Source organism: Eucalyptus grandis, chromosome 8 (assembly GCF_016545825.1).
Source record: "Eucalyptus grandis isolate ANBG69807.140 chromosome 8, ASM1654582v1, whole genome shotgun sequence".
NCBI classification, from domain to species: Eukaryota; Viridiplantae; Streptophyta; class Magnoliopsida; order Myrtales; family Myrtaceae; genus Eucalyptus; species Eucalyptus grandis.
The window spans coordinates 46083403-46155491 of NC_052619.1; the positions used below are offsets into that span (position 1 = coordinate 46083403).

The following is a 72089-nucleotide window of genomic DNA, read 5'->3' on the forward strand; positions in this document are numbered from 1 at the left end:
TAAACGTCAATCGGTACCAAAAATACACGGCTCGCCCCTCGTTTGAGGAGGAGGATTCATCCTGTGTCGGCTGAAAACCACCAAGGATGTGAAATCGAATGAAAGGACGGCTCCGCGAAAAGCAACCCCCACTAAAAAATAAAGACCAAAATGACAACGCCATTAGACACAAAAACCAAACACAGGAGAAGCGCGACAATTCAAGACTATGACGCCAAAGATAAAGTAGCGTCGAGTGGGAAATAAACAATGATATCCCGAGCTCTCTTAGTGGAGCAAGCAAATCACATGCGAGGAAGCAAAGATATTATTGCATTCGCGACTTTTTTTCTCTAAATTTAACTGAGGGAAGCAACTTGTCCAATGGACAGTACCAAAAACATCACCTCAGCCATTAATTGGACACAGCTAATGAACAGTTACCTCATTTATCTCTAGAATATTTTAAGTTACCCACTTTTGCGATCATATCACTTATAAGTCTGTCTTATCATGACGTTTGCGATAATTTTGAAACTCGTTGAATGCGTACAGTTACAAGCAATTCCCACATTTTCTTTCTTTATTTGGCACGTATCTAAATTCTACAAAAGGTAGATGATGAACTCAAACGTGTTGGACTAAAATTGATATGGCAAGGATTTGATTTGCCCAAACTCTATTTTGTCAATGAGATATTCCTTATCACCTTACCTTTGTTTTTGCTTTATTGTTTTGCATGTGAAAGATGGGTCTATCCTGGCTTTGCACGACCTTCATCGGGTCATCTTGAACTTACATAGATGTGCTCTGTATCCGGTTCCTATCCCACGCTAATCACTTTACACTAAATTAAGGTTCTTTAGCTAGGTGCCGTGTGAGGGCTAGTTGCAATGTTGATTTCCATACGCATAACACATCATCGTTATCAGCTCGAGTTACCACAAAGTAGCTCGAGTCCACATATCATATCATCCATCACCTTTTTGCAAAGTGTATAAGAGTCCATCGATTTTTTGCCTTTGTCGTTGCCGCCGCCGCCGCCATCACCACCGTATCTATGGCCGTAAGTGCCCATGGCCATTGGCAACGGACTGCCTGTCCACTTTCGATTAGTCATATATGCTATCAAGGATGCAGCCAAACCAATATGCGTCGAGTTTGGTCGGACCTCTACTCAACTTGTCTCTCTCTGTTGCTTTTCTTTGGTTATAGTATTATTGCTATTAATATCATTAATTTTCTCATAATTATTAAGGCAAATACCACATAAAACCTCAAATTATGCTTATTGTGACACAAATACCTTAATTTTTTTGTGTCACCAAAAACCTTGAACTTACCCACTATGATACAAATACCATTAATTTTTGTTGTCACAAAGAAACCCAAACATATGCTCGTGTGACATATATAATTTCTATTTCAGTAAATTTTAGAATTATAATATTTACATTACAATGGGCATTTTAGGGTTTTTAATGACACAAAGAAAAAATAGAGTATTTGTGTCACAATGAGCATAACTTGGAGTTTTTGTGGTATACCCTAATTATTAATTGCAAACATTACCATCTTAATTAATTTCAATCGGAATACAGACATTGGGAGGTTGCAGCGCAGCAATCGCGGGGGGATTCAGACCCACCGTCCCTCTCGCGACACGTGTGCGAAGGTATGGGGCCCACACTATAATGTTCAGCGCCAATGGGGATGCGTGGAAATGATCGCGCATGACGCTTTATTATTATTATTATTATTATTATTATTATTATTATTATTATTATTATTATTATAAAAAAATCAGGAGGTTAGGAGGGAATATAGTTGGAGGATCCACGATTATTTTATTACCAAGAGTGTCTTTTAATAGAATACCAATAATGCACAATGATAATCTCTAGAACAACCAGCCGCTAAATCCAAGGCTCGTTTGTGATTATATATAGACACTCATTATTAGTTGTAAATTAGTAAAGTGAGACTCAATTTCAAATTGATAAAATATATAAATATTAAACTGTGCTATCATATGATAGATTAATTTTTTAAAACAGCCAACCATGGTTTAACGAAATCTCATGGGATATCCGAAAAAGACATCATTTTGAATCTTTTTAGGTCCCTTATTTATCTCCTCGAAGAAATATTACCAAAGAATCTTATACAAATCTCTTAAAAAAAATGATGATTCACAATCCGCTCTTCTAAGGAAGTCGAGAAATTTACATAAAAAAATGGCTTGTAACTTTGAATGTTTTCTTTTCTTAGAGACATCACCATTGAAAATACTTATCAGTCAATAGGAGAAATCGATTAAAGAAATTAAAAGAAGAATTATAAAGTGAACTGGCTCCATGTGTAATCAATGCATTTCATAATTTTAGCGAGTCTCAAATCAGCTCACATATGATTTAACAGTTGTGATGTGTCGAATTCTTATTAACCTAGACAACTCTTAAATAAATCAAACGATATTTTTTTTCTTAAAGCCACAAGACTTCTAGAAAAGTGGGGCATCTTTTTCTTTTGGGTCCTTTGCACCCCATGCATGCCCCATGTGTTCTTGCTATGTTTTTCCGTTTGCGCTCTCTTCTCCACTTCTTTTCATAAATATTTGCTAAGATTTTGGATCTTTAAAGCATATGCTTTGATGAACCAAATATTAAGTAAAAAAGGGTTCGGCTGTCTCTTTATAAATAAAATATGGTGCCATAAGTAGAGCGTGGAGGAAGAATCGTCCTTTGGTATCATATTATATAAATTATTAAATTATTTCCTTTGTGTTTGCTATGCATATTTTGGTACACCTTAGCATGGGCGCGGGAATGTAATTCCATTATTTTGTCACGTCCGGACTCATGAAATGACCTGCTAATCTCATGGCATGCAAACATCTTTAGTGACTTCCGCTGTAGACAGAATTCTAGTTTAGTTGATGTAAGTTTGTGTTGAACGGACAACATGCGTGCATTTCAATTGGAAATAAACGATTTCTACTTATGAAAACCATCTTATAGGAAAGCAGACAATAGGATTCATGGATATTAGACTATGGGCATGAAATAAAATCTGCAGTAAATATTTAGGTACATTATAACTTCTTTTTATCTTTTTGGCAATAGATGGTATGAATTATTTAATGACGAGGAAGATCGCCAACGCATATAATTCTAGAACCATGACTCGGCCCCGCTAATCTCATAGTCTGACTCATGCATTTCAATTGAAAAGTGAAGATTCTACTACACAAAGCATATAATTGTATTCATAAACGTTAGCTTATTCAAAGGGTACATAGGGTCGTGCACATTAAATATGTAATGTTCGGCTCGTCTAACGTCAAACACTAGTTTCGAGAAATAATAAAATATCGATCACTATGCCCCACGGTGCTAATGACGTGACTCATGTAATAATTAGCCATAATTTGCTTTTAGCATCTTCCTGAAGAAGAGTACGCACTAGGCTGAGAATAAACAAATTAAAAAGAAAAAACTAACGAGGCTCCAAATCCCATGATTGCTACCTGGTTGATTACAGCTTGTGGCTCACTTCCAATCGCTAATTAAAATCATTCTTTATAGAATATTCTTTTTGGCAATTTGTGGAGGAGGATGGGGGCAGGGGGGACCGCGTCCTCCGCCTCTCGTCTAAGGCTCCTTTCCTATTGATCTAGAGAAAAAAGTCAATGGAAATAAAGGTTAGATCAGGTGCATTATTAATCTGTGTGGCCCTGGTGGAGATTATATGTCATACAAACAATAAGATAAAGAGTACCAATCTTTTCTCTTTAGGAATATGCTGGAAGACAATAGAGAATTTTAAAGTTGGCCAATTGGGCTCAGTAGGAAAAGCTATCGAAATCTCGCTGGGCCCTTCCGCAGTCACGCGGTCTTGCTGTAAGGCAGGATCGCTTAGTTCGAGCAGCAGGTCGAATGTTCGTGTGTAGTTCATGTAAATCATCAAAAGTAAGTTAGATCACATTTTTTGTAAATTTTATTTTTTAAAAGGAACGTAAGACTTCTCCTATAACAAAGAAAATCTAGGTGAAGGAGATATTTTTCCTTCGAAATTGTTTGGAACAGAGAATGAGACAGAAAAAGATAAGGTGTAGGAATTGAAGTTTGATTTGCTTGGAAAGAGAAAGGAATTGAAAGGAAAAATGTGTTTGCATAAGATGACTATTTGCACTTGAGTAAAGAGGAGATATAATATGTACATAATTTTTATAAAAAATAAATTAGTCCACTGTCAAGTTAAATAATTATCTAATTCATTTGATGAGTTTAATTAACTTGTCATGTATCCTCTTTTAAAAGTAAATATCCTTATTTAGTGCAATATTACTTGAGTGAATGAAGCTAGCTTAAGATAATTTTAAAAAAAGAAGAAGAGTTTCTCTTGTATGTATTTTTCAATCTAAAAATTCTAATCTTTGTGAATCTATAAATTAATTCATTTTACTTTTTTGTAGGAAATAGATTCTCCGGAGACAAATGGTGCATTTGGTTTAGCTTTCTCAAAAGAGTTTTAGCCCCTAAAGCCCATTAGGAAAAAAATGAGGCATTTGGTTCAAGTTTTGGTTTAGTATTTGGCCAAATGCTGAAAGTCTAAGGTAGATAGGGATTTACTTTGGACTTTTAGCATTTTCAAAATGAAATTTGATCCATTTCCTTTTCGCCCTCAAAATCTTTTTAAAAGTCCAATTTTACTCATCTGTAAAATAAAAACCTAACCCCGCGGGACGACCGCCTCTCATTACCTCAATCGACGCTCAACTAATGGGCCCATCAATTCTCCACGAGTATTTGTTTCCACCTTCCAATCTTCACCTAATTTTCTCCGGCACTACCAAACAAAAGGATGAAGGATAGGCTCAGATGCAAAATTTAGGCTATTTCAATAATTCTAGTAAATGGAGAAGAGTTGCCCAATTCCCTAAAAAATTCACAAACTTCAAGTCCAACTCTAATTTTGCTACGAATTTTTTTATCTAATAAAAATATCTCAATATTCACTCAGCCCTAAATCTATCGATGTTTCCAAAAAATTGCTACTTGTTTTCCATATTTATCAATATTAATGCTAATTAGCTATTCATTATCGAACCCACGTTTTCATCGAGATCCTTGCTTTTGTATGGAGTAACAATATTTTCAAGTTGAAAATCTTGAAAAATCTATGGTAATTTTGAATGCATGGATAGATTTAAGATTAAAGTGAATGTTAACAAATTTTTAGACAAAAAATTTTGGGGCAGCTTTGAAATTGGATCTAAATTTGGGATTTTTTTTTTTTTTTTAGGAATAAGCTTTGGGAGTATTATTCTTTACAACCATGAAATGCAACTCGAATTAATTTAGTCGATCTAGAGAGGGATAATTATCAAATCATTTTTTAATACCGATTCAATTCTAAACTTCTCAATTTTAATAATATAATCCTAAATTTTACGTGAAGGTTCAATATAATTTCTTTAGCCAATTGTTGATGTAAAATCTATTCATCACCATCATCCTATATGGCCTATGATATGAATCTAGAAAACCAAAAATAGAATTTGTGGCAAGTATGCTATCCCACACGCACGACCCTTCCTCGGCCTTAGAATAGGGATTGCTTATTAGCCACCAAATTCCTTTTTTTTTTGGTTCATATCATAGAAAATTTTAGGGTATGAAAATTCTAATGCATAGATTCCATATTGTAGCAAGTGACGAGCATAGTACTAGGATTGATCAGAACAATTCTAGTTTTTAAGGGATCATACCAGGTAGAAATGAAGAGGAGAGAGAAGTTTTAGAAATTTATAACAAACCACATAATATTATTTCTAAAGAGACTGCGTTCTATCCCTTAACAGTTACATATACTGCCTTATATAGGCATGAAACAACATGCTAGAACTTTACAAACTCCGTATGGCCGACAAAAAGGCAATTATTTGTGCATACTACTAGGCTATTCTACTGAGAGATTGACTTCTGTATTCATTATCCTGCTTTTTTCGGTTCCACTATAATGCTACAGTATTATGAACAGTATGCTATTGTTCCAAAATAGTGCTAAATAGAATGTGAATAGTATTTTGGGTCAATTTTTTCGTCTCCTTCACTTCATTCCTCCGTCTTCTTTGTTTTGTCTTGAATAAGTATTTAACAAAGTCTTCTTTCCCTTCACTTATTATGCCTATGGATAGACTCTTCAATACGGTCGTTTGAGTCATTCAAGTCTTCTCAATACTTTTATCTTCGATATTCTTTGAGTATTGTTTCGATTTCCAGAGCTTCAAGATGTTCGATACCTATATCATATAAAGATTGGTATGAGTTGGATGGAATGTAAGGAGGATTGGAAGTGTTTTTTTCTGGATACTGTTGCCTGAGCATTTTGAGAAGCTTTTCTACTTCTTCAATTACTTCAATCGATCATGGTCTTTTGGATGACTGGTGAGAACTTGTAGGAGCATCATTGGAACTTGCTGGAATACCAGGTTGGGGTAAATATTCAAGTTGGAGTAATGAACTTTCTTTGTCAAGGCCTAGGTTGGGTGCAAGTTGTAATTTAATATGATCAAAAGAATCTTATGACAGTGGTCCTCCCTATGGATCTTGTGAATTTGCTGGTGACTTTGAAGTGTTCGGTACATCCATTCCGTAGTATATTTCTTAAGCAAGCATTGATCGTTGGCCAAGTCATGCGATAGTCATCACTATGATACTAAGAAACATGATTATCTTTTGTTGGAGAAGCTTATAACAGAATAAGTAAATTGTGCTAGCACAATATCCTCTATAATTCCCGATACAATCGAGGATAAGTTGGGATTCTACAAGAGAGTGTTATAAATTTGTTTTTTGAATAGGTTGGGGCTTATATATGGATACTTCAACATCTATATAAGTTTTACACATCTCCATTGGATCGAACAAATACTCATGGTTTGAAAAGTAAGACGATTGTATAAAGTTTTGAGTCAAGCATTCATGCTTTGACTTAGGCTTGAAAAATATTTTTTTCATGCACCTAATGGTTTAAACCAACTAAGTATGTCCCCAAGATATTTATGCTTGGTTTCTCCTTGAATAATTCTACTAATAATAAGAGATATTTTGGCTATTGGAAACTCGATGGTATTGATATAAAGATTAAACAAATACCAATTAAACCATTGAGTTTTCCTGGAAATTCTTCATTCGGAAAGAAAGTGAGAGGATGAATAAATAGATATTTTGGATACAATCTATCTGGTCTAAGGAGAAGACCATTATATTCACTAAAAATATGAAAATGATATTGCCACATATGTCTTCAAAGATTTTTAACAAGAACATTATCTTGGATAAGTACAGAGATTTCCGGTGGGTATGAATATGAAGGGATTTGGGTTTGATTTCTCAGGCCTTGAAACTACCCCTTGATTTATTATCACATACATATTTATGGATGTGATAGCTGCAAATTCTTTTGGCTTGGACAGAAAATCAGCAAGTACATTTTATTTTTTCCCACTATATGTTTGGTGAAAATCATTATGCCCACCTAAGTTGTGGATGCGGAACTTGCTTATGTTTGAGCTTCAGCATTTGAGAGAATAAAAACATGTCCATCTCCACCAGGAAAATATGTCCTATAAGACCGAATTCAAATTTTTTAATGCCTTATTTTACTGTCAAAATTTCTTTGAATGTAGAGTAGAAATGCATTTCTGCTTGTGTAAATTTTCCACCCTCATGTCTACAAACTCATCACTTTCCATCAATTTCTTCAAAAAGAATAGCAACTCAATATTCATCACTGATGTCTATTTCAAGTATTTCCTGTGGATGAGATTTGCAAAGGAGGAAGATGTTGCAAAATTTCCTTAAGTCTATGTACAAACTTAGTTTGTTGTGTTCCTTACGAAGGAGCATCTTTCTTGAACATTTGTTGTAGTGGATTTACAAACTCTGTGATTTTTGGAACGAAATCTCGGAGATAATTTACAATCCCAAGGAATTGCTGAACTTACCCGTGGGAGAGATTTTCATCAGGAAACTTTTGTAGTTCCTTAGCAATATAAGGACCGAGATAATAAGTTCCATTTATTAGATAACTTTTGAAAGCCTTTCTACAAACGTAAAGATGATCAAGAGCAAGATGTATCTCTTGCTAGAGTTCTCTAAGGGGAGCATTGGCAACAATTTGCTATTTATTTTTAATGGATTTTTCCACCATTTGGCTAATCTCCCTTGGAATAGAGGCTAAAAATACCTAAGGTTAGGACAAACTCCAAGAGCATGTAATGATTTAAGCATTTCTTGGAAATGCATATTGAGATGCTTTCTTCGTAGAGAACATCATTTCATTTAAAAAAAAATTATAATCTTCTAAGCTTAATGAGATCTTTTGGTTCGCCAATAAAGAATTGGTGGATAACTCGAATCACATGATGAAAATCTATCTAAAGCAAAAATGTCATTTGATCCTGGTCAAAAATAGATCTCCACCAATCTTTTAGACTTCTAGTGAATGCTCACGAACTTAGTCAACATATCATAACGATGTTCAATAAAAAGTGCTTTGGTGTTGAGCCAAGTATGGAATTCTTGCAATCTAACTTGCCATTTGGAATATGGAATGTCATTGGGTGTGAAGTAGTATTTTGAAGTCGAAGGGTGAGATAACTGGCTTTTGGGGAACATGAGGACCAAGGCATTTTGGGTACTTTAAGAGGAAATGAATTCTTCTTAACCATTTGTGGACAGGTTTATAGAAGGGTGAGATAACTGGCTTTTGGGACTAGGGTTTCTTTCTAGGTGGCGACTGAGGAGATAGAGGAGGTTCGGGTTCATATGGTTTAAGGAATTTTGGAGGTGGGTGTGGTCGAGGTGGTCCATACGAGACCATAAATTGATATTTTCCTTCATCTTCATCTAGAAATTCGACACTAGGGTCTCCGTCAAGGTACCTCTGGTAAAGTTTATCTTTTGACCTTTTTTTTCTTTTGGATGGTCTATCATCTTCTTTGTCATTTGGAGGATTTGTGCAAAGAGGGCACTGACAATCTAGATCCCTGAAATAATGTCTCGTATGGGGATCTTTATAATAATGAGTTGGACACCCCTCCCGCTTAGAAGACTCAATCATAGATTTTGGATATGGATGGCCTTCATCGGCTGGAACATGAGTTGCATAAGGTTGCATCATAAAAATAATAAGAAAAATAGAAGATGTGGTCTCTTCATTTTCCTTACTAAATTTGATGACAATTGTGCCATCTTTCTTCTTAGTGAATTGGGACTTTGTGGATTGGATCGATTTGGAATTTTGGTGGATTTTTTCATAGTTAATTACCCACGTATCTGGGAGTAATTTAACTAATTGATCTCGATGGATCTATTTAGGAACATGAACATAGGAAATTTGGTTATTATCCACCAAGATGAACAAGGCATCTTCTAAACAAGGGAAATTGAGGTCAATGGCATGATTCTAGACCGAATAAATTATTTGGTGATATAAGGTAGCAACAATAGAGTTCGAAGTTTGACGTGCTTCAGTAATCTATAGCTAGATCTTAGGGGCTGAGAGAAGGGGTGAATCCGAGAGAGCCGTATTGAAGTTTGGAAACAACATAACAAACACTATTCCTATGTTAAGGGTGGTTTGGATGGTATCGATGCAAGCATGCTAATAGTTCAAGAAAAGGGTATCTAAAAGAGCCATTTAAGCAACTATAGTTAATCCATTCCTTTCATGAAATGATAAAGCAAGCCCAATGGCACTAAATTAAAGGTGTGTATAACCTTGCTGTATCGACCTTCGTTGAAAGTTAGAAGGACTTTGAAAGGTGACAAAGCATTCCTATTGAGTGACTAAAATAGGATGGTGATCAAATTTCAAAAACTGGGTATACTCTTTAACTTCTTAATTTAGCCCAAAAAGTTATGACACTTATTTCATATCATAAGTTTAAGATCGATTTGGTAATATTTCCATTTGGAGACAACGTACATTTTACATGGTAACTGTTGTCAAGTCATTTCGCTTGTGATTTGGGAGAAATTTGCATGCGCAATCTGCAACTAATGACCTTAAATTATCCGCTGATCACCTCACCAGACACAAGAGAGTGAAGGACTTTGACATGACAGACGAGCTCCATCACATCCGTCAACAATCCATTGCTGTCAAAAGGGTCAGTCTAGAGGAGTCACACGTGTTCGAACCAACGAGTACGTCACAGGATCTTCTCATATCTTCAAATTCTACTCCTAATTCAACAATTCTCAAGTAAATTGAAGGAAGAGAAGTCGCATGAGAAGTTGGCAGAATCTCCTTAGTGTTTATTATTTACCAAGTCCACCTTCCAACAGTCATAAAAAGTTGAGGTAGAAGCAGTAAATACATCATACAGGGACTAGGAGACTCCCTGAAGAGAGTTTCAAGTTCATCACACGCATTCTGACAGGAGTAGAAGTCGAACCTAGCATTCCATGGTTCTTCAATCCTGTTCTCTGGCAAAGGTTTCTCGAAATTGAGATGGTATACACGAGGAAACAATGGGTAAATCCATCACAACAGCAAGCATACATCGCATACATCCACGAACCTTTCCTTTAATTGCTTCTATTTACTTGATGGGATGGGAAGGAGAATGAGGGTGACTTCACTAAGAAATTATAACACGTACAAGCTTATTGTTTCTCGCATAATACAAACAAGTATGCGGAGAAACTCCGACCCGCATCAGAGAGAAGCTGTTTATTGATTGTTTCTCTTGCGAGCAATCTCTCTTGCCATTTCCCTCAGCTCTTCTGGCGAAGGCGGCCTCGGTCCCTCAGGTGGGTATACCACGTAAGATTTCTTGACAGACAGAAAAGGAACTTCAGAGTCATAATCATAACCACAAAGGAGTACCAACAAAATTTGGAGATAAGATGGATTATGGATGATCTTAACAAGCACTAACGGGCACATAAACAACAAAGGTACTTTTATCTCAGTCAATGATTCAGTATTCACACTCAGAAGATAATAAACCACAGCTTCAACCTTGCAGTATTTCATCACCAGATGAGGAGCGACTAACGAGAAAGTCCTCATGCTCATCGTAATCTTCCAAAAAAAGTGGGCTAAGATGTCACCTCTGCCATTAGTTCCCTTTAAACTACTAAAGAACCACACCACATCCTTGGCCCACAAAATTCATTTAATGCGAGCAATAGAAGCTTGTAATTTATCCAAGATGACTCATTACTGCTCTTGTCATGGTATGAAGTAGCAGCAAGAAGTGTGAATTCTAGCTCTTCATTTAGTTTGTAATTCCATTTAAAAAAGCAGCAGTCTTCTGTAAAACTGGTAAAAAGGAATCCATTAAGGGATGAAAAGGCTAAATTAATCTGAAGAATCAAATAAAAAGCAGTCTGCCCATGTCGAAAAGTTCCTTGGACAGTCATTACTGGGGAAGAACTTGGTAGGAAAAAATCATTAGGCTTCACCAAAATGTTGAAAAATCAAGAAACAAGTACAGCAATATACGTTTACAAAACTGAAAGTCCATCCTGAAGAACCCAGCCAATATCGAAGTTCATGGAAGAGGCAAGATGTGGCAATATAATTGGGGTCAATTTTTGAGACAACCAAATTGATCCTATACACTACGTAATAAGGGCACAGATGACTAAGGGGCAAACGCAACCTTACTAGTTAGTACAGCGAGCAAAGCAATGTCCATGGATCAACCCATCTGCCAAACAAGCATTAGATGGTCTTTGTTATCATCATCCTGAACTACTTATTGATGTGTCAAAGATGTGTGCGGTACAGTAGATCCTCCTAAATTTAACTTGGAACTCATAAATCCTGGAAGGAAACACAAATAGCTGGGAGCAATTGAGAAATTTTATCACAAGATATTGGATTTAGTCTAGGTTTAACATGGTCATCACAATCTGCCAGATTCTCAAAGACGGTCCTCAGGGAACCATCAAACATGATCTAAGTGAAGAGCTGTTATCAGAAAAACTGTATGGGGAACAGCTCGAAATGCATCGTTGTTTTTTCGCAAATTCGATACTGAAGACACACAAGCTCGGCGACCAAACAACAAGATAAAACCAAAATCGCTCTTCGAAATTCGTATGACAGATCATCAAGAAGACTGAAATTCAAAAGTTCACAGGGACCCAACTCCCGCATCGAAAACGGTTATATTCATCTGGGTTCCACTCCCTCGCCCAAGATCCCAAGAACATACAAGACAAGCAATTCGAGGCAATTTGCACAAACAACATTTTTCAATCGTTGCAACCTATAGGACACAAACAAATTAAGCATATTCACGACGCAACCAAACCGCGTCCGACACGAAAAAACACTCGGGCGCTTCTCATCCAGACGAGCTCAAACTCCAAAAGAATCCCCATCACAAACAGCTAACGGCACGCCGACAATTCCAGCCGCCTAAAACCCTAGGCCGGACTAGCGAATCAAGCCAACTCCCCAAAAAACGCAACACCCATCAGTCGAAATCTTGACATTCGCTCGCATTGACAAGGGGCATTAACTTGATAGGACGCCCATATGGATCGCGACAGGGAGAGAGGGAGAGGAACTCACAGTGCCCATGAATTTCTGGAGATTCTTGGAGTTGTTGGCGAAGGCGTACATGAGAACGATGGGGACCGTCACGTAGACGCCGAACTTGGCGATCTCCAGGATGCCCTTCGACGTTCCGATGGACGACATTTTCTCGCCGGGAAGACCGTGAACTGCAGAATTCTCGGCAAACGAAGACCCCTGCAATTGCAATACCCACAGAGAGAAAAAGAGAGAGAGAGAGAGAGAGAGAGAGAGAGAAGGGAGAGGAGAGCAAAATGGGCCGCGCCGGGCCTGGTAAGAAATGAATTGGGCTATAGAGGGACTTCAACAGGAATATCCAACCACTATTTTGTGAAATGTTTAATACCATGAAAAATCTCTGATACATTTATAATAAATTTATATTAAATTAATTTTTCAACTACCAAAAACTCAAAATTGGTATGTTTGTGGCAAATTTACTTTTCGTTAGTTTGGTTAATTTTTATCATTAAATTATATAGTAAGATAACATGCGATAATTAACGAATATATCAATTTGTGGGTAACAATATTAATCTCATTTAGTGGAAACTAATGGAAATAAATTTATTACAAATGTATAGGTATAGAGATTTCGATGGTCAAAAATTAGTTTTGGATAAATTTATTATAAATGTGCTAATTTTGAGTTTTTCGTAATTAAAAAATTAATTTTAGGCATATTTTTACGAATGTATTAATTTTGAGTTTTTCATGGTATTAAAACCTGTGAAATGGCCACATCTCTTTTTTATGAGTAATGAACGAGCAATGATACCCATTGACCCTTAACATTATCCCTTGACTTAGACCTCAACACAATCTCCCATTATGCTCAAATAGCAAACTGGCCCTAGCTAGTCATGCCTAAAAGAACAGACCAAGATAGTGTTCCAAGACCCTCTAGGACTTGTGAAGAAATATTCTCCTCAATCGGTCTAAACATGTGGAATGTCCTGACATCACAAAGAGAATTCACTCATAACACCAATAGTCCTCCTGTTGACTTTTGACTTGAACAATGCTACGGGGAAGAATAGCTTGCACGACATAGCTCTGATGATTTAGATTATGATTACAACTCCTAAGATGAATCGCCATAGCACAAGTCACTGTAGCAAAGTTACTATAACAATAGATTAGGGAAATCACTATCCATAGGCACTGTTCATACCACCTAAAATAATTCTTGATTGGGATTCCTGGAGCCTACACGTGCATTTGAGACCATTGAGTATGGTCTTTGTTTTTTGTGACCTCTTAGTGCCTATAAAAGGCAAATGGGATGTGATGTTTGGGGCAGAGTCCCTTGAATTAAAATGTAAGCTTGTGAAAATTCTCCTTATATCTCTCTAAACACTTCATGTTCTCTAACTTGATATGATCCTCTAAGAAATGTAGCTCTATTAGTTAGAAATGTTTCTATCTTAGCACTCTTGAGTGTCTCTATGCTCCGAATTAAATTTCTAGAAAATTTGTAGTTAAAAGACAGTCCCTGGAAGGCCTGAATAAGAGATTCGCCTAGTGTATGATAGAAAATCTATTGCAACTGATATGGTTTTCCCTAGTTCTAAGCAAAGATCTCCTTATACTTTTTTAGGCATGATTAGCTAGGGCCAATTTGCTGTTTGAGTATAATAGGAGACTGTGTTGAGGTTTGATCCAAAGGATAAGGAAAAGGGTCTTTGATCATTAGGGTCTTGAGATAGAAGCCCTCCCCATTAGGCATAGGATGCTTAAGCATAAGATTCTTGGGAGGATTTTAAGGATCATTCCTGTCTGCCATTTCTTGTTCTTGTTATGGAAGCATTCTTGATTGATTCTGTGCTTGATTGAATTCCTCAAGTGCTTGTTTGGTTTCAGGTGCGGGATCATAGTTGCCCCATGGGACAAGTATTGAATAGTCCCATACTTCTTCTGGAATGGTCCGCTTTTTCTTGGCACAAGACTCTCTGGAGTCTTTATAGTTGTATTCAATAGATCCAACGCAATCTTAGAACCAATTGGCCAACAAAAAAATCAAGTGCTTGCTACGATGGTCAAGCTTAGGTCATTATTTAAGGCTAACTTGACAACTTCAAATCCTTATTTAAAACAATGTTTACTTCAGATTTTTTTTCCCGAAAATTTGAGTTCACTTCAAGTCATTATTTGGAATTTTCCCTTGTTTCTATAAACTTCCAAACGCCTCCAAACTCGGCAAGATCGAACCAAGTCGGCAAGACCGATAGAAAATAAGAAAGAATCGAAATTCAAGAGCAACCTGAAGAGTTCTGCAAGCTGCAAGGGCAACAGTGGAGGAGAGGCAATCCGCGACAACTCGCTTCAAAGACTCGAGCAGCTTCTACACTGACAAAGATCTCCAACCTCGATATGCCCGAATCGAATCAACGGCTCTATTATCCCCGCTGCCAAATCCAAATTGGTGATGCCTCGAGCTGCTTCTCAAGGGGCTGGGTATGAAGGATGGGTACGTTGTGCAGAATCCTATTCCTCCCCAAGCAGTCGCAATACAAAGTGAGAGTGAGTGCATGTGTTGAGTTTGTTCTTTGCCCCTACATTTGAACAACCATGAAAACTGCTAGTGGTTGTGTGAGAAAATTGAGGTGAGATTGTGTGAAAGAGAAAATTGAGGTGAGACTTGGGGTGCATATGTTTAAATGAAAAAAGTAAATGAGTTTTCCGAACTTTGGCGTATTTTGGTTCGTAGAAAATTATCAATCAACGAAAAAATATTTACGATCATAGATAATGTATATTCTTAATGTTAGGAAAATAAATTCTTAAAACTGAAAAAGGGGAAATCAAAGCATTTTCCAAAAAAGAATTCTTTTCATGATTTGCGAAACATACATATATATTTATTTATTATTATTATGATTTTTTCCCCACAACACACACCTTTCAAATGAGGAAATCCCACCCAATCAAAGTCATAAAAAAATATAAAATTGGACCAGCTGGTGTCCCAGTTTCCAACTTTAAGATTAGTGGCTCACGATGCACCACAAATTTGTGAAGTGACTGAACGGGTAGGTACTCATTTTCCTTTTCTTATTTTGTTCGTTAGCCATTGAGTTTGGAAAATTTTGTCATTTAGAGAAGAGCAATGTCTCATGTTTGCCTTTTTAATAAGTAAGGGCCATGTTGAACTCTAACCAAATAGTGGTAAGAAGAAAATCAACTCCATGATTTCTAAATTCTTTTAACTTAGTCATACTTTGTATCTCGTGATTATAGGGTAATTCAACTCCTGTATGGTAAATTCTTGATTAATCTTATGTTTTTCAAATGTCGATGCTGCTTGGCACTACGAATCAATTCCCACTTTATGTACTTGTGATTTGATTTCTACAAGGTGAGCAACGAATGATGATTCTGTCCAGGAAGTAATCACGCAGGTGGGTTTAAAAGAGGATGAACTTCTAACCGTCGCGTCAACTGTCACTTCCCGGAAATGGGGAGAACAAGAAACAAACTTTCCCGGAAAATCCTCGACCCAGTGGGGATCCGCAGAAGAAAAAGACGGAAGTTTCTCGCTGGGCGGCCGACGACTTTCCCGGAATGTTCCAACGACTGCCTCAGGTTTTCCCAGAATCGAGAAAGAACCGACCAAACCGCCTCCCGGACCACGTCAAGGCGGAAAACGGGATCGTCATGTAATATATCTAAAATATGCAAAGACCGCGGAGCATTGACTCGGGGCAAGTCCTCGTTTTCTGTACGGCAACGCCCGGTAAAAGCTGTATCGGTGCTCCGTTTCTGCCCACTTGTCACTGCATGCTCGAGCTTTTCTTCTTCTTCTTTGGGAATTTTCCAGGAGTGAGGTTGGAATAATTGCAGCGGTACTAATCTCGTGGGAATCTCAAAGGGCTTGCGCAGTTCTCTAGAGGTAATTTATGGAACGCATGAGAAGTGAAATTTGCCATTTTTGGATGTTTGGGTTTGGTTATTAGTAAGAGAGAGATTCATATTTTTTTTCTGCATGTGGAATTCGTTCAGCTGAGTACAATGAACACATGGGCTTCGTTGGATTTTTTTTTTTTTTTTTTCCATTTGTATAATTTGCTAGTTTGCAGGAGTCATTTGAATCTCTCTCTCTCTCTCTCTCTCTCTCTCCCTCTCGGGTCTCCCTGTTTTTATGCTTTTGATATTTGTGATTGGAATGGAGAAATTAGCCGGAAGAGGGTGTAAAAACTGTCGCGAAGCAAAAATTCGGTGAAAGAAAATCAATCTTCTTGGTCCCGTTCTTGGAGTTTGGGAAGTCGCATGATTAACAAAACTATCATTCCGGATATAAGGGTTGCTTATGTCAGTGACATTTCAGGTCGAGTTTGTTTCTAGTCTATGAAAGATTTGGTTAATGTGTTTCTCTGTTTCTTTTATACTGTCTCAGTTTCTTATCCTTTGCGCACGTCTAAAGGACGAAATGATGCGTACTACTAAATGGGAGGGGTTAAAACGGTTGGCGTGGAGACATTTGTGTATCACTGTGTTTATGCATTATAATGGATGATGAACCGCCTAAATTAATAGACATTCTAGGGAACTACAATCTAGTTGAGTCCACTGAGCCGAAGTGGTAGCATTACCAGAGGCTGAATATTCACCTTCATGTGCGAACAGAATATAGCATGGTTGTAGAAAACTCTTGGGAGATTAAGTCAATTAGGAATCCACATCGACTGAGAAAGATGAGTGGAACATGATTTAATCTCAAAATTGGTCTTTATTCTGTGTTGAGAATGATGAACTATTATGTTACAAGGTGAGGGAACCTTCATATGTTAATGCCAAAATGAATCAGAAAAACAGAGATTGTGAGATTTTTATCTCTACTATCCTGTGGCCTTGTGGATTTTTTAAGCCTTTTGTTTATCCCATTTCATCTTTAGTTCATCCTAACAGACCATGAGAGAACTCGTTCACAGTGCCATTTTTCCATCAACTAATAGCATTGCTGAATCCTTTCGTCGTGTGGAGTGGAAAGTGACTTGTTATAAACTGCAGGTCATATGGATGCCGCTTGAATCTGAAGATTTTCGATGATGTTGTTGAACATTTGAGCAAGGAAATAATCCATTCTCCTAATCTTGTGCTTAACCATGGCCTTGGAGCTCATTCCCATTGGCACAATCTTGGCTGTGCTGACTAATCAGGTCATCAAAACAGCTCAAGCTGCAAAAGACATTCTCGTCGAGAAAGATAGTTTCAGAGTCCTGTCGAAACACCTGTTTGACATAGAACCTGTTCTGAAGGAATTGCAGCTCCAAGAGTTAAACGACTCACAAGCTGCTCGGCTAGCACTGGAATCCCTTGAAACCGATGTTAAGAAGGCTAATAGCTTGATTGAGAAGTACAAGAACCGATCCCGGTTTTACTTGTTGGTCAGGTGCAGATACATAGTGAAGGAGGTAGAACAAGTAACAAGGGACATAGGAAGGTCCTTGGCTGCCCTATCTCTTGCAAACACTGAAGTCTTGACTAACATTTCAGATCAAGTAAATAGGCTGCAGAATGAGATGCAGAGAGTGGAACTTGAAACTTCGCATTCTCAGCTCCAAATAATCAACAAGTTGAACCAGGGCATTAAGGACCAAAAACGGGATCAGGGCTTTGCGAATGACATGCTTGAAGAAATAGCACGCGCAGTTGGTGTAAATGTTGAGCCATCTGCGATAAATGAGGAATTGGAAAGTTTCAGGAAGGAAAAGGAAGAAGCCGCACACCGAAAGGAAAAGGCTGAGGAATATTTCTTGCAACAGGTTATTGCACTGCTCTCTCGGGCAGATGCTGCAATCAATTACGAAGAATTAAAAACCCGGTATTTCCAAAGATTCCAGGTCATTGTGGGTTATAATGAAAACGAAAAACAAATCCCTCCACTGAATGCCTTTGTTTGTCCTATAAATCAGACAATAATGGTTGATCCTGTGAGCCTTTGCACTGGTACCACTGCTGAGAGAGCGGCCATCAAGGCTTGGCTTGACTGTGGTGAGAGAACTGATCCCGTAAGGGAGAGGTTCTTCAGGACACTTCTCTGAGGTCAAACCTTCCGCTGAGACAGTCAATAGAAGAATGGAGAGAGCTTAATTACTGTCTAAGAATCAGATGCTGCAAAAGTAACATGTCATCTGGTTCTGATGAGTTGGTGAAAGAGGCTCTCTGCCAAATTCAAGAACTTGTGAGAGAAGATTCGGTTAACAAGGATTGGATCTTCATAGGAGGACTGACCGACATCATTGTCTCTATTCTAGGGAACTCACACAACAAAGATGTGAAGAGGAAAATACTAATTACCTTAAAGGAGGTAGTGGAAGGGCATGCAAAAAGTAAGGTAAGTGACAATTACTTTTGTTAATGGGGATACTGTTACATAGTAAGGTAAGTGACAATTACTTCTGTTAATGGGGATACGGTTACATAGTCTTTGAAAGGAAGTAATTGACGTCTGAAAGTTGGTTTTTTTTTTTTTGAATAATTGGCTTTCTTGATTGTTTAATTGATGTTGAGGATTTACCACACTCAAAATTTACGAGTAGAGTATCAGCATTCTCTTAGTCAGATGCCTAAGTTGGTCAGAACTCTGGTCACAATCTCTAGAAGCCATCTCATGGTTTGGATGCACCTGATTTTCCAGGAACAACTGGTTGAGTCCAAAGGTTGGGATTACATCATTCCTTGTTTGGGGCGTGATCCAAGCATCTCAAAGGCAGCTATTGCATTGTTGTTTGAGCTATTGCAAGATAGATCTGGTTGGAATGTGTCTGCATGCGAGAAGCTGTCTCAGCAGTGCAGTGCTATTCTTTTCCTTGTAACGCTTTTGAGAGGGCCAGAGACAGAATCAGCAGAGTATGCCAAGAAGATCTTGGATAAGTTGCTCGATGCGGATGAGGAGAACATAACTTGTGCTGCTAGGTCAGGCTGGTACAACCCGCTTGTTGATCGCATAGTTCAAGGTTGAAGCTCTTTATCCACCATCTTCCAATGCTGTTGATGCTTGTGGCGTATGCACTAAATTCCTAGTTTTGAATGCCATTTTACTGCATGTGGCTAGATCTTTGGATGCTTCAGAATTGCTGACTGCTTTTGAACCTTATAACTCCTGGCACCCTATCTATCAGGGAAAAAAGAAACTCCACGAAGCTGATCATCCAAGTAAATCAACCCTATACCAGATAGTAGATTACAAACACCTGATAAAAGGAAAGATTACATGGTATATAAAGGTAAAAATTGCGCTTTAGAGTGGATTAGTTAGACAAAAAATAAAGTGTACGACCATAATGCCATTTCCTTGTATCTCAAGGTACAGGCCACCATAAAGACATTAGACTATATAAGAAGAGAACATTATATTCTATGTAAACAACAGCTAGTTGGAGTGAATTAAGCACGTATTAATTTGTAATGCCATCATGATAGGCCTTTCTAACTTCTTTTATGCTCTTTTTTCTGTGATGAGTGATGGCACATGTTTTATAATTGGCTTTTCTTGTTTGTTGGTTACCTGGAACATTGCCAGGTCCACAGTCATTGAGAATGTCGATGGTGAGATCTCTGGTCAATATGGAATTGATTGAAGCAAATGTGGAGATAATTGGTAAGATGGGGTAACACCACCGTTGCTTGAGATGTTATCTGGCACAGCTGAATCAAAGGAGCTGTCTCTCCGTGCGTTGGTCAAGCTATCAAGCTGCGGAGCCAACAAAGAACTTCTAGCTGCTTCTGATGGGGTGTCTCACATTATGAAACTAATGTTCATGTCCCACGAGCGTCCAGCTATAATAATCAAATGCTGTGAACTCCTTGAGAAACTTACTTCTGACGGAGATGGGATCAAATTCCTCGTTGATGGAAGAGGCACCCAACTTGAGTTAGAACCGATTATAACCAGTATGTTAGATTTTCAACAGAGTGCCAGCTCATCCCATGTGCGGAGACCGGCTTTACGTGTGATTCTAGCTATTTGCAACTCTGAACCCGAACTGGTCAAGAAGGCAGTTTTGGCTGCAAATGGAATATCCATAGTCCTTCCACTCATTGACGACTCAGCCTCCGAAATCCGTGAAGTTGCAATAAATCTTCTCTTCCTCTTTTCACAGCATGAACCGCAAGGAGTTGTCGAGTACCTTCTTAAGCCGAGGAGATTGGAGGCCTTGGTGGGGTTTCTTGAGAATGAAGATAAGAGTGATGTGCAGATGGCAGCAGCTGGCTTACTGGCCAATCTTCCAAAATCAGAAGTATCGCTTACTACGAGGTTAATTGAGTTGGATGGAGTTGAAGCGATTATGAAAGTATTGAGATCAGGAACCATGGAAGCAAAAGAGAATGCCCTTAGTGCACTCTTCAGGTTCACAGACCCCACAAATGTGGAGTCACAGCGTATTGTGGTTGAGCAAGGAGTTTATCCTCTACTAGTAAACTTTCTCCGGGTCAGTTCTGTGACGGCCAAGGCAAGAGCAGCAGCTCTCATTGGAAATCTATCATCGAGCACTCCAAGGCTCGTTATGTCCACTAAACCTAGCTTTTGCTGGTGTTTCAGTGCACATGTGCCTCGATGCCCGGCCCATGGCAGCAAATGTAGTGTTGCATCCACGTTCTGTCTCCTGGAGGCCAATGCTTTGCCTGAATTAGTCAATCTCTTGCAGATACAGGTTCACGCAACAGCATATGAAGCAATTCAGGCACTTTCCACGCTGGTGAGGGAAGGATCTCCCAACAGAGGCGCAAACGTTCTGCATGAAGCCAATGCAATCAAGCCCATCTTGGAGATCTTGACGTGGGGAATGGATTCACTCAAGGAAGAGGCTTTGGGATTCTTGGAGAAGATTTTCCAGTCAAAGGATATAATGGAACGCTATGGATCAACGGCTAAATTGCTTCTCGTTCGCATGGCTGGCCGGAACATTCGCGATGAAAGTCATATCGGGAGGAGGGCCGCCCATGTTTTGTCGCTTTTGGAACGATATTCAAAATCATCAACATCTATCATTCCGGGAATATATGGATAGTCATCATTTTAAGGTCTGGAAAAACTCTGCTGCAATTTGTGGTGATTTATCCATGTATCAGCAAAGATTTTCCATGTCCCTAGTGCTCAAGGTACACAGATGGTCCCTTTAACTTGTCTATAATTATGCAAATGATGAAATTTTTTATTTAAGTGATGATTTAGCATATCAGATTATTATCAATGTGACATGTTGTAAAGTACTTTACTCTTTTTAACACAGGATTACTGCGCCTTCCACTTAGCAAACATAGTGACCACTGAAATTTTTTCCCAATATATAAGGGAAGCCTGCCGCCTTTGGAATCGTACAATCACTGTGAAGTTCAATATCCCAATTTCTTTACATCATTAGTGGAACCAGAACTTCTCTTTTTCAATATCAGTCTCATTAGCAAGTGTTCTTCCGTAGGGAATGTTCCTTAAACACTATTGCATCACGAGCTTCTATTAGTAGATGCATTCATGCAAATGATGTTGCCAATGCGATTGTTTCCACAACAGCCTGCACACGTTTTATTTAAAATATTTCACAACCATACTTCAATTGTTACTTCTAGGTTAGCTTGTTCATTTGGACAAGGGACAGTAGGGCTAAACCTTCTAGCAAACATTGGTGAGCATTTGCCGACCTGCAAACGAGATAGATGCATGTGTCATGGGCCGACAGTTTCCTTGGCCGCGGAAGGGCCCGTGTGGCGCTTGATGAGTGGAATTCACCAAGCCAGTCTTTCTTCTATAGCTGTTCCATGAACAATACGGTGAATGATTATTCATACGAGATCCTACCACGCTCAGCTTCGTTCGGGCATCTAGTTCATCAAGTGAGACATCAAATCTCTTTAGGCATAATAATTGGTTTCAGCCTGTCATGGCCTCGTCAGGAGAGCGGTATTAGCTCCCGACCAGTTTGTGCACGGGAGGTCAACCCCGCCTTCAGAGCTCCTAAGTAATATAATATTTCTATTCTAGAACTCCTGACACCAACTGTCCTGACGCCACTCCCACGGACCAATTGTGTTCGTCTCTTCTGCCTTCTCATTCTTCACTCGATAACTCCAAACACCACTCACAAGTGTCACGAGTATGGGAGGATTCACGGACCGTGACACACGCATCAAACCATCTAATTTTGAGAAAATACTAGCCATGCGAAGTCCTATTCGAATCAAGCCTTTGTCATTGATTTGAGAGTTCTCTGCTCGGCGGACCAGTATTCTTATTCTTACCAGTAACGCAAGTTGATCAGTAGCTCCGTCAAACTTTGCTGTCATTTTGTTCGAGTTTTCTGTGTACTTTTACTTGGCGTCTCTGTGGTGGTGGTGGGATGTCATTCAAACGCCGTCGCCAAATCTTTGACAAGCAGGGACGTTATGCTCGAGCGTCCTGCAATACATGTCCCTACGTGCATTTCTTGTTGCAGTGATTGTTGAGGGCATTGGCCCATGTTCTGCATTAGTTACAGGTTCACGTTCTTGGACTGTCTCAAGCGATCGGACTTGAATGTGTTCACGAAGATGCATCTACCACCTGGAAGGCAGTGCTTTAAAGTGACAACTTCTAAAAGCGTAATAACCGGTCATTAGCCTGTCAAAACGACATGGAAGAAAAGAGAGCATGACATGGCCGCGTTTCAGTGAGGAACATGCAAGAACGAACGCTGCATAATAAATTAATATAAAAGATAGATTACTATAGATTATTTTTTGTTGTCGAGTAGCAAGAGTTTTTTTTTTTTCTTAAATAACTCTAGTTAATGAAGTTTCTTTTACTTTACTTTACGAAAGTTCATCATTTCATAAAAGCTCAGGCAAAATTAATTATCGCATTGGTGTTTTAATTAAAATAAAACCTTAATTTCATCAAAGGTTATAAGTTCTAGAAATGTCTCTTATTTGACCATTAATTATGAAAAGGACATAACTAGCATAACAGTATCATCACGGCCCACATCCTTGTGAAAATATGTGGTGCCAACTGCACCGTCGCTCTTCCTTATGAATTTCCTTATGAAAAATAGGCAAGCATATTTTAATAAACTTAAAAGGAGAGAAAAAAACAAAGTTATAAAAATAGTCTAAGAGAAGCCTAAACCAGATATCATAGCCCTTCAACGTGCAATTCAAGGCCTGGTCCAATCAGTCCCCGATATTAATTGGCCTTTGGCCCTATCATAATGAGCCGTGAGGGGCCACGCGCCAATCGTCCGGCTTGCCCCTCGGCCCTCCCTATCTCCGCCTCTGTGGATCGTCATTATTATTATTTTTTCCTTTATAATAATTTAAGGGTACGAGCGCAAAGGATCGACCACTTGGAAATCTACATAACACCCAACAAATTTCACGAATCAGTTAAGCCCCGACTCAAATAGACAGCCCCAATTCAGAGCATTTTACATGTAGATGGCGAGATTTATATATGCAAAGTCTTGAGTATGAAAGTCCCCTAATGCCTTCAAGAAACGAGCCAGCCTTGAGAGTTTATTATAGAACTGTTTCGAAACTTTTGAGCTGTTCTCCCTCGCAGTTAAAGCGTCCAATACAAGCTGAAATCAATTCTCCGTTCAGCTTACAGCTTTCAAAATCGTCCAGCTGTGATATTTCACAGCACATGGATGGCTTTTTTTTTTTTTTTTTTTTTTATCCCCCCAGCTAAGCATCTCTCATACGGAGTTTCACAATTGTGATGTGATGTGTTCCGTTCCCTTCAGCCTAGAAAAGTATATCTAAACAGATAATGATACGGTTTGTACAACTGATTGAAATACACAAATTGTACGAAAACTCGGGTCTTTTACACTATCCTCAAAACATATGGTATCAACTCATCCTATAGGCACACAATTGAAAGATCAATCATGGTTGAAATCTCGAACTTTTTGGTAGGATACAATGTTATTGTTGTCAAAATTTATTGCACATAATGAATGAATCTTGACGACACTTATCTTGAGGAATATTATAATTCTTTTGCTCTTGAAATACATTGATTTGATATGATAGAATAGGTGTCGATGACGATGAATAGTTTAACTTTTCTCCCAACTAGTAGGGTCGACTCAAATGCGAGGGACTTTGGGGCTGGTAAGGGCATTGCAACCCTCGCCAGCCCTATGTTTAAAAAAAGTAAAAATCATGATTGAAATCTTGAACCTTTTGGTAGGATACAGTGTTACTGTTGTCAAAATTTATTGCACATAATGAATGAATCTTGACGACACTTATCTTGAGGAATATTATAATTCTTTTTGCTCTTGAAATACATTGATTTGATATGATAGAATAGGTGTCGATGACGATGAATAGTTTAACTTTTCTCCCAACTAGTAGGGTCGACTCAAATGCGAGGGACTTTGGGGCTGGTAAGGGCATTGCAACCCTCGCCAGCCCTATGTTTAAAAAAAGTAAAAATCATGATTGAAATCTCGAACCTTTTGGTAGGATACAGTGTTACTGTTGTCAAAATTTATTGCACATAATGAATGAATCTTGACGACACTTATCTTGAGGAATATTATAATTCTTTTGCTCTTGAAATACATTGATTTGATATGATAGAATAGGTGTCGATGACGATGAATAGTTTAACTTTTCTCCCAACTAGTAGGGTCGACTCAAATGCGAGGGACTTTGGGGCTGGTAAGGGCATTGCAACCCTCGCCAGCCCTATGTTTAAAAAAAAAAAAAAGTAAAAATCATGATTGAAATCTCGAACCTTTTGGTAGGATACGGTTACCGTTGTCAAAATTTACTGCACATAATGAATGAATCTTGACGACACTTATCTTGAGGAATATTATAATTCTTTTGCTCTTGAAATACATTGATTTGATGTGATAGAATAGGTGTCGATGACGATGAATAGTTTAACTTTTCTCCCAACTAGTAGGGTCGACTCAAATGCGAGGGACCTTGGGGCTGGTAAGGGCATTGCAACCTCGCCAGCCCTATGTTTAAAAAAGTAAAAATCATGATTGAAATCTCGAACTTTTTGGTAGGACACAATGTTATTGTCGTCAAAATTTATTGCACATAATGAATGAATCTTGATGGTACTTATCTTGAGGAATATTATAATTCTTTTGCTCTTGAAATGTATTGATTTGATATGATAGAATAGGTGTCGATGACGATGAATAGTTTAACTTTTCTCCCAACTAGTAGGGTCGACTCAAATGTGAGGGACCTTGGGGTTGGTAAGGGCATTGCAACCCTCGCCAGCCCTATGTTTAAAAAAAGTAAAAATCATGATTGAAATCTCGAACTTTTTGGTAGGACACAATGTTATTGTCGTCAAAATTTATTGCACATAATGAATGAATCTTGATGGTACTTATCTTGAGGAATATCATAATCCTTTTGTTCTTGAAATGTATTGATTTGATATGATAGAATGGGTGTCGATGACGATGAATAGTTTGATTTTTCTCCCAACTAGTAGGGTCGACTCAAATGCGAGGGGCCCAATTATTAAGCCTTTGCTCTTCATTTTCTTACCAATTTTTCTAATTGCTCTTTCTTGCAATTGATATGCATATGAGTTGACTAATTGACCTTTGCGCTCATTCTGTAAGTAACATGCGGGAGGTGCCCACATCCAATGACCGCAAGAAACTACGAGGAATCTGTACTATAATCTCAAGAAATTTCGCCCTAATTTGCTGTTGGGTGCACTCAAAGCAAATGAAGGAAAAGGTCGTCCTCAGCAGTTGTTGGGATCCTCCTTTTCTTCTGTATACCTTCATTGTGTTTCTTCATGGAGAATTTGTTTATACATGAATTAACACGACAATAACGAGTCCCCATGATGGCGATTGCTTCGAAGTTTTGCATTTCTAAGGTAGAGAAGGGTCGTTGAGAAAATATTTGGATTTGACCCAATAATGGGGAGAATTACCAAAAAAGTCGTAAACTTATTACATTTGTGCTGATTTAATTTAAAATGTGTCAATTGAATATTATTAAATCTTATCCTATTTTGTTAATTAAGTTCACTTAACTAATTTTGGCTAGAAATCACCGAGGTGAATGCTGGCCATCGTATGTGATATGGCCAACATTGATGTAAATATTTTTTTTAAAAATAATATATTCATATTTTATGAATTTTTTCTTTTTTCTTTTCTTTATTTAGTTTTTTTTTTTTAAACATAGGGCTGGCGAGGGTTGCAATGCCCTTGCTAGCCCCAAGTGAGGATGTTGATGGTCCTCACTTTAGCCGAATAGGGCATCGTGGCCCTTGCCTAGGTCAACACCCTTGCTATTGTAGAAGAGGGCCCTTGCTCGAGGCTTGCGAGGGCTTGACGCCCTTGCCTATGGCTAGCAAGAGTGCTAGCAACCTATGTTGGCCTAAGTTTGTTTGTTTGTTTGTTTGTTTTTTTTTTTGTTTTTTTTTTTTTTTAAGAGAGAGTAAAGAAAAGAAAAAAAGGAAATTCACCAAAAAAAAAGGAAAAAAATTTAAAAAAAATTAAAATTATAAATATTTATATATTATTAAATAATATCAAAGTCAACTTTGATTGTGCCGTGTAGGATGGTTGATATCCACATTAGCGATTTCTAACCAAAATTAGCCGATAAATTCAATTGGTAAAACGAAAAAAATGTTTAGAGCTTAATTGGCATAATGAAAAAGTTTAATACTGAATTGGCATAAGTGAATTATGTCTAGGACTTTTGGTAATTTTCCCAACAATAATGGGTTGATCAACCCAAACGTGAAGTGTCGATCTTGAAAATGTTGAACACTAATGGCTAGTTAAAGAGGCAAATTACCAATTTAGTCCCAACTTTATTGATGAATGTCAATTCAATCTTAAACTTTTTAATTATGCCAATATAATTCTAAATTAGGGCTTTTTAGCTTAGGACTAGTTGGGGGTAGACTTGTAAATCACCAGACCCATGATCAAGTCTACCGATTGATCAAAGGCATAGTTGGAGGAAAATATGGCGCCTTGAGGAAATATTATCTAGACTTAATTGCGTCAATTCAATTAATCACTTATTAAATGAAACCTACACCGAGATCACTAGGAAGTCAATGCCCCGCCGAGGTAACCATGGTTTCTAATTTATTAATCGTCTTGCTTGTGATTAGTGTTTGTTTCCTACAGGATTAAGAGACTGACAAGGTTCAAGAGATTTTAGCGTAAATTCAAATTTCAAGGGACTATTTAGGTAAATCTTTTTCAGCCAGGATATCTTAACTCATCAACTCAACCAAATCCTCACGGAAGCATGCAAATTGTTGTGTCCACTAACATCGCGTAAGGATCCACCTATAAGAGAGGTGGATGTTGCCCAAAAGTTATTCGGAGTGGGGAAAGCAAAACAAAGAACCTCATAGAAGCTTGAGTGTGAAGAAAAGAAAAAGGGTTCCTACGACCAAGCTGATAACATTACTCTAAAGAGGCAATCACATGATCAAATTGAGTGTTTACCAAGTTATCTCACGATCAGAGAGTTTATCACTGGATTTCTTGGAGCGGTGCACCGGACAGGAGTAAAAAAAGGTCGGGAGATAACGTGGGAGCTTCTGTTTCTTGCCTACCCAACAAATGATCGTATGGAATGCGTCCGCAAATATAGATGTCCACACACGAATCTTCGTATCCCAAGTGGGAAACGGGTCGTGTAGGTGGGAAGATGGGGGTGGTTCGTTGAATGAATTCTTGAAAATGTGTCGCTGAAATGAACACGCAGGTCACGGTCACGTCAGGGATTACGAATTCGCTTTAGAGTTTTTTCTCTTTTGTTTTTCCAGCGGAGTTAATAGGAAGAGATGACTTCGCCTGTGTGGTCAAAGAACGCAAATACCTGTTAATGGCCATTGGCCCATCGCACCTGTCCCTCACCGACAACGTTGCCCCACCTTCTCATTTCTCTCCTTAAAGTAGGCGCTAACACGAAAAGAATTACTTTCTCGTGTTGGAAAACCTTAAGGAAAATGCAGGAAGCAAGGCCCGAATTAGAAACTCAACTAGCCCCATCGGTCAGTGAGTTATCATTACGGATGTAATCGAGTCGACACGATTTAATACTCGCACTCAGTACTTGACTTGAGCTTAATTTCTCAAGCTCGAACTCTACTTGAGTAAGCTTTCAATAAGTTCAACCTCGACTCAACTTAACTTGATTGATCAATAAGTATTAATCAAAACTCGAGTAAGATTCAAACTCCAGCTCAATTTTTGAAAATGCATTGTTCTAATGATTTTTTTTTTTTTCTATTAATCCATATTTATAAACATATACAAATATATAGATAAATAGTTACTTGATTAGACTCACGAGCTAATGTTTGAGTGAGTACTCAAACTCAAGTCAGACTTGAAAAGGATTGAGCAAGTTTGAGTCATCCGTAAGTTGAACTCAAGTAGCTCCGGAGTAGTTCGACTCACTTACACTCCTAAATTGAAGTCATATCATCTCAACTGCTATACTTGCGATTTCTAGCTGCTTTCCATGATTTGCAAACATCCATCCTGTTGAATGTCGACTGTCATTTAATTACTCCATAACATGAAATACAAACAATGCCAGGTACCGAAAGACTTCTTAGCAAAATTTGCATAACAACTGATGCAGCAAGTATAAATAGACGTTTAAATAAGTGGGCCGAATTCAAAACTCAGTATAATTTTCTGCCCCTTCTCTTAATATACCGATCTTGTAATTTGATTTGATTACATATCCAACAATATTTTATATTCTTGAAAACACGACTTTGCTGGAATCATTTCCTCTGAAAAGCATAACCTAATAGTAAGAACACTTAATTTTCATGGTGGCACACTAGGTTTCCATTGTACCAGACACTTATTCTACCACTACTATATATTAATATTTTCATTTTTCCAACGAAACTAATAATCTCTCCAAGGACAATTATTGCTTTGATTGTGGGGCCATAAGCTGGTCGGTTGGGCCTCAATTGCAATAAATCCAAAAAGTGAGGGAAATAAATTGGACACCCACACAATACCCGGACAACGCATCCAATATGCACCTAAGTTTTCCTTCCCAAACTGACCAAACCGCGCTTTTCATTTATGTCTCCAACCTATCTCCTCCCTCTCTCCCTCTCTCATAGGTCAAATGACTCCATCTCTTGTCCCTCGGCCAGCTTTCGCATTCGTTTACTTCATGAAAATACATAATTTAAAAAATATTCAGTCAATAAAATATATTTTCATTATTGATAATAATTTATTGATGGATGATGAAAATATCTTCACTCATTGTTGTAAACGATATAAATGATCATTTTAAAGAAAAATATTATCTAAATCATTCATTTTTCACGAAATAAAAGAAATTTTTAGAGTGTGAAAAATAGTCTATGTATTTTCACAAATTGATTATGTGGCGTTGCCATTTTGAAGAACTATCCACTGAGCACTACTTTTTATGACATATTGAATCATATATCATGGACTTGCTGTTTACCTATGCTAAAGAATCAAGAAAACTATTATCGTAAGGACTTGCGTAGTTCACCAACATATGATCATCTAATTAGTCCATTTCTGTAACAACATAAAATATAACTTAGACTGAGCAATGTAAGACAAAAAGATGATTTGTAAGTTTGTCGAGATGAGGAGAAACAAGCTCTTGAAAACTCTCAGGCTGTGACCTAAACCCTAGATAACAAGTCTCTGGGGAATACATAGTGCCTAAATCGAACGCAAGACGTTCGAATAATAAGGCCCCGTGCTCCAAAAGCCAATTTTAATGGCCCCTTAAGCGGAACGCCTTAGGCACAAGATAGATATGATGCTTGGCATGTAATAAAATCCCCTTTTTCCTTCAACGAGGAATTAAAACGGAGAAGATTAGTCCGTTTTAGACAAATTTCTCGTAATAAAAAATTTATTATATTTCTCTCACAAAGTCTTTCATTCAAAATTTGACACTTGTCTTCAAAAAATAAAAGAGGGTATTGATGGTTGGATTCACGTGTCAAACTTTGAGAGAAGAATGCATCCGACGAGGAAGAAATGTGAGCGGCCTGCAGATCATCCAACCCTAGCCATTATAGACCAGTTTGATTATATGGATTAATTGAAATACATACACATCAGCATTGAGTAATGAAGTTGCCAAAAAAAAAAAAAAAAGAAAGAGAGAAAAAGAGAAAGAAAAGAGTCAAGCTAGGGTATTTTAATGGTCTTTTATCCTACTTAGTTCAACAATCTCTTGCGCAGCCGCAGGTGGGGGCAAAGTTAAACTTGCGAGAGCATAAGAAGAGACTATTATTTTATACGATAATGTCGCAGTATATGAACCAAAATCCGCCAGTCAGTTGGCACATTTCATGAATACCAATTAAACAGTTCGTTGGTGGTAGTTGCATCCTCCCTCCAATCTCTGTCTCTCTCGCTTTAAATTCACTACGTTTCTGCGAGTCTTTGCGAGGCAGAACTTATAACTCTTGTCCCTTCTTGTGTTTGTGGCGTGGAGCAATCGCAGCTTCATTGCTTGTGCTCGGATCCCTCTCCAATGGCTGACAAAGAAAGCAAAAACAACCATGACCCTGGGGTGGTGTCGCCGTCTGCAAGAGTTTCTGTCGACCCTCGACCGGAGACGAGGCGAAGCACCCGCAATCTTCCCAACTTTCTCTTATCCGTCAAGCTCAAATATGTCAAGCTAGGTTACCACTACTTGATTTCCAACGCCATGTACATCTTCCTCTTGCCGCTGCTCCTCGTGGCCTCGGCCCACTTGTCGACGCTCACCGCCGACGACCTCACCAACCTGTGGGACCAGCTCAAGTTTAACCTTGTTGCTGTTGTCCTCAGCTCGGCCTTCGTAGTCTTCCTCATCACCCTCCACTTCATGACCCGGCCGCGGCGGGTGTACCTGGTGGACTTTGCGTGCTACAAGCCCGAGCCGGCCCAGAAGTGCACACGGGAGGTGTTCATGGAGCGTTCCGCCCTCACGGGGAACTTCACGGCAGAGAACCTCACGTTCCAGAGGAAGATCCTCGAGCGGGCGGGGCTGGGCCAGGACACGTACCTGCCCGACGCCGTGATGCGGGTCCCGCCCAACCCGTGCATGGCCGAGGCGAGGAAAGAGGCCGAGACCGTGATGTTTGGGGCGATCGACCAGCTGCTGGCGAAGACCGGGGTCAAGCCCAAGGACATCGGGATCTTGGTGGTGAATTGTAGCTTGTTTAATCCCACACCATCACTCTCTGCCATGGTGGTGAATCACTACAAGCTCAGAGGCAACATTCTGAGCTATAATCTTGGTGGGATGGGTTGCAGTGCAGGCTTGATCTCCATAGATTTGGCCAAACAGCTCTTGCAGGTAGGTTCCGATAACCGAATTTCTCTAGACGTGACATGAAATGAATGTATTTGCTAAAGATCTATTTTCAGCAACAGTGGACCAAATGAAAATCCCCGATAATGATTCGAATTGCTTGACTGAAAACACTATATGAAGTGACGTAATTCCTCCTCTCTAAACTGGACACAAATAAAATCACCCAACTCAAGTAGCTTCTTATTGACATTTTTTTCTTTTCAATTGTCATGAGCAGGTGCAACCCAACTCTTATGCTCTTGTAGTGAGCATGGAGAACATCACCCTCAACTGGTACTTCGGCAATGACCGGGCGATGCTCCTCTCGAACTGTCTCTTCCGGATGGGTGGGGCCGCGATCCTCCTGTCGAACCGATCCTCCGACAGACGACTTTCCAAGTACCAGCTCGTCCACACTGTTCGCACCCACAAGGGCGCGGATGACAAATGCTACGGCTGCGTCTTCCAGCGGGAGGATGACACCAAGCGGATTGGGGTCTCGCTCTCGAAGGACCTGATGGCCGTGGCCGGGGAAGCCCTCAAGACCAACATCACCACGCTCGGCCCTCTAGTCCTTCCCATGTCCGAGCAGCTCCTGTTCTTCGTCACTCTAGTGGCCCGGAAAGTGCTCCAGATGAAGATCAAGCCTTACATTCCGGACTTCAAGCTGGCCTTTGAGCACTTCTGCATCCACGCCGGAGGCAGGGCGGTGCTTGACGAGCTCGAGAAGAGCCTCGAATTGACCGAGCATCACATGGAGCCCTCGAGAATGACCCTATACAGATTCGGGAACACTTCAAGCAGTTCCTTGTGGTATGAGCTGGCTTACTCCGAGGCCAAAGGGAGGATCAGGAAGGGCGATAGGACGTGGCAGATCGCGTTCGGATCTGGGTTCAAGTGCAACAGCGCGGTGTGGCAGGCGCTGAGGACAATCGACCCGGCGAAGGAGAAGAACCCTTGGATGGATGAGATTGACAAGTTCCCTGTTGATGTCCCAAAAGTGGCATCCATTAGTTAAAAGTCCTCAAGAATCATGCATGTCTTCATCTTTCAGGGGAACAGAAAGGGAGAGAGAGATTTCACTGGGGGAATCATTACACAGTAGAAGTCAATTCAATCTCTCAGTACATTTGTTAGAGAAGTTGAAGCCTGATTGATTCTTTTTGTATTATGTCTATTGAGAGGGTGTGTCTGATTTGTGTCTTTGAGGGTTGGTTTATAAGCATTTGCTGTTTTTTAGCTCTACCATAGTGATAGAGCACATTCATATTCAAGATCACTTCATTTATGTAGCTATGATCTCCCAACTGCCTTTGCCTTCCTTTCATAAAACAACAGTTTGTTAGAGAGGAGGAATTACTTCACTTCATATAGTGTTTTCAGTCAAGCAATTCGAATCATTATCGGGATTTTCATTTGGTCCACTGTTGCTGAAAATAGATCTTTAGCAATTACATTAGCTAAAATCGAAATGAAAAATAATTGAGCGACGATGTTTAATGTACATAAAACAACAGTTTGTTTATTATGGACCCCAAACACCAAATGACAAATAAATATAAATTGTTATGGGGTCCATTTCTTCAAAAAATTGTGGCTCATGACAAATTGTTATTCTCATAATAGCCAAAAGATTGTTGTGCTAGCAAAGCCCAATCAAAATTGTCCAAGCATGTTACAAGTAGTCCTTGAACTCTCGACTATTCAAATTTCTAGACACCTAGCCTCAAAGAAGGAACAATAGGAAAATCTCTCTAAGTAACTAGTTTTATGATTGCCGGAGCAAGATGGGATAATTACAAAAAAAGTCATAAACATGTTGTATGTATGATAATTTAGTTATAAACTTTTAATTTGACCAATTTAATTTTATATATTTCGATGATTTGCTAATGTAATTTGTTCGGCTAAATTTGGCCGTAAAACAACAATATTGATGCCAATAATCCCACATAGGGCCCTTGTCAAATTTGGGAAGTGCTGCCTTGCTCATGTTCAGTGAGGCCGCAAAGACCTCACCTAGGGCCTTGCCATGTAAATCAACTAGCATTTATATTATCAATTTCCGGCCAAAATTTGCCAAAATGACTACATTGACAAATTGTCAGAATAATTATATCAGCAGATTGTCAAAAATGTTTTAAACTAAATTAATCAAATTGAAAGATTTATGATTGAACCGACATCCGTATAATAAATTTAAGATTTTTTTTTAAAATAATTTTGTCAAAGAAAATTGCTAATCAAATGCATGAAACATTGTGAATCTCGACATTACTAAAATGATCGTGTGACATTAATTAGCTGCTCTTTCTTGTTTAGTCATTACCCTGTTCGTCTATTGAGGGTAGGTGGGGTTTGGCCGAGGGAGGAAAGGACCTGTGGTTGTGTTTGGTAGGAATTTTCGTCAGCCCTTAATTTTATTTCATCTGCCGATACATAGGTCAACTTTCAATGAGGGAAATATATGCACGGACGGATGGTTTGGTGAGAAAACTTCGGTCCGAGATAATGAGCATTCGTTTAGATTGAGGTTTGAGTGTCTTGTTAGGCTACACGAGTGGTTTCGAGGTTACACCTCCTTCAAAGAATCGAAGTCTTCTTTGACCACACCGGATCTTCGAGGCCAAAAATACATGCCTTAAGTCCTATGTTGGTCAATGGAGGCCTTCTATAATTTCTCAATAATTCTTTTTCCGTTTCTCAAAGGATCAATAGCTATTGGATCTTCGAAGTGGTCCAAAGGTACCAATCGGCCAGAAAGTCATAATCAGTAATGAAATTTCAATTAATTATCAGCAAAACGTCCTAAAAAAATTATGAAAACCCTAGCCTTTGTCTTTATTCTGTCTCCGCCTTTTCTCATTCTCTTTGTCAAATTTCTCACATTTTACGAAATCTCATACCCCTACCGCGACCGCCACGCCACGACCTTGGCACCACACTATAAAGAAAATATTAGGTACAAGTCTGATGTCAATTTAGCAAAAAATTAATCCATTCATTTTGCCAAACGTATTACACGTGGGCCCACCATCAGTCACGGCCTCCCCCTCTCTCCCCTACCCTCACCGTCTCGCACCTCTCTTCTCGTCCTTGTCTCTCCTCTGCTACACTCGCTTTTCATTTTTCTTTTGTCTTTTTTTTTTCTCCCGCCCCACGGCTGTGGAGCTCGAGCCCAAGGCTCCCAGCTGCCATGGTCACAAAGCTCGATCTCGAGTAACCGAGGTCGCAAACTCTGAATACGGCAACCAACGTGAGCTCGTGCTCAAGCGACCATGACTACTTTGACCTCAAGCTCTAGGCTCAAGTCCCGATTTGTGTCCACGAGTGTTTCACTTTAGCAGCCATGGATGGAAGTTCGAAGTCGGGTCACCATGGCCACAAGCTCGAAGCTCAAGTGGCCATTGCCACGAGCTTGAGGCTGAGCTTGAGGCTCGTGCGGCAAAGGCAACCCCAAGCTCTGGGTTTGAAGTTGAGCTCCATGGCCGAAGTAGCCAGGAGACTCGCCCTCGGGCTTGGGCTCTAGCCATGATGCACGTAAGGGAAAAGAAGAAAAACAAGTGCTAAACAAAGAAGATTGAGGGATGGGGAAGATCAGAAAAAAGGCATGTGTCGCGTTGCGAATGTAACTAGTATTAGCTGAATTTATGCCATTTGGGTACCTAATATCTCCTCCATGTTATGACGCGTTACGATTTACATTTTTTGTAATACATGTTTTCAAGCTGTCACATTGGATAAAGCAACTGCGAGATGTTTATCAATCACTGTATAAAAGCTACAGCACTCTTTTCCAAAGCTCAAATTTCTAAGAGAAAGTATTACCAAAGAATGCCTTGGTAGATCAGATTGCGAATTGGTGTCGTTGTTCATGATCGCAATGCTTGGTCAAGATAAAATATAAATGCTCTATTCTTGAATTTGTGTAATTCCGAAATTCTAGGTTGTATAGCCTGTATAGGATGTTGAATGGGATTATTTTGTAATCTGTGATTTAGGGCTTGGCTCGAATTACTCGATTCATGTTTGGTCCGGTCCGGACAAAATATTCTGCTTCAGCCTTCATTTCCCATGAGCCGCAACGGTATGGGATATAAGGACTTCACTATGCTTAACAACATAGCTACTCAGAGAAAAGTGTCTTATCAAGATTAGGCACCGCAGGTGCTCATGCAGATACACATTCACATTAGATATCTGAAACTAAACATGAGAATTAACCAAGGATGTGGCATCAGAACAAAGCCAGTAATGTAGACAATTAGACATGAGAACTCAGCCGACTTCAATGCACAGCATATCGCTAGACAAAGCATGTGCTCATTAGCAAGGGCATTGTGAAGCAACCAAGGATGCGGCATCAGAATATACCAATCATTGACTACTGTTTAGTTTAAATATAAGCGCTACTACTTACCTACAACCAAAGCTCGGGTGAGCTAGCATATACCTGGCCTTTACTATCCTATCTGTCGCGTCATCAAGCCACACAGCTATACTGCAAAATGAGGGTTAAACTTACATGCCCCATATTCCACGAGCCGCCACCATTTTGTTGTTTGGTCTTGCCGTAAGCTCATATAATATCCTTGCAAATGTATCTGAATGCCTGGCATCTGAAAAAAGTATCTCTGCAAAGGCATTCTCATAAGCTAGCAGAAGGGGCCTGTTCTGTGGCTCGGACACAAGGCTTTCCAGAATCATTGCGGCTTTCCTGCAAATCTCTGGCACTGGATGTGGTGTCTTTATCACTTTAAGCAGTCGATCAATGGCCCTGTAGATTATATTCGTTTTGAGAGCCACATAGATAATGTAAGGTGCCATTATTAAGATTTTCTGATGTGTCTCATGAAAGGAGACATAGAGTTTACCATCGTTCACCGGCAAGCTTCAATCTGCAGTCCATATTAACTTCAGCAAGATTATACAGAGCACCAACAGCAGCTGCTTGTGCATCATGTGTTGGTAAGCTCATGAGATCCACCATACGCTTATGTATCTGCAAGTTTAATTTCCAAACAGATAAAAAGTTTGGTCTATATGGATAAGGTACAATTAATCACAATATAAGGTAGAGAATAGAGCAGACAAAGTCTCATCAACCTGAGGAACAGAGGGAAGAAGAAAAGGTTCATTATCGGGATTTATAATTAAACGGCCAATCAGTTCAGCAGCTCCACAATGCCAAGCTCTGACAGGAGATTCCAGCATCCCCAAAATGGCTTGAACTGCACGCTTTTCTCTGTTTGACAAAACAAAATTAGAAACAATTGAACAAAATTTACATAAAGAACATAGAAAGAAAAGGCTGGGAAAAGTGCTCTCACGTTATTTTGATGAATGAAGGCTTATTTGAGCTAAAAATCCGAAGATCAAGCAAAGGAGCCAAATTCACAATTGTCTCAAGGGCATTGGTGACAAGTTCTTCGTCCTCTGCACATAGTGTAAAGTTCTTAAGGTTTTTAAAACAGATAAGTAAAATAAATAACTGAATGGAGGAGAAATATGCAAAAACAAATCTAGTTTTTCAAAGAGTTAAGACGAGACATCAATAAGAAACAAGGCAACTAAAAGCAAAACACGCTAGCATGTATAAATATAAACTTCTTATGCATAAAAGGAACTTGGACATAACGATCCATCAAGTCCTTCAGCTCCAACATATTCACAAAAGCAATTGTCTCATATACTTGCACATGGTCATGAATTGCAATGATTGAGATGGCGCAATAATTTCAGAAGTATCGACAATGATTGACATCATAATCCCAACTGGTTCCACCCTTAGTCAGGGCAAGAGAAATTTGGACCTTAACTTCAGAGGACACACATTTCGCATTTTACTGGATTGTAATAAAGCAATCAGCAGCCACGCAAGGGAACTTCTATAATGACCCAAGCATCAATAGTGTACATTAGATGCTCCAACAGTCCATTGTGGGATAAACAAATCCAAACATGCAAGTAAAACTGAGACTTAGCAATTGTTCCTGGAAGAGCATAATATATACACATAAATAGATGGATGCATGCATAAGTACATACTTACATACAAACTATATTCAAAGACACTATGGGGATTGCATGGTGCCTGTGGTTGAAACAGAGTAAACCAAGCCTATAATTTATAGCGTGTGAAATAAAGATGGCTCCGACCATGAGTAAGTTGTATCATGCTTTCTATCAGACCTTACACTTAGCATCAGTTATCAACTGGAACTCTGCTAGTTGCTGTGCTGGAATCATGAAACTATTTAAAAAAAATCAAAAACAGAAAGCAAGATACAAATTCTAGATGAATGTTGAATTAAATACTCTTAAATGATAGCCAGACAAATGCCAGAAAACCATCCTATTCCTATGTATTACTCCCGCTTCAACACCTTAATCTAATGGAGAAGATCAAATGTCACATCTAAAATATTCAATTGAAAAGAATGGATCAGAAATTTCCATCTCATATCATGAAAAGATCTACTGGAAAAAGCACATAAGAAATCAGCAAATAAAATACCTGATCTTGAATTGTATGAAACAGGCATCTCAAGTTTCAGTCTAAAAGCATATCCGTATGAAGTACTACTTGCCCTGACCCTCCAGCCAAAAATCCCAAAAAAGCAAAAGAAAAAAAATACGAAAAGGTACCAAGAAAAGGCTTATGCATATCAACACTAATCCTCCCTTTGCACAGAATTTTAAACAGACATAACCCCAGGGCAGGCTGGCACGCTAAAAATATCTCCCCACATGAACTCCAAAACTGTCCGAGTTGAGAAACTCGGAGCTGCTAGTTGACACATCCTTTTCTCATTGCCAAAAAATATAAAAAATCAAGACTATCCGATAATCCTTATGCACCTAGACCTGCTACTTGATATCCATCATACAAGAGAAAATATCCCATGAAAATAGTAGCCGTGTCTACTGTCAGCGTATCCAAGGTAACACCAAAGAATCGAGCCTAGACAATAATATTACACAATCATGCCGTTTTATAATTCTAATAGAAGACAGTAGGATCACTACGAACCTTGTTAACAGTAATATCTTAAGGAAACTTAACAAGACAATCCTAGTACTGATGAAAATACAGAAATTGCATCTGAAAGAATATCTTAGACAAATACAATCCACATGTAAGAAGCAGTAATGGGTATGGATTACCAAAAAAGTAATCCCATAAAGGAGGAACTTTTACAGCAAGGCAACAACTAAATCAAGAATTATGACATGATATCTCTTCTTCTTCCTTTTTTCACTTTCTTTTCTTTGGAAAATTTTATTCATATATTTATACCCATCCTGAATACTCAGTGTTCATTCTAATTTTCCCATCCTGACAAAACCAAACGCCCCCCCAACTGAACCAGGCAGTGCTTTTGGAATTACAGTCTACTACAGGAAAGAAAAGTTCCACTCTCAAGAATTACTTCCAACAGAGTAATGCCCGGAGACATAAAAACAGAGCATCCCATCCTGACAAAACCAAATGCCCCCCCCCCCCCAACCGAACCAGACAGTGCTTTTGGAATTACAGTCTACTACAGGAAAGAAAAGTTAAAGAAAAGTTCCACTCTCGAGAATTACTTCCAACAGAGTAATGCCAGGAGACATAAAAACAGAGCATCCCACTTATATCAGCGACAGAACACACCTGTGTCACGGTCCTCTAAGCACTGGAATGCTGTTTCCAAGCAATGCCTGTGTTGTGCCATGATGACTTCATTTTCTGGCATGAAAGAGAAATTGCGAATAACATTTGAAGCAGCAACAGCACATTGTTGCTTTTCTGCTCGCCCTTCATCATCCAGATTAAATAGACCATCTTCATCAGACCACCACTCGGAAGGACGAGGTCTAGTCAGATTTTTCTGCAAAGAAGCTTCTGGCATGGAAGCCCCAGAACCCAATCTGCCAATAAGAACATCTACACATTACCATTACAATCACAAAGCTTTCCGTTGTAGAAGTCGTTAACACACACAGGAACAAAAAGGTTAGCACGATTGAAATTACCCAGCGGAGCCTAAAGCATAATATTCATTCCCGAACCCTGTTACAACGGAATTTGAACCCAATGTTCTGACCCTCGGTGTCCTAGCAAGTTCCTTCGGAAGAGCTACGTCACGCCAATCATCTATCTGTTTTGCACAACAAAAAGCATTCCTTTTGTCAACATCAACGGCGCGCGGGAAAAAGTTGGTCAATCAAGAGGAAAGCTTTGTAAACGAATTAAATGAACACGAATGTAAAACGAAGAGGAGAAAGAAACGCGAAAATAGGTAAGACATACAACTTGGAGAAGAGCATCGAGCAAGCCGGGAATTTTGGCAAGAGGGGTAGCATCTTTGCGCACGTCCTCCTTTTCCTTGAACGAAAGCAATGTGAGAGTGTTGAGCGCCCATGTCAACTCGCTCTTCAACCCGCTCTGAAGCGCCAGCACTATTCTTTTGTTGTTTTGATCTAACAGGAACCAATTACAGCGAATCGTCAGCACAAGAAAAAAGCTAAAACTACGCAGCTTCACACGAGAAATCTCTCTCAGATGTAAAGGGAACAGCTACACATTCAACAACATCCTGTGCTTCCCACTTGATTGTCAATGACGAAAACTAAACGACGTGTCAAAGACCATCAAAGGGGACAATCCGCCAGAGATCGCGAATTCACGCGAATTCACCATTACCGACGGTTTGAATTACTCGAGGCCGCAGTAGTACTGTCATTCTAAGCCGAGACGGAGGCTAGGGTTTCCGGGAAACTGACCTGCGAAGGAGGTGTGCACCTGCAGAGACGGCCCCAGGAAGGAGGACGGGGAGGCCGCGTCGGCTCCGGCGGCCGCCATGGAGGCGGAGTTGCTGCCCCCGCTGCCGAAGGGGCGGCCCCTCTTCGCCGGCGTCTGGGCGGAGCCGCCGCCGGAGCCGCCGGACTTGCTCTGGTCTCGCTTCTGCATCCTCTCTCTCTCTCTCTCTCTCTCTCTATCTCTCCGTGCGGCAATACGCTTGAAAGTTGAGACGGGCGGATGACCCGATTTGGCAAATTGGATGTGAAATCGGGTCATGGGCCATTCATGATCCGATATGGTTTTAAAAGCGCTCTTAAAATTTTTGTGAAATTCATTTGAATTGTATGCGGACGAATGGTGGGTACTCAAAAACTTGGAGAAAGTACAGGAAATTCACCTCAACTTTGTTACGCAGGATATAAGGCTCGTTTGATTTGGTTTTAGGGAAATGCTCTTGAAAAAATGTAAATACTAAATTAGTTTTCCGAAATACTAGACGGTTTGGTAAACTATAACTAAAAAGTGCTTTAGGGAAATATAAGACGGTTTGGTAAATATACATTTGAAAAACCCTTTGCTGTAATCAAATTAAGTTTTTAGTTTTAATATTTTTAAAATTGCAAAAAAGAAACAATAGCTATATAATATTTAATATTTTCATATTGAGAGTAATGTAAAAGATACATATTATCAAATTTATTTAAAAATTATATTAAACAAATATGATTATAAATTATATGCAAAGCTCAATTTTTGGCCTAGGTTTATTTTAGGTTTGTTTTCAACTTTGAATAATTTTTTAAAATTATTATAGTATTAATTATCTTCGTTAATTAATAATCATTCTAGTGTATTGATAAAAAGTTGGGCTATTGATTGTCAAAAGATAAAATGATATAAAAAAAAAAAAGGTGAACTTATTTGGTGGATAGTGTAGCGACTGATTGTGGATGCTAATTTTTTTGAGTAAGCACTGCATATAAAAAAGGGAGGTCCTCATTAAGAAAAATAAAATCAAGTTCATCTCATACAAATTTGACTAAAAAGAGTCATTTCGTGATAGTAAACATGATCATATATGTCCGAAAAAAGAAATACGTTATACTTAGTATTACAAACATCAACGACTTTATAAATTTATAGCTATTTCATCACGTAAACATGCCATGTCCGGAGATGCATATGACTTTGTAAACTTATGGCTATTGCATACCTAGTACTTCTTTTTCTTATAAAAATCCCTCAAAGCAGCCTTTTGTTTTTGGGAAATCACAGTCAGGACTTGTGCAATTGACATCCTCACCACCTTTCTACAACAATTGAAGATCAGAAACCCATTAAAAAAAAAGCACTAATTTCCATATGTTCAATTGGAAAAACTGTCCGGCAGGGAATTATACTCATTAAACTACCATAACTGCACTAAGAAATCTCAGTAAGTTACTTGCAAAGAGCCAGCTCTTTGCATTACCCATCACTAAAACATTGACCATCCATCATATAAACAACAACAAATACAACATGCTTTGACCGACTTCCATAAACAAGAAATCCAGTATGTGCCGAAAACCTAATTTAACCACCATAACCAAAGCTCATGGTCATCCTAAACCCAACATTACCATCTACCAAAAACATAAAAAAGCTCCAATGTAGACCATTGAAATTGCGAAAATCAAGTAAGAACAGCGACGTACATCTTGGAGAGCTTGTTCGGGGCGCCACCGATGACCTTGGCGAGGCGGAAGAGGGTGAGCTCAGGCTTGAGTTCCTTCAGTTGGGTCAGAAGGTCGGTCTTCGACTTCTGCCTCAGCTCGTGCACCTTGATCCTTGCTGCCACTGATTCAAATCGGAAGGGCAAGTTTAAGTTAGCAACACAAGACAAGATAACCCCTCATTTCATCCTTAGGGTTTCGTCGTTGCGGGAGCAGGAAGTAGAGCCATCGCCGATCTGCAAGAGGAGAACCTCGAGAGATGACAACGTCGCCGATTCGCGAGAGGAAGCAAATGATCAAAGAGAAACAAAACCAACCTCGGATCTCGGATTTGCTTGCTCATCAAGAGGGTAGAATATCCATATCTCGTGATGGAGTGCTGCGAGTTGCTAGGAGAGAGACATGAAGAAGAGAGCCGTGCATAACAGAGGAAATCATTGAAAGAGTTAGGGTTTTGTTTAGTATTGGGTAAAATTGAACTTTTAATAAAAATTTGAGGGTAAAATAGACAATCAGCAAAAATTCATTAATAAAAAGACTAGCATGTTGAAAATGCTGAAAGTCCAAAGTAGGTCCTCACTTGCTTTAGGCTTTCAACATTTTAAAGGGGAGCATTTGGCCAAGGGGAGTTGTAAAGCCGAACCAAACACCAAATTTTTTTCTCAATAGGCTTTGAGAGCCCAAAGCCCCTTGGGAAAGCTGAACCAAATGGGACCATATTTGTCCTCGAATTTTCACAACTTATATGACAACCCTAAACTTTTGTTAGTGCATATGACTTTTAAATATTTAAAATATACTTTTAAGAAACTCATTCCTTTACACTTTTTTTTTATCTGACATTTTTTAATTTTTTATTGATATCTAAATTTTAATGATCTTTTTAATTATTCATTACATAGAAAATTAACGGATTAGTTAAATTATATATAGATAGGCTCGTGCTATTTCCACCCCTTATTGGCTTTTGAATTTCTTATCACATTGATTTGATTATGTTATTCCTTGTGAGTCCCATTCTTGATTTAAGATTATTTCTTACAGTTTTTCCTCATTTTCTTTTTGTTTCAATTTTCAAAAAGACAAAACTACCTACATTTTTTTCGAATAACCTTTTTTCACCTTTTCCTCACGCACCCATTATATTTCAATGCTTCTTCTATGTTTTTTTTCCCCTGAACTTATTCTCCATTATTGTAATCTGGGCAAGTGTCAATCATATATTAGAGTAAAGAAATATTATTTATATTTGCAAAATGTTTACTTTATTCCCATATATTACCTTCATGATAGTGTATTATTCGATTTCAATTTCAATTTTCAATACAAATTTACGAGAACTTACTCAAAGATTGTAAGAAAAATTCATTGGTTCTTAATTACATTAAAAATACATGGTTTACTTTCAAAAAGCTTTCTGTGCCTTCTTGGACGGATCTACACGTGCATTTTTGGGGATCGTGTTACTTTAAGAGTTGAAGGGCACATTCGACTTTGAAAGCATATTTACAAGTCTCATTGGGGATTTGAAGATTGTTGTAAGAAAGACATTTGACTTTAAAAGCATATCTACAAGAACTAAAGGGGCACATTTGACTTGAAGATCCTTTTTTGTGCATTCTTGGACAAATTTGCACATGCATTTTTATGTGCTTAATTTTGTCATATTTTAAATTTCTTTTGAAATTGTCTTTTAAAACATCATGCAATGATGACATAAAAAATAATGATTATCGGACTACTAGATTTACCGAATAAAATGAAAGTTGAGCAGTTAAAATACGCGGATCACAATGTAATGAACATATTAATGTTATAATTAAACGAAATGTGTACAAAAACTGGTTGGTGATTCTTTTCACTCTTACCTATGTTTAAATTATTTTTGAATAATAGTTTTGTTAACACTTAAATTTTGGTAGCCTGATTATTCATTTATTACGTAGAAAATTAGGAATTAGTTTTTAACCTCTAAACAAAAACATTATAATTAAATTGCATAGCATATAGTTTTAGGAGCATTTATTATTTAGTTAATATTTTCATTTATTGCATTAACATTGCACCGGTAGTGCATGGTCATACACTTAAAATTGAACGAATTGAGCCCACATAGCAGGAAAAAATTTGGCTAGTATTGGGGGATCAAGTGGGCAAAATTTGCATGGGAAGATGGGCTAAATTGAGGTTAAATTAATTTAGTTTCACCCCGTGGGAATTAATCTTAATTCGGCCAGTTACATGGAAAAGGTCTAAATTAAACCCATGAGATTACATTTAAACTTAGGTTTGCACTATATGCCTCACAGATTAGAGGGGGGCAATTGAGAATCTCAAAGCACACAATAAAGAGACGCACAAGAGGGAGAGAAAAGAGACCCCCCTGCCTCGCGAGTCCTCCACTCTGTCGCCGCCGCTGCTCCCTTCCTGGTGGTTGCTACTGCTGTCCATCGAGCCGCCCGGCGTTACCCAACGATCGAGGGCTGCTGCTGCTGCTGCTGCTGCTTCAATCCGAACCCGCCCGACGACGTACTTGCTCGCTACTGCATCGTTGCTGTTCGCCGTCATGTCTTCGCTGTTTTTCACCGCTGTTGTCTGCCACGACACCATCCAGTCCGGTCTCCATTAACACTAACGAGACATCCGAGAGCCTGAGTTCCAGAACCTGCTCGGGGAGGAAAGTCAAAAGAAGTGACATGGAGAGAGGGCCAAGAGGTGAAAATCTGGTGAAGGAAGACTGATCACCGCTTGATCTTTTGTGAGATCAGCAGGCGGCCTTGAGGAGGAAAAGCAATCCCAGTTCCAAGCCAAGCCGTGACTCGTTGCGCTCTTGGTCGTGGTCTACTCCCGAGCACCAATTTGCAAGCCCCACGCTGTTTGCTCTTGCTTTTGTTTTGCAGCTGTCGTTGTCGTTGCCAAATCCTCACCGGAACCAGGAAATCGTACTGGGGGGCCGGCACCATCTCTGCCCGAGTCTCTCGCCGTGTGGCCTCCCCGACGTGAGCTGGCCATGTCGAGCTCACGCCCAAACGCCCGAACCAAGCCAACCTTCAGCGGTTTCTATTTTGTAGGTCCTTCACCGTGAGCCATATCACCGCCGCTTGCTGTTCACTATCGAGGAGCCAGTTGCGAACCCAGTCCAATTGTGTTGCATTCGAATTAGCATGTGAGTCACCCTTACCCCTTGTGTCCCGGGTAAGTCAACCTTGCGACGCTCAGGAATCGAACTCCTCCCCTAGTATTAGAGGGAGAAGCTCACTACTAGCAGCACCACCCACTCGGGTGATGTATATTCTGCATATTTCTCAGCCTTATTTGAATAATTTGGTATATTCCAATATATCGTGTTAGATATTAAAAATATTCTATTGGTACTAGAATATTCTATTAGATATTTACTTAAAGATGGTAATATCCACAAAATTCTAAAATAACCCCCAAAGTTAGGAAACTTTCCTAACTTAACAATGTATCTAGATTGTTGTTGGATTTCTAACTATGAGATACGATACCAAGATGCGGAAAATCTTCCATCCTATTCATAGCTATTCGGATACGATCGTCAATTTACTTGTTTCCAAATTTGAACGGATAACTTTCAATCAATATTAACCACTTGGATATGATCGTTAGATTATTTTGTGTTCTTATTGATATAGATAACATAATATTGTAGATTGCATTATTTAATTAAATATCTATATATTGTTTAACTAATTTCCTTCAAAAAAAGCCAAAAAATATATTTGAATTGGATTTGATTCTTGGTAAAATTTTACATGTTTTAAGCTAGACTGCATGTTTAGATTATGTATTTTATTTATTCCGAATTTAAAAAAAAAAAACCAAAAACATTGCTTTAGGTTGTTAGATTTCCTTTTCCTTAATTAAACTTGCATGTTTAATTGCTAGATAGTTTTAATTTCGAATTTCAATTAGAAATAAAAGAAAACATAAAAATATCACGCATGTATCACGTATAATTATGTTATCCCTCGCACATCATTTAGTTATTGCATGTTTAGGACCATTTAAGTGTGTGAAATATTAGGATAATTTCATTTGATTTTTGCCGGTTATCAAATCAAATCATTTAAGTAATGTTGCATGACATAGTTTGCTTGTTAGGTTTATTTAACAGTATGTAGTGTGCCAGGTTAGTATAGACATTTGGTATGACATATGCAATAAAATAAGTGAGAGCCTCAAAACAAATTTGAGTAACTACTTATTAATTAATAATCATATCTAGGGCTGTTGACGTGACTTCTGCGCTAACATTGCAAATACTTTCATTGCATGAAGTAAGCTCTGCAATTTATTTACTGCTTTATTGGATGTTAAATCAATGATTTGTGAACTTGTGGGGTTACCTCACATGTTAAGGAGTAATAAAATGAATCCAAACCGCCTATCATTTTATATATATAAAAATAAAGGTATTGAATGGGCATTAGTGTAACCAAGTCACCATACATATAATCTTTGAAAGTAGTTCTCCAAATACTTTATTTGAGTATTTAATCAACCCACCATAAATTGATTAGTGACGACTCCACGTTCATAACTTAAACCCAAAGTTGTGAATTTGCGTAGGCTTGGGAGAGCTCAAATTAAATATAAGCTTAACAATCCATTAGTCGAACCTCTAGGTTGTTCCTCCTGCTTCGGGAATGTCATGACTAGAGTACAAAAGAAGAGAAATATCAACTAATTGAAATATCTTGATGCAAAGCAAAGCCCTATTGATTCTAATGATTATTCTGTAAGATGTTAGTAAAAACAAATGCATGTCTAAGCTAAACATGATTTATAAATAATTTTGTAATTCAAACTAATTCTTTTTGGGCTTTTTTATTTATTTATTAAAATAAAGTATATGCAACTTTAACATAAGTTTAACATGATATGTAACATGATCTAATTTTAATGATGGGCAAAAATGATGCACTAATCCAACATGGCATGCAATCTAATTTATATTACCTTATATATGCACTTACTATATAATGTGTAACGGATGACAAGGGATAGATGACATGGCATATATGAACATGTGACATGATATGACATGAAGTGGCAATATGACATGGCATCCAGGAAGTGGGTGATAGAGCAAATATCTCATGATATAGCAATTTTTTTTACAATTTGTGCCAATCCCTTGATTGAGCCGATTTTCCACGATTTGTGTCAATTTCATTGATAGAGCAAATCTTTCACAATTTGTACAGATACTGTAGATTGCTATAACTGATACTATAGATTATTATCTTTGTAAAATCTTTTAATTGTGTTTTTCCTGCTCATGTACATATTATAAATATAACACAAATCTCCACACCAATGGCGTGCGATCAAACTCAAATTCATAGTTTCATGGTATTAGAGCTTTGCAATTTTATTTTTTTCATCTCATTTCTCTTCTCTACTATAATGTCTTCTTCTACATCCTCCAACACCATTACTATTGTCACCATTGCTAACTCTTCATCCTTGTTATCCCCCTCCCAATTGCCCTTTGCTCTTGGCAATATATCTCAAGTTCTCCAAATCAAGCTAAATCGTAACAATTACCTTCTGTGGCGAGCACAATTTATTCATTTATTTCATCTTCATGGGTATCTTCGGTTTGTGGATGGCTTATATCTTTGTTTGGCACCCACATCACTGATGCTAATAATACTGTGACCGACAACCCGGATCATACCGCATGGCATTATTAAGATCAACTCATCCTCTATTGCATCCTCTCCACTCTTACTGAATTAGTTTTCTCACACATTGTCGGTCTTGAGACTTCTCATGATGTCTGGACCTTGCTTGAGAAACTTTATGCTCCTCAATCTCAAGCTCACATAATGTAGTTAGAGTATCAGCTTTGATTTCTAAAGAAGGGCTCTCTTCCCATGGAAGCCTTTGTTAAAAAAGCCAAGAACATTGTGGATCAACTTTTTGCCGCTGCTTATCCCATCTCTAATTCTCAATTAGTTCTCAGCATCCTCGCTAGCCTAGGTTTGGAGTATGATGCATTCATTACCTCAGTCACATCTTGTCTTAATCCACTACCTCTTGATGACTTCCTCGGCCTGCTTTATAATCAAGAGGTTATTCTTCAAAGCAGCACCACTGAATTAGAGTTTTCTCCAATTGTGAATGTTGCGGTCAAATCATATGTTGTCCTTAATCCTCCCTCCAATGGTTGAGGACTTGGCCAAGGACAAGGACACGACCGAGGTTGTGGTCGCAATTTTTATGAAGGAGGTTCCTCTCATTCTCGACTCATTTGTTAGGTTTGTGGTCGTGCAAGTCAATGAGCTCTCCAATGCTACCAGTGATTTAATCTATGTTATAAAGCTAATAGTGGTTCTCCATTTACAATGTATGCATCTTCAACTGGTGAGTCATTTGAACCATATTGGTACCTAGACTTTGGTGCCACTCACCATCTTACGGTTGAGATGGAATATTTGAACATTCGGAGCGACTACTCTGGAATCAATCAAATACATACTGCAAATGGGTTAGGTTTGCAAGTATCACATATCGGTTCTTCCATCTTACATTCTCCTATTAGTTCTTTTAAACTACGAAATGTTTATCACGTTCCCTTTATCAAGAAGAATCTATTATCAGTTTCTTAATTTACCAAAGACAACGATGTGGTATTTGAATTTCATCATACTTTTTGTTGTATTAAGGATTGATCCTTGGGGAACCTCTTGCTCAAAGGCTAGCATAAGAATGGACTTTATTATCTTAATAATGCACGTACCACCAATAAGGTCCCTCTGCAGTCAAATAAATCATTGCCAGCTCCATATTGTTTCATTGGTGAACGAGTTTCTGCTTCTATTTGGCATGAGCGCTTGGATCATCCAACTGCCTGCATTACTTCTTCAGTTATTTCAAAGCATGGCTTGCCAATATCTCCATCTTCCTCATCTAATTTCTGTGAATCATGTCACTTGGGCAAGTCGCATCATTTTCCATTTACTAGATCATCAACTACTTGTATTGCTCCGTTGGAGATTCTTTAATTTGATTTATGGGGACCATCTCCCGTTACTTCAGCGAATGGTTTTTGTTATTATATCATTTTTATCGATGCTTATAGTGGATATACATGGTTTTTTCCACTTACTGTGAAATCTAATGCATTGTCTACTTTTGTGCAATTTAAGGCTCTGTTCGTTTCGCGGAAAATATCATGTTTCCGGAAAACATTTTCCTGGAAGTCATTTTCCAGGAAAATGACTCTATTTTCCGGTGTTTGGCCAAAATCTAAAATTTGAGTGGAAAATATTTTCCACCGTTCATTAGCTCATTTAATTGTTTGGGAAAAATTATCAAAAATTGAATTTTAATATTTTTAATTGACCAAAAATTTATTTTATTTATTTATATTAAAATGATTTTTTTAATTATTTATATTTTTAAAAATCGAAATTTTTATTATTTATTTTTCTTTTCCTTCCTCCCTCCTCCTTCTTCCTCCTCTTTCCTCGTTGTCGCCTCCTTCCTCCTCCTTCTTCCTCCTCCTTATTCCTCCTCTTTCCTCCGCTGTCGCCTCCTTCCTCCTCCTTCTTCCTCCTCCTTCCATCGCCGCCACCTCCTTCCTGCCTGACGATGGCCAGCTGCCCAGCGGTCAACCAAGACCCGGTGGCCAGATTCGGTGAGCTCGAGGCTCGACCGATCTCACTCGAGCTTGCAGGATCTGGCGACAGAGCTCGAGCTCGCCTGGATCGGGAGCCCGAGCTCTACCGCTAGATCTGGCGAGCCGCGAGCTCTGCCGCCAGATCCAACGAGCTCATGGTTTGCCACCACAAGACGAGCGGCCTGGACGGCGGGCTCCCCGCGAGCCTCCCGGCGCTGCCGCGGTGCTCCGTCTTGAGCCGGATCCTCTCGAGCGACTTTGAGCCATCGGGGAAGCGGAGCGCCGTGGCGGTGGCGTCGGCGGCGCCTCGGCCGGAGCAGGCGGGTAGGAGCGGCCGGGGAGGGTGGAGGCTAATCCCGAAGAAGGACGTCGTCGAAGCCATTGCAGCAGGGAGAGAAGAGAGAGAGAGAGAGAGAGAGAGAGAGAGAACAAGAACTGAAGGGAGGAGGAGATTTGCGAATGAGGGATGCTTCGCCGATCGTCGGCATCGAAGGAGGAGGAGGATATTAGAAACCCTAAAGTTTTGTGAGAGAGTGCAGAAATGAGGAAGGAGAAAGCAGCGAGAGAGATAGCGCGAGAGCTCGTGCGAGAGGCCGGGAAAATGATTTCCTCTTTTCAAAAGTCTATTTTCGGCTCAAATGCCGTTAGGCGGTCCTCTACTAGCTCAAGGCGGCACAAGGCATCTTCAAGATCTTCCATAACATGATCAAGAGCTTTTAGTGCTTCTTGCTTTTCCAGCACATATTGAATCTTCATATTCAATATTTCACAATTGTTACTGTTCATATCAGCAATTACGTTCTTAGTTGCTTTGAAACCATCGATTTGAACACATCGACATATATGCACGAATAATTAATGCCTATCATTTATGCATCCACTTTGCAATGAGACCCATTATATCAATGAATAATTTCAAGTAAGGTTTCAAAATTAAAAGGTCACTATGTTTCCAATCATCCTCCAAAAATCCTAACTCAAAATTATTATTAATATAATTGTCTTATGCAAAATAAATTCTATGAAGTTACAAAAACTTCTATGAACTACCCACATCAGTCAACAATAACAGAAAGCAAATAATATTTGACATCCAATAGAATAATAATGCTTTCACATAATACAACTATCCATTACACTAAGCAATATATACAGAGGAAAAATATCAACATAGAAAGAGATATTCACACCCAAAAACATCTCAAACTAATCTAAGAAATAAATAGGGAATGTCCCTTCTAATCTATCAGTCAAAATATTTGAGAAATTTGAAGGCACATTTGCCAACCATGGAAAAACTTTTGAAGAGATTTCATGTCGCCTCCAAGGCGGATTCACTTTGCGCCATGTGGCGCTCAATCTAAGGATTGAAGTTTTGTTTAACTCAATCCTATAATACTCTCTAACAAAAGCTACCACTAGCCTCCTATAACCCGGGACCACGTTAACCTCCTATAGCCGATCTAACACTGCTTGCCATTTAGGTGGAAGAGTGTTCATCAAAGCTGGCACATTTTCAAAATCCGGCATAAGATAACCATTCCAGATGATTTCCTGTATCATCTGATTGACCCTGACCACATGTGATACTAAATCACCGTCATGCCACCGATAATCAGCTAACTCTGTCATCAGCCTTTTAAGTCTTGCACTTCTCTCGTCCGTTCTTGGGATTGTAGGTATCCGTGTGTAACGCATCATAGTTCTTGCAACAAATGCAGAACTAAAAATGGATTACTTATAATTCATAATGTACATAAGGGAAAATACATAATTTTCCATGATTTATCCAACAAATGCGCAATAAAAAAATGGATTACTTATAACCCACATGGACATAATTTGAAAAGAAACAGATTCTTTTTTTTTGGTCAATGGTCAAAGTCAACGGTCAACGCCGGTCAACGCAGGTCAATGGTCAACGCATGACCGGGTCAAGTCAACGGGTTGTTGGGTCAGGTCGACGGGTTGGGCCGCCGGGTCGGGTCGGGCCGGACGAGCCGAGCCCGACCGGCGGACCGGTCAGATAAGCCGACCGGCACGTGCCACGCGCGTGCCTGGATGACGTCACGATGACGTCATTTGGCGCGTGCGCAGCACACGCTAGCACTGCGCCCACGCACATGCGCGCGTCGGCCGCGCGCGCGTGTGCGACGCAGCACCTTCCCTAGCGAAGACACTGTTTCACTCCGGCTACGCGTGGGGGTGCGTCCAGCGGCTGTTGGCGGCGTTCCGCCACTCGTCGCGATCGTCTCGACGAGACCTTCCATCCTATGCCATCAGAAATCGATTTCGACTTACAGAAACTCGAAAAAGTGGATGAACAGTGCTCGAGTGTCTGGATTTTTCGCCCTAATCGGTGTCGGCCAATTAATTTTCCGAAAATTCAATATAAAATCATTCATAAACATCAAAGGGATCGGGAAAAACATGAACTAGGGCTCTGATACCAATGTTGGGATTGTCGGATTCCCGAAAACCGGATTCGACACTAAATTGAACCCCTAAAATGAATGCGGAAGACAAGCCCTGGAAAAAATATGTATCACCGATTCTAAAGTACACCACAGAATCGAGCGTATCTTGTTAGCCACAGATTAAACACCAACGCCGATAAGAGGAAGAGAAAACCGATTCAGTGCGATCCGATGACGTCGATTGGCCTTGAAGGGAAGACGGCGTCGCCTTTAGCTTTCGTTTTTCTTTTTGGAGGGAGAGAGGGAGAGGAATGTACGCACAAAAATGCCAAAAGGTGCATCCTCCCTCTCTTTCCTCCCTTATATACGTCCCCTCCAAAATAGAAACGTACCATTTATCGTATCCCTCCATCCATGAGCCATAATCTTGTGGGCCGGGCTTTTAGGCCCAATATGAGCGAACGGGCCTTAAGCCCATCACATAAAACCATCAGTGTTCATAGGGGTGTCGACAGTTCAGTTTGGTTCGGATTTCAAGAAAACCGAATTGAATTGAACTGAACTGAATAATAGGGTTTGTTTAAATTGGTTCGGTTTGATTTTTTGTTTTTTTTTTTTTTTTTTTTTTTTTTTTTTTTCTATTTTAGCCTTGCTTATTGGAACCGAACCAGGTTGGAAAAAAGAGAGATTTTAAGTTGGACATTAAAGTTTTGTTGAGAATTTCGGTTCGATTCGGTTAATCGAATCGAATCGAACTAGAAAAAAAAATTATTTTTTGGTTATCTGTATCGAAAATGTATGAAATTTCGGTTCCGTTTGAGTTTCGATTTGGCTTTTCTGTTCGATTCTGATAGCCCTAGTGTGCAACCCTCCTTTTTAACGAATCCTCTTTGTGTATCTCCCCCTTTTGCGAACTCTATCCCTCTCTCTCCTCTTTCTCGTGAAAAAAGCCCACTTCTCTTCTCTATCTCTCTTGCATCCTCCACTTGTGTGATGAATACTCCCGTATTTATAAGCACTAACACTCGACTTTGGAAAAATAAAGATGTGGCCGTGAAGTTGTTACAAAAAAATCCAATTTTTTAATTGCTAACAACCTTTGTTTTGCAAACTCCTAACCTTAGGATTGAGATAACTAGTAAGTATCACCTAAAAGGGACTGAATAGGTAGTTCAATAAAATTTTGATAATTTAAATCGAAATGGAATGAGTCAAGATTAAATTCTGAATAGAGGTCATATTCTAGAACAAGGTTTAGAATCTATTATGCGGTAGAACAAACTTTAGAAGCACCTAGCGAGTGTGCAGTAGATTATAGGAATAAACAATAAGAGTTTAGGGATGAGAGGAATTATAGACGAGGTTTATAGTGGTTTAGCTTAGATCAAGCCTATATCCATTCTCTCACACTAACAACCCACTGGTTGAATTCCACTATATAATCGACAAGAGATTACAATATTGTGTGTAAGCACTCAGTGATAAATCACATTATTTTATGTACTTCTCTCATGATCATCAACTTTTAAGCCCAAGAAAGATAAGTGTATGATCAAAGTTCACTCAAACTTTGGAATTATAGATTCTAGATCTTGTCTCTTACATGCTTCTTGGCACCTTGATCTCCTTAAATACTTTTTCACTTCCAAATTAACCGTTGGACAATCTCCAAAAAACTATCTTTCAATTACCCGTTGGAAAGATCTATATTAAAAAGATTTAGTGGTTGTCAAGTGACAAGGATAGAATCTCCACATATTCTGATCGCATATATAATCAATGTCTTTGGTTTCCATAAATAGATTTTCTCCATTTAGAAAGAACTTGTCTCGAGATTGATTTGCCAATCAAATAAGATTGAGTGAATCAAATCTTTTTTAGTGAGGAATCCAAACCATATCATTAACTGTCATATAATCCGGACTGATCTTTTTTTGAACTTGTCACATTCTGGTCTTCATTATGAACTTGCCTTGTTATGGACATGTTTTGAACTAACTACATTTTGAACTTGCATGAGGATGGGAATGAGAGTGATTCTCTCGGTCTTTAACTTCAATATAAGATTTGGATTTAAGTCTGAGCTTGTTCCGTTGGAAGTAGACTTTGTAGTTCGTACTGGATTGATTTCCTGGATCAACATGCTTTAAGACCATTATCAAATTGACTAAAATCTCATGAACAGTTTTGAGAACTTCAAAATTTACTAAGAGTTTTCTTAATAAGATCACATCTTTTCCTAAAAACTAAAGCTCAACCTTCACCATTCCGTTCAAATTTCAACCGAAGTCCTCATCCAAGTTCAAATAGGCATGTGTTAATTGTGAGCATGATATAACCAAACATGTGGAGTTCCTATCCTAAGGATGCACGACCCTGGTGATGTCGTGGAATTTTGACCAAGACATGTGCCCAGCATGTGACATGTCCATCATAGAGAGGCCATGTGATTGGCAGGTGCCGTGATGCATGACCTAAACGAAATACAAATGCAAATGATCTTTCGTTTAGGGGTTTCCTTACCTTTTTTGTGCAATTAATGATTACATGAAATAACCAAAATTTATATGTCAACATGGCACGTAAGGTAGCCCATGTATCCTCATTAGGGATGAGTAAAAGGAACCACTTGAACTAGATTGAACCAGCTGGTTCGATTCAATCCCAAGGGGCTTTGGTCCAGTTCCTGGTTCCATTAAATTGGAATCGGTGATTTTGGTCTGGTTCCCAATTCCGGGAATAGAATTGACAAACCGGACTGGACTGGTTATTAATCTTTAAGTTTTTAATTTTATTTCTTAAACACATAAATATAAATTAAATTTAAACTAATTTTTATGGAATAAAAAAGTGCATCGATTAAAGACCTTTCTCATTGCAATTGAGATAGCAACCTCACATGTGGCCAAGAGATCGCCAAAACTCTTTTTGTTCCTCGTTACTAAAAGAGAAAGTCTACTTGTTAGTTTCTTCTTTCACCCGATGTAGGACTAAGGGCACGCATAATAACCATTCTGTTTCAGAGATGAATTTACGGCTAGAAATTGATTTTGATTTTATTTCTATTCACTTTACAAGTTTCTTAGCAAAAATACACATTTCATAACCTTATAAAATTTATGTTCTTGAAATCGAAATTCGTTTGATAACAACACAAAATTTCTCTCTCCATAGTGGTGGTGGGAGGTGTGTGGCGTTCGGTAGTGAGAGGTGGGCGAGCGGTGTCTAGTGAATGAGTGGTCAGCATTTGACAATTGACGACGGGCATTTAGTGTCCCACGAGCAATGGGTGGGCTACGGGCAATGATAAGAAGAGTTTTTATTTCTTACTTTTGTTCTAAACATAGAAAAGTTAAAAGTTAAAAGTTTTGATTTCTAGTCCAAATTTATTTTTGGAGTAGAAATCTGTTTCAGAAATAGAAAAAATGAAATTCCGTTACTAAGGGCGTGCATGACAACATTTATGTTTCTCTATTTTGTTATTTTTCTGTTTCCTAGAACAAGTTTGGATCATAAATCCGTTTGGTCACACAATTTCATTTTTCTATTTCTAAAATAGATTTGTATTCCAGAAATAGATTTGGAGTAGAAATCAAAAGCAAAAATTTTCAGTTTTTTAATTTCTGGAATAGAAATGAGAAATCATAACTTTTTCATTATTCACCCTTGTCATTGCCTGTCGCCCACCCACCGCCCGTGGGATGTTGGATGCTCGTCGCCTGCTACCGGATGTTGACCGCCGACCACCAGACTCTGGCTACCTATCGCAAAATGCAGGCCTTTAGATGGCAGGTGCCTATTGGTCGTTGGTTGCTCATCGCCAACTGTTGGATGTCGGAGGCCCATTGCTGACCACCGGATGTCTGCCGCCAACTGCCTGCCGCTCGCCAATGGCTGCCGGATGTCGGCCGCTCGTCATCCGCCGCCTACCACTAGACTTCGGTTGCTAGCCACCCGTTGCCGGCCATTGTCTTTGGACACCGGACACCGAACCTTGGACATTGGACCCCAAACGTTGGATGCTGGATGTTGGTCGCAAGATGCCAGTCATTGGATGCTAGACGTTAGACTCTGAACTTCGGCCACCCACTTCCAATTGTCAGACGTCAGTTGCTAGACGTCGGACTTCGACCATCGAACGTCGGCTGTTGCCTCTCCTAGAAATAGAAATTTTATTCTGTTATCAAACAGATTTTTATTCTAGAAATAAAAATTTTGAATTGTTATCAAACGTGTTTTTTTGCTCAAAAACTCGTCGTGAAATGGAAATTGAAAAATCAATTTCTAGCTAAAAATTGATTTCTCTTCTAGAAATTTTGTCATGCGCTTTCAAAATGGATTCCTATTTTAAACCTGGTTCGAGAAACCGAAAAATAGAGAAATAGAGAAACAAAATGGTTATCATGCACACTCTGAAGCCTCAAGAGCCATACCCTCATTCCTCAAGCTCACTCCTCCTACCCCCTCCTCTCTCCCCTCACTTGCAAGAGATAAGATACTCCAAGCCTTCAAGAGTCAGATAGCATAAGAGAGATTGTCTATAAAATCCAAGCCAAGGATGACCTTTATGGCCATTTTGGCTAAGATTAAATGTGAAATATATGAAGTGTGATCGATGCTCCAACAAGTGGAGTTTGACTTTTTTGCAAGTGGGTACATGTGCTATCGATTCTATTAGACTGCTTGGGAACTTAATCAGATTGATCAGTTCGAAGCACAACCACTCTTTGATAGAAAAAAAAATGGCCAGTTCCATTGATTCGGACCAGATCAGAATTGATGGCCAGTCCAACTCTTGGTCCTAGGACCAAAAGGTTTGGCTCTCACTTCTTGAATCTACCTTGGAACTGGACCAGATTGGGAATCGATCACTCCTAGTTCTCATGGATCAAGTGGAACATTAATTGAAACTAATTTCTCATAGGTTTAATATTATATTTTTTTTGCGTAAATAAATAAAAATAATGAGAAGAAAACAAACTCATTCAAACCATGGGTCAAAGAGCCAGCTAACTTACTAAATTTGTATTATCATCTTGAGGATGCATTTACTTGGTGTCAAATATTGCCATGTTTTGTTGATATCAACCAATTTTTAATCGAAACATATGGAGACAAGGTTTGACGATTGTCGAGATGTTGAAAGATACTCATTCTATGTTTAATGCATTGCACTTCTTATAATGGCTTGTGACTATTTATTCTGCATATGCAGATTGTTTGTTCCATCCATATACTTCATATTTCACATGATGAAACTCCTATACATGGTGTGATTGGACAGATACATCGGAAATAATCCCGTAACTTCCCGATCCTTCGAGCACGTATCCATCCCTCAGCAGTCGATTAAATAGCGACGTCCTAGGACGCATCGCCGGCCCATTCATTTTAATGCGCATGCGAAAGCGAATAAATAAATCCCCAAATAACAACAAGATGGGATAGAAAAGCAGGGCCATGAATTTTCTTGAAAAACCAAACCACACTTGTATACACATATCAAGTTATGTCATATACATTACTAGCCAACTATGTACAAGGTTTGCACAAAAGGGGGGCTAGAGGCTACAGATCTTCAAGCATTCGAGTCTTCTTTTGAATACACCGGGGTTCTTGGGTCTAATAGATACGGATCCACCATTGATCCACCTAGAGGGTTAGTTGTGTGTTTACCAAAAGCAACCTCCAGTACATACAAAGGGACCTCAGACTAAGGTATGGGACCATCTCTTTGTCCATTCCGCTCCTGACGATACCATGATTTGTATTAATGAGGTACCTTATGGGGAAAGGCCTCATCAAACCAGACCACGGTTCTCACCAACTCATAGACTCATCCTCTTGGGTTCCCATGTGGCGAGATAAAATTCTTCTACTTAGTGACCTTCTTTGGTCTGCCAAAACGCTTAGGGGGGCTGCCATCTAAGGATCTAAAAATGTTATCACACAACGGGGTGAGATGACATGTGATGTCCCAGTAGCGTCACATACTAAGCATAAGCAGAAATTATAAATGTTATCATCTTATAGGACTAAAAAAAAAAAAAATTCATTTATTAACCTATAGTATTCACACTTGAAGGTTAGCATGTATAACATGGATTAATTAAAATTTAACACTTTGTATTACATGGTTAACCTGCAATAGTTCTATCAATTCATAATAGATAATCCTATTAAGATCATATATAAAGAACACGAGAAGCTTCATTACTAAACTTGTTCAGATCGTTCGGGCTTACAAAAATTCAACTTGGACTTCTTACAAGTACCTCGCCTATATACATCACATTTACATTTCAAAAGTAAGGGTGCAAGTAAACATCCAGGGATAAGGGTGAGGGGTATCTACTCCGCTAGTTCCCACACATGCCCATGTTCATCAAAAGAAACAAAAGATAGTAGATTCTACATGATCATAGGCATCTAGGCGCCATCTGTCCCAGCTCTTGCTCCATCATCACTAAAAGGAATAGGGCCAAACATCACTCCATCGTGCTTGATAAACCATGTGACAAACTTCATCGGGGTCATCTTAGCTCTACCATCATCCATCCATAATGTAGCCTCATATTTGGAGAAAGTCAGCTCAACATCAGAGTCATACACATTAGTAAAGGTAACCTCAATGCTCGATATCACTCCATAACGAGCTATTGGCAGCACATCCATACTATCAATCTGAAAAATATAAGGAATGAGCAAAAACTATGCCCAGTAAAGAAATGATAAGATTCTAACTTAGACAATCCACAACCATCAAGTTTACAAGGGAATCATGACCAAATAGCTTAAGATATTAAGATAGGATTGTCACGAGTATAATCCAATGAATATTAATGCATCATATGTATAACCACTTTATATGAGATATACTAAATGCATCCATAAACACCAAATATACCTATCACATTCTCAATCTTTATATCAAGATGAAATGCAACAGTAATGAATGAACTCACTCGCCAAGTAGAATTATATTTAGTGTGCATATAATCCACCCTCGATCAGTTTACCCATCGGAACTTTGTCGGCTCGATTGAATCACTTCCAGAAGTTACCTTATTCAGACTTCCATAATATTTCTATTATGGGCATTTCACTTTGAGGCATCTCGGTATCACACAACCAAGGTCCTCCCAAGACCACTTAGCATGGGGCATCTCGCTCCGAGACATCTTAGTATCGCACAACTGAGGCATCCTTGATCACACACAAGGGCATCTCACTCCGAGACATCCCGGTATCATTCAACCGAGGCATCCAAGACCACACAACATGGGCATCCTAACTTCCGAGGGGCATCACCGGTATCTCCGTACTTATGGGTTCATTCACTCAATTAAGCACACATTTCACACCACCACACCTTTGATTAATGCATTTATTGTATACAAAATAAAAAGACTTCAAATTATATAACTATACATCTAACTCTCATGTACCTAGTACACGTGCGTGTCCAAATTATAAGATAAAACCCATTACAACATGTTTCATACCATGCCGAATAGATATTTACTCCATAATCAAGCACTATGCACCGCATTCATTGCACACGCATGATACTATATGTACCTACACCTCAAATGATATATGAGATTTACTCTTACACAATTAACATCTATTATGAGTTCACTAGACTCTATATATAAAAGATACAATTACTATTGCATATTCTCAGGTCTAAACAGATTACTAATTAAACGAACAGTTTTGATTTCAAACACAGTAAGTATATCAATTCTTATCGAAATGCTACGAAATTTTAGTATGTTAAATTAGAGATATAGATTGACATTTTCCATGAAGAAACCTAAGTATAAATCTCACTGTATTAAGAGTAATAATCGCTATAATCTTTACTAACATCCTGTAATGACGTCCAAACTTCGTATCTACAGAGAAAATCATTTTACTAACCAAATCTTGTCCATTTACTCTCAAATTTTGATATGTTATTCCTAAGGATATGTTATACAACTTTCATTGAGGATTCAAAGTCCAATTCTAACTAGATAATTACAGAAAATTCACATAATCATCAAAGGTCAAGCTGTTCTCTACAAAATAGTGTACTGATTTCAATAGATTCACTTCTATCTTCATGTTTTTACATTCATATGGCTATAGCTAGATGTCTAACTCAATCTAATGGGTGTTCTATTATCTAAAATGGTTCATTTCCTTATCTTCATCATTATAAATCAAAGCAACACAATTAAAAAGACTTCCTATCTAAATTTATCTAAAACAAAATCAGTATATACGGTTTTCTTTATCTCTAGTTCAATCAAACCATTTGTTTCTCTACCAATTTATCTTACAACATTTCAAGACTCTTCCACAGCATCTAAGAGTACTTTCAATAGTTTTTTTTTTCTCAACAACAAACATTCCATAGCTCGGCTCAAAGTAAATATCCATACTTCGGCTCATATACCGTAACATACATCATTCTTATTCACTCGACAAGCATCACTTCACTTTGCTAGACCAACACAGCCAACTTACACTCAATTTTCGAGACATGCAAGACTGTAATGCAACATGCAATGACTTCTAACTTCAATCTAGTACTCATCAAGCTCAAGTCAACACAAAACAACAACAATACATCTAATCCTCCACCGTTCGGTTAGATCCACAAGTTCCTTGACAAAAACAATGGATAACTTCTAATTTAGAAACTTTTCTTTCCTTACCTTAGTTCAGCTACTAGATAATTCAAAGATTCTTCAAAAATCAACATCAAAACTCGCACGCAAGAAGGAGAAAATTGCTGGTTTTGGCTATTTGTTTCCTTGCTGTTCGACTGAGAGAAAACTAGAAGAAGAAGAAGAAGATGGGTTTCGGTTTTGGAGAGAGAGAGAGGGGGTTACGAAATTTAAGAAGGGAAATGGAGCTATAGACTAATCCCTAGGCTAGGCTAATTATGAGATTTGCTAATGATTGTGTCTTCTTTGCTTGTTTTGGTTTTGTGGGAATAGAAACTATGGGTGATGAGGAAAACACAAAGAGAAATGAGAGAGAAGTCATGGCCTCCATGCACGACAATTTTGCCATTTGTCACTCGATATCAATTAATCTCTAATCCGTGTCGTTAGTCAGTTCATTTGTATCTAATGTTTTTCATTTAATTCCCTTCCGATTCCTTTAGATTTCAATCCTATTGTAATCATATATAATTATGAAATTAAATGACATATTAACTATTTAGTGTTAGTCTATAGAGAATTTATCACAAGAAATGCTAAGGTTAGAAATTGATATTAGCATTACAATCACTAATCAAATTATCATAACTATAATCTATAAAATTAATTGAAAATAAAATCACCCGGGCTTAAATATCAATCTCTGGCCCAATAGGCTCAATCTATAACGATCATGGTCCACTAAACTATTTTAACAGATCTAAGCCTTGGCCCACTCCAAGCCAAGTCTAAGCCCATAATCTATCATTTGGCTTTTCAAGTCCAATTTGTGTGGCCCACTTACTTCTCAAGCCCACACATTCCTCACGGTCCATCGGGTTCACTTTCTGGCCCAATCTAAATTAATCTAAGTTCCTAATGATCTGATTATACTAATAAAGGTCGGTGAAATTTGGGATGTCACAACGTCTCAGCAAGTTCACCCCCTTAGTTTTGACTAGGAAGAAAATACGCCCCAAAGGCTGCCTAAACACAAGTACGTGCCAGATGACTTACCTTTGCCTCGGTTCCTTTCTGCAAGTCAGCACAATTAACAAATTCATTGAAGCACATTAACAAATCAAATCATCACATTAGATCGAGTCATTGATCAATCGACCCAGTTGATTCCATGTCATCAAGACCATCTCTTGGTCAATCCATTCAATGCTATCTATAAAGTCCGATCATATAAAGGACTGCTCACTCTAAGTTGAAAATAAATAATATAGCTCGCACTAAGCTGATAAATAATATACTGCTCTCGCTAAGCTGATATATCAAAGTCGTTAGGCTGATATAGTATACTAATAATGCTCACCAGAAACTGTAAAGGTATATTGCTCTCGCTAAACTGATATATCAAAACTATCGGGTTGATATAGTATACTGGTATATTGCTCTTATTAAGTTGACATATCAAGCCAGTGGGCTGATATAATATACCAATGATGTTCACTCTAAGCTGATAAAGTATACTGCTCGCACTAAGCTGACATATCAAAGCTTGTAGGCTAATATAGTATATTGTTCTCACCAATTGAGAATGCCACCATTTTTATCATTCCCGATAAAAATAATCGTGTGCGGGTATATGATCGACCTTAACTAAATTACAATATTTTCCCTTTTGAAAATCCCACTAATTTCAATAGGCCATAAACGCATTTTTGGCACTGTAAACCCACACATGGTATTTTCTAATTAAATACTGAAAATATAGAATTTTGGGATAAATACCCCAAAATTGCAATCAACACTCAAATTGCAGAAAACAATAGTCAAATAAATAAACTAATCACACCATTGAAATCAGCATGAAATTCCGGTCACCGGCTATCTTGGTCTAATTTTCGAAAAATAAAAATTAATTAAATAATTATGGAAATTAATTAATAAATACCAATAAAGCACACTTAGGAAGGAAAAGCCTAATTAAATATTGAGATGGGTTCAAAAAATTTCCAAACCTCACTAGATAAATACTACATCTTATTTAGTTGCTAATTACACTACTCTAATCACCTAACATGCATTAACGATTAATTAAATCATTAATATGTTCTAACTAACCACTTAATCCCTAATTAACTTAAATAATCAATCCTTAAGTGCCATTAGCTCCCTAAGCGAGGATTGGTGAGTAAACTCACTTGATTAATGATTCGATTGAACCATGATGACAGCGAGGAGGAGACATGCCAAAAACTTCAAAGTGGGGATGGCTTTCGAGGTTCGGAAGCGGTCCAAAGCGGGCCTCGAAGGTCCACGGGCTTGCTGGGTTTTTTAATTCTGTCCTTGAACCGAAGGATTGCTCGACTTGGCTAGCTCGGGCTGAAATGGCAAGGGAGGCGGACAGTAGCAGCGGCCTAGGTAGAGACAGGTGGGCTTCCAACGGCTTTAGGTAGTGACGAATGGCTCTACATGGCGGCTCATGGATGCACTGATGGCGAGATGAGCATGGGACTAGCAGCGGGCGGCTGGACGCGAGTGGAACAAGCAGTGGCGTGCGGGCAAGTGGGTGCGGCTTTGGCTGCTCAGACGGCGACCAAGGGTGGTCGGACGAAGCTGGCTAGCTTGTTGGTTCAGTTCTTTGGGATTTTTGAAGACTTCAAGCTGCTGGAATGGAGGGAGGATCGACCGGATAAGGAAGAGAAGGAGGAAAAAGGCAGCTAGCTTTGAAGGGAGCCACCTTGGCTCAATCCTATCCCATTTGTACCCTTGAAATGGTCCCACCATGTAAGGTTGGCTTCCTCGGCAAATTTCCAGGCACCAAGCTTCCCTAGGAAGCTAATGAGAGGGTCTAAATGTTGAAGGCATGTGGGGGAGGTATGAATTTGGACTTGATTTTCCCCAAATTGGACCAATCCTCTTCCACTTGAAGCCAAATTTCGGTCCTATAAAATCCACCATTGAGTCCTTGATCAAATTAATATTTTTCCTTGCCAATAGAACCTACTTGCATCATAATTTCACGATAAAAAATGATCCTTTAAATTTCCCGATCGAAAACGACCCTATATCGACTTTTTCCGCCAAAATCTCGGTTTGCAGAAAAATCTTCGAAGTGTGAGTCAACGTTCCTAAAATGACTTGTGACATGATAGTACTTTCAATTTCTGAAATCGGATTTAAATTCGTGGTTAATTTCAATCTGGTGCGATTTTAGCATGACCGAGCTACCAGATAGCTTTTAGAAATTTTTAGTGTAAATGATCCGTTGCCAATTTTCTTTGAGCCGCAATAAACCTCTTCGACACATTGGTGACTCTCGGTGGTTGTGAATATCTCGATGTTTCAAATATGAACACAGAGTACCAAAACGACAGAAAAATAAGTCTAGTGCTGATTGACAAAATTTTTGCAATTTAGTGGAATCACCCACGTTTAGCCACACACCTAGTCAAACTGACCTATCACTGATCTCTAATCGATTTTTAACTATGCCGTAATGATCTCTGCAGATGAGCACAGTCGAGTTGTCGATTCTTGGTTGAATTCCTAAGTTTATTGCATTAAAATCTCTTAATGACTTCCCTAGATAGTCTAGTTATCTCATGAGTAATTAGCTTTGAGAATATCACTATAGGCGTGTCGATGAAAGGCCCGATTTATTCAATTAAAAACAGGACTGAAATTCCAAGATGTCACAATGACAAACTAAGTAAACATTCATAATTCATGTAAACATAATTAAGTGGGTGCGTAGAAAACCTACTAAAACCCAAAACCCCATCGATCTTGAATCCATGCCTTAGTAGTGGTTGAAGATCCTTTGCCCAGGTGACAGCAACAGTTTTGGATCGAACTTAGCTTTGCTCTCTTGAAAAGTCCTCCATTTGGGACCAAAATGTTCCATCCACTCTCTTTCAGTTCTATAATTTGGAAGGTATCGCTTGAACTTTATACCATTATCTTTAAGAAAAGAGAGCATCTCCTTGTTTTGAAGCTCACACTCTTGCCAGTCTCCAAACCCACTTGCGTGAAAGAATTCGACCGTATAAAAGATATCTTCATCTGGCGTGACAGCAGACATTCTATCATCCCATCTGCAAAAGATCAATAATCAAAATTAAATAACAGGCTTAATGTTCACTAAGGTTTAGTTGAATTTATAACCAAGTCACCTTAATATTGATTTTAATCATTCATTGCACTATAACTTCCAAGTTTTTGCATTTCATGCACTTGACAGATTTGACTGATTTTCCGATGAAATCATGATGTGGTGTACATGTGCCAATTTACTAGATCTTAGGCCATTGCCACGATGGCAGCACGTCGACATTTCGTTGAGAAATGAGCCTGGATTTTTTCAAAGAGCATCGGTTGGAAGAAATCAAATGTTTAGTGTATTTAGTTTGATTAAAATCAAAGTTAAGTGATCAAAACTCATCTATCCTTAGTTACAGCTAACGAAATATATGCCCTGAAGAAAAATGGTAGCTAGCTGGAAAACATACTTGTTCTTGTTCATAGGGTAAATGAGGACATATCCGGTTGTTATGTTATTTTTGAGAGCAATGTCCTTGAAGATGCCTGTGTTGATATCGGCCATGTGAGATTTGGGCACAAATAGGTTGAGCCACGGATGAGGAATGTTCCAAAGCCCTTGTTCTCGGAGCTGCAGCTCTGCAACTCGCATTCTATTCAAGAAATCTATGAAGGCGACATCTTTCTCAAACTTGAACTCGGGGACATGGTTCAAATCTTTCAATATGATCTCCAGGTCCTAATGTTGATAAGATAACACCGAACTAAGTCAAAAGAAAAGAGATTTAAGATGTTTCTTACGGGGCACTGATAATTTAAAACATAAGCTAGGATTTCTCTTTCCTTTCTCTTTTCAAAGACAGTTCGATACCAACAAACATGTAGAGTTCGATATCAACGAACATGTACCTTTTCTACTGTACTCTCGGTCTGTTCATCGTAGTACTTGGCTGCTTTAATACAGTAGAGGAGCTTGTGTTCGGTCAGGAGGGACATCAGCCGCGGGTGGTCCGAGAGAGGGAAGGAAGATATCCAACTGTCCATATTTCGGTGCATGAGAAGGCAACCTTCTACAAAGTCCAATGCTTCATCTTGGTCCCTTTGATGGCGCGATATCAAACGTTCATGGTCCGTTGTAAAAGCTGAGAAATCGCTGTATAGCATTCTCACCCACTTTGCCTAGAGGGGGATTAAAATGAATACACATTTCTTACCTTGTAGATCTTCTCTATCAACCAACTCAAAGTATAAGCAATATAAACATATAAAGCTGACTTGTAGGTTTATGTTCACATGCAATAGACAAGAGCCAAATTGCAACACATGAAAGGATAATTATGGCATAATCGTCAGATGAGAACACAGGATATTAGTTGTGATGTCTGATAACATTCAATATCATTTAAAAAAAATAAAATTCGATGACTTAAGTCTGGTGTGCTACGTACTCTCTTTGGAGCTGGACGCAGTGCAATCCTTGCTCTGGTTATTATACCAAATTGGCCAAGACCACCAAGGACCGAGTAAAATAAGTCCGGATTTTTGTGGGGGGAGCAAGTCAAAAAGTCCCCAGTACCTACCCAAAAAATGAAAAAAAAAAAAAATTCTCTTGTAATGAAAAACACATATATACATATACATATAAGAAATATATTATATGGTGCGTAGAAAGATTTTTCTGTCTATTTTTTTTGGATAAGTACTGGTAGCTCGCTGCAACAACAGCATAAATACTAAATGGCACATATAAAATGCATTTTCGCTGAAGTCATCGTTTTCTTTTCCCATGTGTATTTGCCGCGGTGACAAATCGCAGATTATTATCTACCAAAAATGAAATCAAATCCGTAGTTTACTTGGAAGCTGAGGATTCGCGTGATATACCAGTAATAACGTCCATTTCATGGACATTGGTGATCTGAGGACCATTTCGAAACGCTTCCCCGCCAATGCCAGCATTAGAGAGCGTACCGCCCACAGTTGCATACTGGTAATCCGTCAACGTAACCGGCGCAAGACCGTGTTTCAGCGTGTGCTCCAACACGTTGAACCAAATTTGGTGGCCGCCGACATCAGCGTAGTGGCCGAGCGACTGGCTGTATGACACGGTGGTCCCATGCCCCTTGTTACCGAGAGAGGTCATGTCCACCACGACCCCATCTCGAGCCATAGCCTGTCCCCGAACAGAGTGGCCGCGTCCTCTAGCTGAGATAGTGAATGGAATAGAGGATTCATTGTACCTGAATGCCACTAAAATCGTGATGTCCTCGAGGCAAGATGGGCGGAGGACGGCTGCAGGTATTTCTTGGACAATAAACCCGTAGTCGACGGAGGCTGCGCTGATGGATTCGGGGTCGAAGTGGAGCTTGTCAGCGATGGGGAGAGAAAGGAGCTTGCGGTGTAGTGAATTGGTCGAAGGTGAGGCCAGTGGATGGTTTTGTGCCATTCTAACGTTGGAGAAACAAAGAGATGTCGAACAAGTTGGTGTGTGTTGGTGTTTGCGGTGGAGTTGAGAGGGACTGCTCACAAGGGTCTCATATATAGACACAAGCATGACTATTGCTGTTAGCAATATGTATGATTTTCTAGAGATATTTATGACATTTCCAACTTTAATATCTATTTTCATTATGCATATCTGATTTATTTTGTTTAAATAGTAATCTCATAAAGCCTATAGATAGGTGTAATGATTATTGATATATATTGAAATATATAGAAATTTCATTATGGCATTACCTTGCGAGTTGCGACCTATTTGCTAATTGACCTCCACCGTGTTTACAGATGCTGACTGGGCTAGCTACCCTGATGACCGAAAATCTACTAGTGCTTATTACATTTATTTTGGTTCCAACTTGGTTTCTTGGAGTTCTAAAAAGCAACCAACCATTGCTTAATCTAGCATTGAATCGGAATACAAAAGGGTGGCTAACGCAACCTTTGAATTATTATGGCTATTACAACTCTTTCGAGATCTTCGATACACTCTACATCGGCTACCACTTGTTCTTTGTGATAATGTAGGGGCAATCTATTTAGTTGCCAATCCTATCTTTCATGCCCAAACCAAGCACATGGAAATAGATTATCATTTTATTCGTGATTTAATTAAAAAGAAGCAATTGGAAGTTTGCTTCATTCCTACACAAGTTCAAACGACTAATATAATGACAAAGCCTCTACCCATATCTCAATTTCTTATTTTGTGCATAGTGACTCCGCCACAATTTGCTTGAGGGGGTGTAATAAAGCAAATCTCCCATGATATAACAATCTTCTACAATCTATGATAATCCCATTGATTATGCCGATCTTCCACGATTTGCGTCAATTTTGTTGATAGAGCAAATCTTTCACAAGTGTACCGTACTGATGTTGTAAATTGATATTACTGATATTGTAGATTGTTATTTTTGTAAAATATTTTTAATTGTGTTTTTCTCGCTCATGTACATATTATAAATATAATACAAATCTCCACACTGACAGCGTGCGATCAAACTCAAATTCATACTGTTTCAGCAACAATATGAATAACATGGCATATGACAAGTAATATGAACGGCATGGCATTAATGATGCAATCTATTCTATTATGAAATGCTCATGTGGTTTTTACTTTTTTGTTTCTACATGAATTATCCTATCATAAAATTATCTAATATATTCTAGAGAATAAATTAAATTAATTAGTATTTTGATTAGAAAGCTAATTTTTATACTATGAGATCCTAAATATGCTATCTAAGTTGGAGGTTGAATTATCCTAGCATGCAATATGATATTTTTGTATTTTTATTATAACATGTAAAGCTTATTAAAAATCAACACAAACAATATAATCAGACCTATAAAATAAATATACACCATGACCTAAGATGGAAAATCAAATCTTGGACTCAATATTCTTGATTACTAAGATATTTTCGGCATAAGTAACTCACCTAAGCAACGAAAATGTGCAAACAACAATTTTAGTGTATACTTCCAAGGATTTTTTTTTTTGTCACCCTATTCTATTCCTACTCTACACTCACTCAAACTTTTGTCCCGCCTCATACAGGCGTGGAAGTCGAAACCCACTTCAAACTTACGCGTCCCCACCTCATCCCTCCAAGGTGGGGATTTGATTCAACCTCACCTCCCCTTCCATGATGGAAGGGTGGCCACTGGGCTTCCAAGGATTTGAGCACAACTTTTTTTTTTCTTTTTCTCTTTTCAGGAATTTCACATGCTTCAAGGGAAAACAACTCAAAACTTTTTTTTTTAAGCTTTTTTTTTCACATATATATTTTTAAATATTAAAATAATTATTATTATATTAAAAAAGGGGTTGCCAATAGAGCCCCACCTGACCCGGTTCACGGCCGCCGCCGCTCCCTGCAGTGGCGCGACGCCGACGGAGGCAGCCACGGCGAACAACGCCCATTGTCGTGGGGTATACGCAGCGGGTCAGGGCTCAGCAAGGGGTTTGGCGGTGGGCAGCAGGTCGTCGTCGAGGGACCAACGGACGCGACGGCGTAGCGGCGAGCTGCGGTGGAGTGACGGCGGGTTCGACGGTGTGAGGCTCGGCCGAGATTAGTGAGCGGCTGGTTCGTCGCGGACCAGAGGGGCGACGTCTACGGAATCGCGTGACGACAGGAGCGACGCGAGCAGGTGGCGTCGTCGGTGGCTGAACGGCGGCGGCAGTGTCGGGCCAAGCAACAGGCGTTGCACGTGATCTCGCTCACTCTCTCTCCGCCTTCTCTCTCTCGATTCCTCTCAAACTGAACCCCCCTTTCTCCCAATTTTCCTCCCAAAAATGCCCCAGATTTCTCTCTCCGTCTCACCCCTCCCGGCGCTCTCTCGCTCTGCTTGAACCCGCGCCCCAGAGGCCCTGTTTATAGGCCGAGGAGGCCGGTCGACGGAGGTAGCTCAGCCGCCGGTCCTCCGCGCACCGACCGGCCTCGCCCTCGGCCGAACCGCGGTCACCTCGAGCCCGTCACCTCCGCGTAGGCTTCTCTACCTTGGCCGGGCCTACGGGGCATTGAAGTCCTCTGCTCTGCTGTCTCATCCGTCGCCGGCTAACGCTAGTCTCCTTCGGCGGGGCGTCCTGCGCGCGTGGGTTGCAGAGGAAGGAGGGAGGAAGAAGACAAGCGAGAGGGGGCCGGGCTAAGAAAAAGAATAGGTGGAATGGGCCCAGGCCAGTGCGTGGGAAAAAAATAAAAAAATTGGCGCAGCCCCGCGAGCCCTTTTCCTTTTTTTTTTTTTAATGAAATTAATTAATAATTTTTGAACTTTTATATTTTTCCCAAATACAGTAAAATAAGCGAAAATAAACTGAAAATAGAACTTAGTAGATGCAAATAATATTAATACCTATGAGATGTGAAAATCCTTTTTTATTAGGTACGTGAATTCGTCGCTAATTTTCTATGCAATTTAACCTTCAGTATTTAGTTAAAATTTAGATGTCAATAGAACAATATGACAGTGAATACTTGTCGGTATTTGATTAGATGGCTTGCTGTCGCAAATGACAGCACCTGCACAAAGCTCAAGAACAACTGCAAAGAAATTACGTCCGGATTTGTGGTGTAATTTGACTGAACATGAACAATAGCAAAGAACTAGGATCCCATTAGCCTAAATGATCCGCCGAGGTCCAATCGAGAAAAACCTAAGACTACATGACAATGTCAATAGGTAATGGGTTTCATGAGCATATGAAATTAAAAGAATCTCCCGCTGAGTTGAATCGATTACATTCGAGTCTGAGAAATATTTTCATGTGCTCACATCACCTTTCATCATTTACCCATCGTACCGATCTTCCATCCTAATGTTCTAGGATCAATTCTGTCCTCAGAAACATTAATTGAAGGAGGAAAAAAATAGAAAACGGTTTGAAGAAAAAGAGGAATCAAGCCGGCCTGACAAATACAGAGTGAGCTTTCTAATAGCCCATTAGGAGATTGAGACATAGATTAAAACTCATTGTGATCATTTCAATTCATCATAATAGGAACTCTTATAAGTGATATTTAACAATTCTTGCGCTTGGAAACAGTGTGCATACCAAATTCCACTACTCAAAACAAGAGGCTCACTCCCATTGGTTCTTAAAAGATTAAACATTCTCCCTAGATGATAGGGTGATAACTCGCTCACACCGTGAAAGCAAAAAGGAAATATAGCAATTGCAATTAATCAAAGGCGAGAAAAGGCTTGTTGTTGCGGCAACTTAAGATGGTTAAACATTTCTTTGATGAATGCTAAAGTCACCGGAACACAAACCATTTGATTTAACCTCCTTCCCAGTTCGCCGTCATAGGCATACTCATCTGGCAGCTCTAAGAAATATGGCCAGTGCGGCAGACAATGATCATCAACTGTGGCTTTGCCTTCTTCATCAGGGGTAGGGCATGAACTGGAATGTAAGCTAGCTTCTGCTTTCCCACAATGGACGACTAGTTAACAGACAACTTGAAACATAAAAGTGTATACCTTAATATGGTATCGCAAAGGCTCAAGCTGTTTTCATGCTTAAGAAAGACCTGAAGCATAGCTTTGAATAGATTGTTCAGGCCAATCAGGTAAGAAGAAAGATGATTGCAACTTTTCCGATTCTTCATGCACAGACTGATCTGTATCTGTAGTAGCGAGCTGAGATAGTTCCTCTTGAAGAGCATTTGCTATAAGTTCATCACTATCCTCATTCCCACATTCCATGCTATAATCTTCTACCTGGAAATAGAGTCCCTGATAGTATTCTAAATTATCCTGGTCCATGCTATAATCATCTGCGACGCAGCCGCAGTGAACAGGGATAGTGACGCAGCAGCAGTGAACAAGTACGTCATTGTCCGGGGCTCACTCGGTTAGAACAGTGAACACCGAAAAAATGAGGCGCAATCTCAGCTG

General features: G+C 39.1%; 6 protein-coding genes across 6 annotated transcripts; 2 read left to right on the forward strand and 4 right to left on the reverse strand.

The window, feature by feature from the left end:
• Positions 1-10444: 10444 nt before the first annotated feature.
• On the reverse strand, positions 10445-12806 carry LOC104414599. Its single transcript, XM_010025753.3, has 2 exons — positions 12586-12806; positions 10445-10830 (listed from the first exon to the last, which is right to left on the reverse strand). Exons 1-2 carry the CDS (start codon positions 12712-12714, stop codon positions 10729-10731), a joined length of 231 nt encoding a protein of 76 aa, XP_010024055.1. The 5' UTR covers positions 12715-12806; the 3' UTR covers positions 10445-10728.
• Positions 12807-16446: 3640 nt separating this feature from the next.
• LOC120286809 (U-box domain-containing protein 43-like) lies at positions 16447-21749 on the forward strand. The gene is given in 6 exon segments (XM_039299340.1): positions 16447-16480; positions 17599-18597; positions 18600-18925; positions 19229-19547; positions 20114-20191; positions 20194-21749. Coding segments are annotated over 5 exon segments (3036 nt in total). The 5' UTR covers positions 16447-16480; positions 17599-17693; the 3' UTR covers positions 21603-21749.
• A 9150-nt stretch (positions 21750-30899) lies between these two features.
• Positions 30900-33259, forward strand: LOC104414601 (3-ketoacyl-CoA synthase 11). The gene is made up of 2 exons (XM_010025755.3): positions 30900-31917; positions 32153-33259. Exons 1-2 carry the CDS (start codon positions 31108-31110, stop codon positions 32930-32932), a joined length of 1590 nt encoding a protein of 529 aa, XP_010024057.2. The 5' UTR covers positions 30900-31107; the 3' UTR covers positions 32933-33259.
• Positions 33260-36082: 2823 nt separating this feature from the next.
• LOC104414603 (armadillo repeat-containing protein LFR) lies at positions 36083-40909 on the reverse strand. The gene is made up of 8 exons (XM_010025756.3): positions 40684-40909; positions 40211-40380; positions 39934-40058; positions 39572-39828; positions 37245-37350; positions 37021-37159; positions 36789-36916; positions 36083-36691 (listed from the first exon to the last, which is right to left on the reverse strand). The coding sequence occupies exons 1-8, from the start codon at positions 40868-40870 to the stop codon at positions 36436-36438; spliced, it is 1368 nt and encodes a 455-aa protein (XP_010024058.1). The 5' UTR covers positions 40871-40909; the 3' UTR covers positions 36083-36435.
• Positions 40910-64944: 24035 nt separating this feature from the next.
• Positions 64945-67629, reverse strand: LOC104417267 (cytokinin dehydrogenase 3). The gene is made up of 5 exons (XM_010028575.2): positions 67068-67629; positions 66632-66759; positions 66093-66362; positions 65654-65922; positions 64945-65239 (listed from the first exon to the last, which is right to left on the reverse strand). The coding sequence occupies exons 1-5, from the start codon at positions 67627-67629 to the stop codon at positions 64945-64947; spliced, it is 1524 nt and encodes a 507-aa protein (XP_010026877.2).
• A 3746-nt stretch (positions 67630-71375) lies between these two features.
• LOC104417268 lies at positions 71376-71957 on the reverse strand. The gene is made up of 2 exons (XM_010028576.2): positions 71723-71957; positions 71376-71635 (listed from the first exon to the last, which is right to left on the reverse strand). The coding sequence occupies exons 1-2, from the start codon at positions 71955-71957 to the stop codon at positions 71376-71378; spliced, it is 495 nt and encodes a 164-aa protein (XP_010026878.2).
• Between the last annotated feature and the right edge of the window lie 132 nt (positions 71958-72089).

Excerpts from the sequence above, each read along its gene's own strand:
- LOC104417267 (XM_010028575.2), bottom strand. The coding sequence starts at position 67,629 with ATGGCACAAAACCATCCACTGGCCTCACCTTCGACCAATTCACTACAC. Across the intron at positions 65,923-66,092 it reads CCGAGAGTACAGTAGAAAAG|GACCTGGAGATCATATTGAA; the intron begins GTACATGTTCGT and ends TATCAACATTAG. Across the intron at positions 65,240-65,653 it reads TACCCTATGAACAAGAACAA|ATGGGATGATAGAATGTCTG; the intron begins GTATGTTTTCCA and ends GATCTTTTGCAG.
- LOC104417268 (XM_010028576.2), bottom strand. The coding sequence starts at position 71,957 with ATGGACCAGGATAATTTAGAATACTATCAGGGACTCTATTTCCAGGTA. Across the intron at positions 71,636-71,722 it reads TATTCAAAGCTATGCTTCAG|TCGTCCATTGTGGGAAAGCA; the intron begins GTCTTTCTTAAG and ends TCTGTTAACTAG.
- LOC104414601 (XM_010025755.3), top strand. The coding sequence starts at position 31,108 with ATGGCTGACAAAGAAAGCAAAAACAACCATGACCCTGGGGTGGTGTCG. Across the intron at positions 31,918-32,152 it reads TGGCCAAACAGCTCTTGCAG|GTGCAACCCAACTCTTATGC; the intron begins GTAGGTTCCGAT and ends TGTCATGAGCAG.
- LOC104414603 (XM_010025756.3), bottom strand. The coding sequence starts at position 40,870 with ATGCAGAAGCGAGACCAGAGCAAGTCCGGCGGCTCCGGCGGCGGCTCC. Across the intron at positions 40,059-40,210 it reads TCGATGCTCTTCTCCAAGTT|ATAGATGATTGGCGTGACGT; the intron begins GTATGTCTTACC and ends TGTGCAAAACAG. Across the intron at positions 37,351-39,571 it reads CTTAGAGGACCGTGACACAG|AGGACGAAGAACTTGTCACC; the intron begins GTGTGTTCTGTC and ends CACTATGTGCAG.
- LOC104414599 (XM_010025753.3), bottom strand. The coding sequence starts at position 12,714 with ATGTCGTCCATCGGAACGTCGAAGGGCATCCTGGAGATCGCCAAGTTC. Across the intron at positions 10,831-12,585 it reads TCCAGAAATTCATGGGCACT|AAATCTTACGTGGTATACCC; the intron begins GTGAGTTCCTCT and ends CTGTCTGTCAAG.